General features: G+C 43.3%; 1 protein-coding gene across 1 annotated transcript; it reads right to left on the reverse strand.

Annotated features, from left to right (window-relative positions):
- Positions 1-19473: 19473 nt before the first annotated feature.
- Positions 19474-51312, reverse strand: SLAMF1 (signaling lymphocytic activation molecule family member 1). The gene is made up of 7 exons (XM_084780263.1): positions 50952-51312; positions 42127-42468; positions 39670-39960; positions 31835-31930; positions 27181-27254; positions 21227-21319; positions 19474-20534 (listed from the first exon to the last, which is right to left on the reverse strand). The coding sequence occupies exons 1-7, from the start codon at positions 51025-51027 to the stop codon at positions 20484-20486; spliced, it is 1023 nt and encodes a 340-aa protein (XP_084636389.1). The 5' UTR covers positions 51028-51312; the 3' UTR covers positions 19474-20483.
- Positions 51313-72089: the final 20777 nt, after the last annotated feature.

Raw genomic sequence — 72089 nt, forward strand, 5'->3', positions numbered from 1 at the left:
ACACCTATCCTGTAATCCCCCCACCCACTCCCCAAGGCTTGTATAACCTTTATTCTCCCTGAGTAAAGTTCAACTAGTTGAAGTGGGTCCTGGAGTTTTGAGCTCCATGGTACTTAAGGCCTGCTTAGCCCTGTACTTAAGGCCTTGTTCCCCCCTGCCTTGGTGGGCTCGTGGACAACAGCCCTTCCTGGGAAGAAGAGAACCACATCTGAGGGTGGAGGGATAGACATTTTCTTTCGTGGTGTAGCAACCATTATGGGGCATATACTTCTGTAAACAAACTGCCACCCATGTTGCTATACACCTTCAATTCTTAGGATGGCACACACAAAAGACATGAGAGTAGAAGTGGGGTTCAGTTGGGAAGAGAAAGTGCAAGATGGAAGAGTAACTAGCAATAGACGTGATCAATCTACATTAGGCACACAGACAAAAAGTCATAATGAAACCCATTGGTATGTAAATTAATATATGCAAATAAGACACGTAAATGTTCCTGATAACTAAGAGGATAGAGAGATAAAGCAAGGGCTTGGAGAGTAGGCGAGTGGTAGAGCATTTGTCTAGTGTGCCTGAGAGCCAGGAATCAATTCACAGCTCTCTTCCTCAATGAGAAAGACGGAGAATCAGACGATGATGTAAAAAAATAACAATCCTGGTAATGGGGGAAAATATTCTAAAAATATACAAAAGCATAAATAATGATGTAAAAGTACATATGTAAATCAACTGGGTTGGTCCTTACTTAAACATAGTACATGAAAAGTGGCGTTGGAGCTGACTAAGATTATCCCAAAAAAAGAGTACAGACCTGTGCATGCTCAAGAACAGAAAGTGTTATCTGATGGGAGATTCGCTTACCAGTCTCTGTAAATCATGGAAGTGGAAAGCAGATTGCAAATAAGCATTGAGAGCATTCACCATCTCCCTTCTCACCACCAGAGAGCAGAGATACAAAAATGAAAACCAGTGTTCTGTACCACATACCTGATCAGCTAAAAACAAAACAACCTCCCCAGACCCCAGCTACTGTAGTGCCAGGTGTTGGTGAGGAGGTGGGAAAGGAAGAACCGGAATGGACTCACATTTTTGCATAATAATTAATACCCGACTAGAACTGAATATTTGCATGGATTTCATACAGTAATTCTACCCTGGTGATCACTCAGAACACTTCTATGGATACAAACACATGAAAAGTGGAGTGTCAGATGATCGTTCGCAGCAGATACAGCAACTAAGAGTTAGAGAAACCTGAATATCAAGAAGGAAGTATATCACAAAATATGACATATCTATAGATTATAGCACTCTATTTTAAAAGATCCAACTAAGGCCACATATACAGTTTGTTTATTTATTTATTTATTTATTTATTTATTTATTGTTATAATTTATTGACATTATATCCTGATTGTAATCCCTGCTTTCTTATCTTCCTGTTCCCAGCCTCCATCCCTCCTCTGTTCTATTCCCCTCCTCTAGACCTCCAACAGATGGGGTCTTCCTCCCCCACTTTGTGCCCCACCATCTGACCACAGCCTATCAGGTCTCATCTGGATAGCACATATAAACTTTGAAAAGAGCTAAAGAGTATAATATTGAATAACAGACAAGACCTGAGAAACAGAGCAATGTGTCTATTTAGACAACCATAAAGTAGTTTTGGATATGCAACATACCTACAAACTCAAATAAACATAGAGACAGTGAACTGCTGGGTACAAAGTAGGAGACAAGGACGGTTGGAGGTTGCTGTAAGTTGAACGTTTTTTCAAATCTATTTATTTTGGGTTCATTAGTGTTTATACCTCTCTTCCAAACCATGTGTCCTAGATAGGAAAGAAAAGAGGCTGATGAGAACAGAAGTAGACCTTCTTTGTAAGGACAGAATTAGTGCCATATTTTATATGTAATGTCTAGTCTACCATGAATGGCCTGGTCTGTGAGAAGTTGTCCTCCAGGTAATTTCACTACTTCCTGTGTTTCAGGAAAGAACACACACTGCCATAAACTGGACCTGCCAGCACTCTCCAGAAACTCCACCGGAAGACAGATACAATTATTGCCCAATTATCCTCTGAGATAAAATAACTTCCGTGGAGAGTCAGCCTCCTGGACCCAACCTGCCTGAAGGTTCACACTTCTAAGGCTCACAACTTTTCCCTGAGATGCAGCCTTCACCCAACCTGCCTTAAGGTCTACATCCCCGAGACTCACAACCCGCACTATTGGGTTATTCCTTACTTTCCTGTGACACTCATCCCCCATTAAAGGTTTTCTTTATGAACCCATTACCCTGGAAGCTCCGGTAACATTCTCCTCTCCTGCTGCATCAGGAAGAGCTATGATCTGAAGCTCTGAGCCTGAAATACAGGACCCTGTGTTTATTGCATTTGTATCGAGACCAGGTGGTCATTTTGGGGTCTCGCAATCTTGGTAATCTCAGCATACCATCTTAGACTCAGTTCCTGGGAGCAATACCACTGCTGTAGTCAGCAGGATTCCAGTGGACCTGTTAAACAGCAAAGCAGCAATTCAGCAAAGATGACTGCAGTAACTGGGACCCAAAGCAGCAGGTAGAACTAGGAACCTTGAGGTGTTCTCTAGAGTGGTTCTCTGTAGAAGGAATGAATAGTCACACAATAAAGATGATGTCAAGACCAAAAGACTCCACCTCTTGTTTTAGGATCCAATATATATGTGTATATATACGTATATATATGATCATATATTTATATATGGGTGTGTGTATGTATATATAAAATTTCCTATCAGAGTCTGTACTAGGATGTTATCAGCTGGCAAAGACCAAGCCACCAAAGGAGGCGATTCTTCTTCTAGTGGATAAATATCACCTATTCTCCCATATGTCTGTTTCCCATCCCACACTTGGGATCAAAACACAACCATGTTTATATCCACTACAAGTTAGTCTGGTGCTATGTATTCTGATGCTAATTACTGGCCCTCAAGACCTGGATGTCACCCAGACGAGTACATTCTTGTGTACACTTGTCCTTGTGGTGTGAACCTTGTTCTAAATAGATTGGTTAAAAGGTATTATGTGCCCAATTGAACTTGAAGAAGTCTTAAGAGAGCGATGCCTCCATTCCCTCAAAAGGGGGAGGGCTGTTTGCTCGCTTGACCTACAAAAGCTTCTTCTCATCGGGAGGTGGTCATACGTCATTATTGGTCTCATACAGAGAAAAAAATCAGGAGTGAGCTTTGAAGATTCTACACTGCCCATGATGTGAGTTATTCTACGTCTCTTTTCTGCTGTGAAGGACCTAACCCTCTGAAACTGCATTAACATAAATTCTTCTTTCCTTACATTGTTTGTGCCATGTATCACGAACACATGACATAAAAATAATGAATACAAAGATGTCCAGATAGAGGCCACATGGACAAAGAGTAGTTGTGCTTTCTGGCTTTAGCTCATAACCTCTTCTTACTCATTAAAAGCATGGTATGGGACAACTAAGGACAGATGCAGTGCTGTGACTTACTCCATGGTCTGCAGTCCACTCAAAGTATGGGGTGCGTCTTTCAATATTTTCCAACTCCTTCACCAATGTTATTGACCATATGAAGAAGCTTGTGCCATAAGAGTCTCCAGGGAGGACCTGGCCAGTTCTTGGGGGAACACAACTAAAGGCCATAAATAAAACAAATTACCAGTCTCTTATCCTTAAAAGCGTGGTGTGTGTGTTCTCTCATTCCACTTATTCCACCCCCCCCCTTTTCTTCTCTCGACCTCTCTCTCTATTTCCTGTCTCTCTCCAGCTAAACTTTTTCACAAGGCTGAGATGTTTATGAACGGAGAACACACCAAGAGAAGAAATGGAACAGTTCTTGGAAAAGCGGATGGCCCATGTTTTGATGTTCTTGATGCAGAAAAGAGAATGCCTTCTGACCAAAGCCCAGATTCAGTGGATAATTCTTAGTCTTTATTCTAATTCTACTACTCATGCACAAGAGTAACAGGCTTGCTTCTGCTTTTCTGAGAGATGAAAAGGCTGATTTCTCTCTCAATTTTTCTTCCTTTTCTTTGAGATAAAGCCTAACATGCCAGTTAGGCTGCACTGGAAGCGTACATCTTTCCCAAGTGTGTCCCTCCTGTTCCTGGCATCTATCTACAACCCTGGAGATCTATTGGAACTGATGCATGGCTCCCTTCACAGCTTCATACGCAGCCCACAAAGGCGCTCTACGTAGAAAATCAACCCCTGCTACACATGGGTCTCAGCAATCTCCTTGGCTTTGGTGCAAGTTTCAATATCCAATTACCTTTGTATTCCTCTTGCTAGCTAGGCTATGATTTTTAATATTGTATTTTATTTATTTTAACATGAACAATTATTTTATTACACATGAATAAAACAAACTACATACAGCAGGGAGAACCATGAGACAATTGTGAGTTATATAAATATTCCATTCACAGTGATTTGGCAATTTGTATTTGCCAAACTTGAGGTAAACATCTTTCCCATCTGGTTGGGTCTCAATTTCTGAATGAAATTCAATACCTATCATATCTCTATTACCTTAAATGCTTTATCTTGATCTAAAGACATCCTATTCCCTAAGCAACTAAACTTGATTGTAAAACTAAACTATCTGGTCTTCAACCCCCTCAGAGACTTGAGAAGGAATAAAACTTAAATGTCTGAGTGAACAGGTCGTGTGGTTGGCTACTCAGGCCATCATTATGCGGTGACCACAGTCAAGTCCTAAATGTGGTCTAGTGCCCTTTCCATCACTGCTGCAGTGACCGCTGAGTGCCTGTGAGGCCAAACTTGGTAAACGTTTCCTTAGGGGACCCTATTGGAGTGGCCCATTCCTGCTGTGGCACTCTCTGTTCAGCCATTTTTCTTTCAAAGGTCATCAAGTGAGCTTTCACTGTTACACTATGAAGCTTTCAATGGGTGTGGTCCCGTCTAGTGTAGGTACTGCTGTCTTGTCAGCAACTTTGAACTTGTTTATGCTCTCTCCTCACCAAACTCCAAATTTCTCACATCTTTTCTGCTATATTTGAACAGAATTATGAACAGCAGGAATGGCACAAGTCAAAGGCTATGCTGTTTTGAAACTTCCTTTCTCAAACCAACTAGTTCAACTTTTTACCTTAACTTCACTCAGATTTTCAGGACATTGGCAGAGTGCAGCCATGTTCTTTGTCAGACTATAAGATCGTGTTCGCTCGCTCAGGTCCCAGAAGACTCCTGGTTTCCCTCCTGAAGTTTCCTGAGTTAGGTTTCACTATCTCCATTTCTAGCAGCGTTCTAGCCTTTTGATCTTCTGCCAGTTTTCCTCATTGAGCTCAACACAGCAACAACCGTGCTGCTGGCGCCACTTTCTCCTATAATTATCTTAATAATTTACATGAGACTTTTCTTTCCTTTACAAAATTCATTAAAAGACTTTTTCTTTATTTTTTTATTTTTGGTCTTTTAAGACAGGCTTTCTCTTGTAATAGCCCTTTCTGTACTGGACTCACTTTGTAGACCAGGCTAGCCTCTTCCTCCCAGGTGCTGAGATTAAAGGTGTGTCCCGCCACTCCTGGCTCTGTAGAGACATTTCTTCAGAATTTAGAATATCTAGCAAAGAGAGAGAAAATAAATATCAAATATGCAAAAGACAAGCTAGCCCTTTAGGCAACCTCAGTTCTAGGAAGGGGATATTAAATGATGCTCTCTCATTTCTTCCTGAGTTTGGAACTGATTCTGAAATAAAAGAATCACATGGGTAGAGACAAAGTTTCAACTCCTTTTTAAATCTGATATCATCACAGAAGTTTCAGGCAGCAACTGATAGAAACTGATGCAAGGACCCACAGACAAACACTAAGTGTAACTTGGGGAATCCCATGGAAGGGGAAAGGGAGAAAGGGTAGAGGAGCCAGGGTGTCAAGGACATCACAGGAAAACCTACAGAAACTTAGGCCTATAGGGCCTTGTAGAGATGAAATGTCAGCCAGAGAGCATGCACGGGATGCACCTATGTTCTCTGCACTTATGTAACAGTTGTGCAGCTGGATCTTCTTGTGAGAGTCCTAAAGTAGGAGCAGAGAACTGTCTCTGACTACATTGCCTGCCTTTGCATCCTTTCCCCTAACTCAGCTGCCTTGTATAACCACAACAGCAGATGCATCTGTTCTTACAGCAACTTGGTGCTGGTTGGTATCCGTGGGAGGACTCCAATGTTCTGAGGAAAAGGGGAGAAGGGTGGGTGAAGGGGAGTGGAGGGGAGCGGGAGGGACTGGGCAGAGAAAAGGGAGGCGAAGCTGCAACTGGGATGTAAATAAAATATAAAAATAAATGTTTGTTAAATAAGACATTAGGAGAGGGTATATGTGGTTGGCACTCAGCACCGTGCCTGACATTTTGCAGCCTATAGGTCAGTGGTTCTCACCATGTGGGTCATGGCTCCTTTGGGGGTTGAATGACTCTTTCACAGGGTTGGCTTAACCGATATCCTGCATGCCCGAAATTCACATTATAATGCATAGCAGTAGCCAACTTACAGTTATGAAGCATCAACAAACATAATTTCCTCACCACAACATGAGGAACTGTAGTAAAGGGTCACAGTATCAGGAAGGCTGAGAGCCAGTGCTCTAGGGAAATACTGACTATCATCATCATCATAATGAAGAAGATGAAGTATAAGGATATTTAGGGGAGGAAGGAGTAGTTCATAAGAGCATGACCTCAATGCTCCCAACAGAAGGAAAATCTGTCTTTATAAGTAATAGTAAGCAGAAAAGAATCTACGCAGTTGGCTCTAAGGTAGACAGCACAGAAGGACTGAGTGGATCTTGCTCAGTTGTGTTCCCAAACACACTCTGCAGTTCTTACCCTGAGCTGGAAGAAGTGAAGGGTGAGTGAGAGCTAAGCCAGAGAACTCACTAAGATGAAATGACTCTACATCATAAAAGACTCCTTACTCAGGGTCAGGGTTAGATTATACAGGATGCTAAGACTGCTACTGCTTGTTTAAGTGACTGAGGCTACTTGTGTGTCCTTGTGTGTATCTGTGTGTGTGTGTGTGTGTGTGTGTGTGCATGTGTGTGTGTGTGTGTGTGTGTATCTGTGCTCGCGTGTGTATATGATGCATGTATGTGTAAAAGCATGGACATACTGTGTGTGTGGAGGCTAGAGGTTGACATCTGGTGTCTTCCTTGATTGCTGACTGCTTCATTTACTGAGGCCTAGAGTTCCCAAGTCAGCTTGAATAGCTCCTTGGTTTGTCTGAGGACCCTGTCTGTCTCCCCAGTATTGGGATTTCAGGGAAACTCAACTTTCTCATGTGAGTATAGGGGTCAGAACCCTGATCCTTATGCTTGTACAGCAAGTGTCCTTTATCCTCTGAGCCGACTCTCTAGAACCTATATCCTTAAGATATTCTCAAGCCTAGTATAGTGATAGATGCTTATATCTCACACTCGGGAGCTTGAGACAGGAAGACTGAGCTCAAGGATAGCCTGGACTATTCTCTCTCCCCCCTATTCCCTCCCTCCTGCTTTCCCTCTCCTGCCCTCCTCTCCCTCTCCTCCTTTGCTCCTTCCCTCCCTCTCTCTCACCTCTCTCTCACACACATTCCATTTTTTTTTCTCTTTTGTGACAGGATCTCATTATTTAATTTTGGCTCTCTTGGAACTTGCTAATTACACCAGGCTGGCCTCCAACTCACAGAAATCTGCCTGCCTCTGCCTCCAGAATGATAAGATTAAAGGTGTGTGCCAATACAGCCAACTACTAAAACCTACTTGACACTCCCTTCACCCGACCCCAGCTGATGTAAACTTCATCTAGGCTAAAAGTGACTCTTTCTGACACCAGCTTAATCATGTGTTGTTGTTTTTTCTCCCAAGGTTGCAAGTCTGGAATTGTTCTGCTCTGCACCAGCCAGCAAAGGATGCCCAGAAAGTCTTCGAAGCCACATGATGTGAAATTCTGCCAATAGGCTTTCCATAGTGATAGAAAAAAAATCAAGAAAATTAGAATGTTAAAATTACATTGCCCCTCTACTGACCTTTCTGTGAAGCAGTTGCAGGCCCCTCTTACCCAGAAACACACACATATTGGCAAAACCTGTAGGAGGAGATATTTGTTAATTATAAAAAATAGGATAGTTAAAGAAATCTTGAGAAGAGGAGTAATGAAAAGGCGTTTTTAAATTCTCAGGGAACTGATTTTTATTTTATTCCACTCTAAGCAGAAGAAGGCAGCGGATGCAAGTTAGGGGTTTGAGATGTGATGGTACAGTCACAGAGGATCAGGTTCCCATTTGTGCTTTCTGGCTCATCTCTCTCATTGGCCTCAGCATTTTCAAAGTGCCTAGGATCACGCAGCAACTTATAGGCCCAGAAGCAAGCCTAGCTCTGTGACCCTCTGCCCTACATTCGCCAGTTCCCGTCTCTGTGGAGAGCAGCCTGCATGCTTTGCCCTGACAGAATTTTTCCCTGACCTGAGGCAGACTGACTAGGAAGCAGCTGACAACCATCCTGAGATACAGAGCTGACCACAAAGAGTGATGGACAGGACATTCTCCATGGTTATGTAGAGAGAGGGCACTGGCTTTGTCATGAACTCTGGAGCTCCCTATTTGACCACCTCCCCTTGGTGGGGAGGCCTGATGGTGCTCAAAGAATGAATAAGCAAGCTACCAAGATGAGACTTGATAGCCTGTGACCATATAGTGGGGGAGGAGGTCCCCCTCAGTCATAAACCTAGGTGAGGGGAGTAGGGTGAAAGCAGGAAGGAGGGAGGAATGGGAGGATACATGTGATGAGATAACAATTGAGTTGTAATCTGAATAAATTAATAAAATAAAAGAAAGAATAACTCTTGCCTTCACAGACTATTGCTTATTAGCGCACAGACTAATAAGTAACGTATCCATGCTGGTTAAAAAAAAATCCCTCCCTCAAACTTTACATGCTATTATATAATGCTGAATTATCTGCCAAGAGCCATGTGAATCTCCAACTTAAATATTATCTTTTGATCTCTGAGTTCATATAGAGTCTGCCCAGATGTGTACCCACTTCTACATATGACAGTGAGTCTTTTATACATGTAAGTTTCCCTTGCTTTCTTTATTCCAGAAGAATATTGATTTGGGGACATCTCCATTGTTTTCTTCATCATCATCATCATCATCATCATCATCATCATCATCATCATTTTAATTCGGCAAGCCTGTCTCCACTCTCATCTCCTTCGTGTGCTCGTTGGCTTTGCCCTCACCCTCAGATGAGCCCATCGGATTCGGTACACTTCAGCAATGGACTCAGGGATGCTGGGGAGTGAATGTCTCCTCACCTCCAGAGGCGATGATGTCAGGGATGTTGTGGAGAAGACTGAGGAATCTGGCCAGGCACAGACTTCCCTGACTGCCTCTAGGATCACTTACAAGCCTGACTATCTGCACCTGTAGAGTGTCAAATGCTTGATCTATGGGCCCTGAAGATCTTTGAGGCCAAATAAACAAACAAAGGCACGACCTATGAAGATGGGCCACTCTTCTTTTGACCCACCAGTCTCTATTGGTTTTTAAGTCTCCCACTATATGTTTTGTCTTCTAAATCATATCCCACAATCCTAGTCTCTTTATGATCTGTGACCACATCAGCGTATTTTGGCAGTTCTGATACAGATGATTTTTTTTATTTTTTTAAAAAAGCTACTTATTGATTGTTTGGTCATATTATTAAATTTCTCGACATTTCCATAATCAGACCAAATTACTTACATAAAACAGTCTTACCTTCTTGACATCTAAGGTCTGAGTTGGGTATACCTCCTGTTTATGTAGGACCCTTTACATCCTCTAGCATTAAAGAGACTGCACATTATAGCCGTGGACTTTGTGTGAACATTGTCAACATCTGATTTTATTTTCCAGTGGGCCACAGCAGACAATATAGTGACCTTCTTGTAATAATCCATTTACACATTCCATGACAAGGTTTTGGTCAAGCAATGGCAGATACAACTGTGGCCCCATAAAATTTCAGTAGGGTTAAAAAATTCGTCACCCCTATAAATAGTAACACAACACATTACTCACACATTTACAGTGATCTTGGTGCTGTCAATCCTACTGCAGTCTCAGTCCTATAAAACATTTGCACATAACAGGACACAATCGTTAACAATAAGTGTGATGGTAGCTAATGCATTTGTTGTACAGTGATTTCTGGTCATTCTTTTAACATTTTTGTCTTACACTTTGTTAAGCATTTTTACTATCATCAGTCAAGCAGCATGCAGACCATGGCAACAGCCACCCATTTATTTTGTGTCGTGTTTCTTGAGTGCCATGCTTTTCTTGTGGTTGATCTTATGTGCTATTTTGTTCAATATGGTTGGAGGAACATTAAGCTAACATAGACATGTAGTCGACTACAATTTTTAGGCTTATGAAAGCATATTTTAAGGTGGCTTAACAATGGTGAAACTGCCTAATTATACATTTATATAAAATTATACTGACTGTTAGGTGCCACATGACTATTTTACTTTTTATGTGCAATGTAGGTCTGTTGCTGAGGTTCAACAGTGTCCTACATTTGAACAGTTCCATCACTCATAGAGAGGGAAGGTAGGGGAGGTGCTACTGACACCTAGTGGGTAAAGCACAAGGATGCTGTTGAATGAGCAGAACGTCATGACAAGCTCTAACCACAGCAGGAACTCAGAAACTGTATGTTAAGTGAGTGAAGCGATGAGTGCAGCTAGGATTCTTTAGTGGAATGGCAGTGCAGTTAGCCACGCTGAGACTCTGCCATCAACCCATAGTCCACCTTCTCATCTGTGAAGACAGAGGGCAGCTCCCTCTCACCTATAAGCATCCTGAGCTAAGCTGAAGCTAACTACAATGTCAGCAGGTACATGCTTAAGCCCACATCCTTCAGATGTGGGGAGACGATGGTTGAGACACTGGGGTCATTTACATGATTTTGTCACACTATCCTCCTATGGACAATGTGTAGAAATTGTTTTGGGCATTGCCTCTTCTTTTTCTTTAAGGTACCTAGGTACTTATAATATTTTGAAAACCCTGGAGTGAAAGTGTAAGTGATGCTATTCTTGATGTCAGGTTGACTACATGTGGAACCAAAACTTCCAGTTGGAGGGCACACCTGTGAAGGAATATTTTGCTTAATTTGAAGTAGGAAAATCCACTTCTAACTTGGATCTTTGTGTGGAACACACACACACACACACACACACACACACACACACACACATTTAATTCAGATCTTTAGGAGGGAGACCACAGCTTTTATGTTGGGCACATAGTCTGCTGGAAGCCTACAAAGGACATGGCAGAAGGAAGCTTTTGTTTTTTTCCTGATTGCCCTCTCCTTGCTAGCACATCCATTCTTTCGCGGGCATTGGAGCATACTTCCCTAAGATTCCAGCATCTGCTGAAGGCCTACTGAGACATCCAACTATGGGAACAGAACTGAGAATCTACTGGATTCTTGGACTTTACATTTCCCGCCAGCCGTTGTTGGGTTAGCTGGACCACAGCCTGTGAGTCCTTCCCATCAATGCCACACGCACTTTCATTATATAAGTCCTGTTACTCTAGAGAACCTTGACTAATTCAGATTTTGATAGCAAAAATGGTTCTGGAACAACATAATTATACAGATGAATCTTTGAAGTATCTGGAATAGGCTTTTCAATTTGCCAACACCTACAGCTACCTAAGCCACTCCAGCCCCCCTTCTGGGTGTGTAAAGAGTCCTGAAGCCATGTGTGAACTATATTGCAAAATAAGGAGAAAAACGCATTTGATTATCCTGATTTGCCAGTCGTGAGTGGCAATGGATTTGCTGACCCTGTCTATGAAACTTTTGACAGTTTGGGGGGAAATGAAGAAAATGTTGCTGCTGCCGCTGCCACTTGGCTTCTCTTTAGCGTCTTTGTATAAATTTACAAAGAATAGGAACGAGTTTGGTGATAAAATTAACCAACTTTTAGCACCTAAGAAAACTGTGGAAGATAACAGTGAACTTTAGTGATAAAATTGGCCTGCTCTAGATGTACATAAACAATCGAAAGCAGTGGTTCTCAACCTTCCTATATAGCTGTGACCATTTAACACAGTTCCTCGTGTTGTGGTAACCCAAATCATAAAATTATTTTTGTTGCTAACATCCTAACTGTAATTTTGCTACTGTTAGGAATGACAATACAAATACCCATGTTTTTCAATGGTCTTTTTGGGCTTGTAACCCACAGGTTGAGAACCACTGTTCTAAACATTTCTAAGTGTGTTCTAGAAGAGACTATTGTCTCTAGCAGAAATATAGCTCTAGTTGCAGAAAGCTAAACCATAGCCCTCATTATAAGGTTGGCTGAATTACAGAAAAAATTCAAGTTCTAGCCTGGGAATGTGTCAGTGGTTAAAATGAGGGCACTAATTAGTAAAGAATAGGACCCTGTAACTTGGGGTAGGGATGTGTGGGAGGGCCCTACTGAAGCTGAGGACTTGAACCTTCAGATTCTACGGGGTCTATCTCACCTGAGGACATAGTTCCCTCAGCCCCATCCCTTGAATTTGCCTAAACTTTTGGTTAAAACTTTTAGTTTCACTGACGAAACTAATCCTTCGTTATCTGCTAAACCATCAGTGACTTTCTCTGAAGGAAATGCCAGGCAAGACAATACTGGTGTCCTTCAGGATTCACCAATAGTTGCCTTTGGACCTGTAACCAGACTCAAGGCACAGCAGGCTCCTAGAGTGGAGGTAGAAAGTGTAGTCTATCAGGTGGTGAGCGACACTACTAAGGAGCTTAATGAGTTTGATAATTCACTCAAGCAGAAGTTTGGGGAGTATGTGTGGGAATGGATTTTAAGAATATGGGATAATAGTGGGAGGAGCAGAAAACTAGATCAGGCTGAGTTTATTGATGTGGGCTGTCTTAGTGGAGACTCTAGGTTTAATATGGAGTTTGTGTAGTTTTTAAAAAAAAAGTGTCAAAAGTGTGTTTGAATAGTTAGCTGATGTGTTTGTCTAAAAAATGGTCTACTGAGAAGGAGCTGGAGATGCCTGCTCTCATTGGCTTAGGATTGATGAAGGTAAAATCCAGGGAAACTTCAATACTAGAGTGGATATGCTGTGTAAAGCCCAATATTCCACTAGTCCAACAAGATGCAAAGAGAGGAGTATCAGCCCATTTGAAGAGTTCTGTTGTGGCCATTTTCCTTTACCAGACATTAGGGTTGCAGGTGCTGCTGCTCAGTTGGACCAGTTCAATACAGTGGGGTTTAACTGGGCCCCTGAAGTAGTCCCCTGCTGTCAAGCATGCACTGATAGCCTCCCGGGGTGTGCCCTCGATCAGTTGATTGAGAAAAAGAACACTAAGGCCTGGTTTACTAATGATTCTGTGTGCTGTGCCAGCACTACCCAGAAGTGGACAGTTGCAGCATTACAACCCCTTTTTGGGACAACTCTGAGAGACACCGGTGAAGGGAAATCTTCACAGTGGGCAGAACTTCAGGCAGGATGCATGATCTTACATTTTCTTTGGAAAAAAAATGGCCAGACATGCAATTGTGAACTGATTCATGGGCTGTAGCTAATGGGTTGCCTGGATGGTCAGCATCTTGGAAGAGCATGATTGGAAACTTGAAGAGAAAGACATCTGAGGAAGAAGTATACAGAGAGAGCTCTCCAAAAGGTAGAAGGGTCTGAAGATGCTTGTATCCCATGTAAATGTTCATCAAAGGGTGACTTCAGCTGAGGAGGAGTTCAATAATCAAGTAGATAGGATGGCCCCTTTGCAGACAGTCAGACTTTTTGCCCAGCCATTCCTGACATTGCCTAATGGGCCTATGATCATGGTGACAAAGATAAGGTTATGCCTGGGCTCAACAACAGGAACTTCAATTCATCAAGACTGACCGGGTTACAGATGCTGCTGAATGCCAGATTTGCCAACAGCAGAGACCAACATTGATCCCCAGGCATGGTACCATTCCCTGGGATGGCCAGCCAGTGACATTGTGGCAAGTTGACTACGTCCAACTACTTCCTCCATGGAAAGGACAATCCTTTGTCCTAACAGGAGTAGTCATTTGTTCTGGTTATGAATTTGCCTTTCCTGAACATAATGGTTTTGCCAAAATCACCATCCATGGACTTAGAGAATGCCTTATCCACTGTCATGGTATCAAGGAAATCACTTCACAGTCAGAAAAGTGTGACAATGGGCCTACAATCATGGGTTCCACAGGTCTTACCATGTTCCTCATCATCCTGAAGCAGATGGCCTGACAGAAAGATGGAATGGCCTTTTGAGATATAGTTAAGTTACAATACCAATTAGGTGGCAGCAGCCTGGAGGGCTGGGGCAGGGTTGTTCATAAGGCAGCATGTGCTTTGAATCAGCATCCAATTTATGATACAGCTTCTCCAGGATCCATGGGTCCAGGAATCACAGGGTGGAAAATGGAATAGTTTCACTCACTGTCCACCCAGTGACCAACTAGGAGAATTTTTACTTTCTGTTCCTACAACCTTGACCTTAAGTTCTGCTGGCCTCAAAGTTTTGGTTCCAGAGGGAGGAGAGTTCCTTCCAGGAGCCACAACAAACATTCCATTGAACTGGAAGCTCAGACTTCCCCCCTGGTCACTTTGGGCTTCTAATGCCCTCAAACCAATAGGCTTATGAAGGAAGAACAGTGATTGATCCAGATTACCATGGAGAAATTGGACTGCTTCTCCACAATGGAGGTAAGAAACATTTTGTCTGGAGGGAAGGAGATCCTTTAGGGCATCTCTTGGTGCCACTGAGTGCTGTGACTACAGTCAATGGGGAACTACAGCAGCCTGATCAGGCAGGATGACAAAGGGCACAGACCATGCAGAAATGGTCACTCCACCAGGAAAAAAGCCAAGGCCTGTTGCGGTGCTTGCCAGGAAATACAGAATGGGTAGTAGAGGAAGGTAGTTCTAAATACCAGCTAAGGACATATGACCAGTAGCAGAAGCAAGGATTATAGTAGGCACGAGGGCTTCTGTTGCATTTTGTTAAAGATGTGTTCGCATAAATATTTGTGTTTTCTTTCCTCATTTACTTTATTCTGTGGCCTAACATCAATGAAGAGAATACCAGTGATTTTCATATTTAAGTTGAGATACTAAAAGGAGGTACCTCAAGGGACACTGCCATCTATTCTAAGTTTATAAATTGTTTGTGGTTGTATGGGGGATAGTTATATCACGTTAGCACAATTATGACCTGCCTAAATATCTAATGTGTTTGGGACTGTATGTGTGACAGGTATATTCTGTTTAGGTATTATTATGGCCTGGTTATTGTCTTCATTTAAAAATAAAGCATGACAAGAAGCTATAATTGTGTGTCACGTTGACAAGGGGTAGACTTGTGATGGCTAGTCTTGATTGTCATCCAGATCACTTGACTACTTGTCATTAACTTAACTACATGTAGAACCCAAACTCCCAGATGGAAAGCACACCTGTGAGGAATTTTTTTTTTTTTTTTGCTTAATTTGAAGTAAGAAAATGCACCTCTTATCTGTTTATTTTTTTTTTAGTTAGGAACACACACACACACACACACACACACACACACACACACACACCCCTTCAGGATTCCAACACATACTGGATTCTTGAACTTTCTGTTCACAGCCAGCCAGTCATTGTGGGATCAGCTAAACTTTAGCCTGTAAGTCAATATGTGTGTGTTTATGTATGTATGTATATGTATGTGTGTGTGTGTGTGTGTGTGAGAGAGAGAGAGAGAGAGAGAGAGAGACAGAGACAGAGAGAGAGAGACACAACTACAGAGACAGAGACAGAGACATTCATTCCATAAGTTCTGCTACTAATACCGTGTGTTTGGTGTATTAGATGTTAACTAAAGGTCCAGTGGTCAGCGGTTCTCAAACAGCTATTTAGCCACTTGGCAAAATTTAGTAACATCTGGAGACACTGATGTTCTTCACTGCTGGGGTTCAAATGTAGGGTCTGACACCATAGGCAATACCGTAAGCTTGAATAGTATCTTCACTCATAGAGAGGGAGGACAGAAAATGTGCTAGGGACGACTAGTGGCTATAATGCAAGGATGCTATTAAATGCGTCATGACAAAAGTTTTCCCAGCTTCAAATGTCAGTCAAGAAGTCCGGCTCCATATTTCTCTATGAGGGGAGTTTTGGGGAAATTCAGAGAAGGGGATTACTGTGGCAATGGTGAAAATCAAACGCTCTTTAGACACAGTTCTATCCTCTGTAAGGAGGGTGGATCCCAGGTTTTAGCAGAAGGAGAGGCCCTGGGCTTACTTTTGTACATTCTCTTGGGGAAGCAAAAACCTTATAGCTTATCTCACAAAAGCAACCTCCTCGGGTGTTCACAGACAAGGCTATGGAGATGTGGGCTGTGAGACACGTCCGGTCCCACTCCTGTACTAAGAAATGCAAGCCTAAAGTGAGCTCTTCCTGGCCAGTTGACGCTTGATGATATTTTATTAAGTTCCTAAAAGTGGAACTACAAACACACCCACCTGTAATCCTAGCAATTGGAAAGATGAATTAGGGGACTGGGAGTTCAAAGCTGACCTGGGCTGCATGGAAAGACACTGGAGTTTTTTGTTTGTTTGTTTGTTTTTGTTGTCATTTTGTTTTAAAGGTAGGAGTACCATAAATTTTAGGAGGAGAATGATCACCCAGTGTCTTCCCAGCCAACATGTGCACCCTGTAACCATCACACTCAGGCTGTGTGACCTCTAAAAGAGACCAGGACTCCACCCAGGCACCAGAGCTTTAGTCTCTTAAAACCGAGAATGGATCTGTTCCTCCTGACTTCTGCAGAATTCAGATATGCTTAGTCAAAAGAAAACAACATTGGAAGAAGCACATGGGGAATTCTGACATTGTAGTCTTTTCTTTAATACTGTCAGCTTGAGGGAAGGGTTGGCTTGACTCATTTAGGATCATTCTGGGAAGACTAAAGTACACACGTGTAATACTGGAAAGGGTTCTCTTCCAGACATGGGATTGCAGGGGGAAAAAGGGTCAAGCATGGTTATATGGGCAGCTGAAAAGACTGCATCTAAGACATAATCCCCATCCTCAGTGAGGTCTGGAACCTAGAGATTCAGGAAAGTTTGGGGATAAAATCTCCTTCTCTTTGGTTTCTGCATCTCCATAAGGTAAAATTCAACCACAGGAAAAACTCAAGTGGTAGGGGCTGATCCTCTAGAGTCATCTGAACTGCAGTCAATGAATCACAGCTTGTAAATCTAGGCTCTATACATGCCTCTTTTAAGTAGCTCTCTATGGTTCTAAGGATAGGCAGCTAGTCTTCTAGACATGTCATGATTGATGCACACATCATGGCAACTGTGGCTGTCTACACAACACCTGCACAAGATCAAGCCAGTCAGCACTCCATCATGGGACAGGGATTCCCCAAACCCCATCCTTAGCTGATGAGTTGTCAGTATTTGAAGGCTACTGAGGGAGAAGTTACTCTTCTTTGGAGCATGTGGCCACTGGTAGATTGCCCATGCCTTGGTGGATGACCCCATACCCATGTGGTAACCACTAACTGGATACTGGCAATGACGATGGTGGTGGTGGTGGTGGTGGTGGTAGTGATAAGAAGGGATTGAGTTGGAAGGGAAATGGGCTGGTGGGTTCCTAGTGGAATTGTAGGAATGCAGTTGGGGTGGATAAGATTAAAATATGGTGCACATATATGATACTTTCAAAGAATTAACAAAAAGTCTTTGGTCCAAGATTATGCAAGGGAATGCAGTAAATATTTTTTCGTCTGCCTGGCACCTGAGTCTTGCTTCTGTTTAGGGAACTTTCTAATTTATAACAGGTAAAGTCCATCAGCCACTTCAAAAGTAGGAGCTTCCATATAGCAAATTTGTGATCTCCCTTGGAGGTGTAAGATGTGCACATAGGACCTAGGATTGGCCATCCTGAAGTATCAAACTTTGAATTAGAATATAGAGATGAAAAGATGAAGGAGGGAGCAGTCACTTTAGTGGTGGACTGCTATTATCATGTTGCTAAGTGCAGAAGAAGCAGGGATTAGGGTGCAGTCTATGCCTAGTGTTATAGACAATGCTCACAAAACAGTGGCACACAGCATCATCATCCCTAGGGTAGCTTTGCAACTTTCCTGTTCTTCCTTTATCCTCTTTACTTTCAAAAAAGGTGTGATGGCTGGTTATTCTTGTTTGTCAACTTGACGACATCTGGGATGAAGTACAACCCAGAACTGGAGGGCACACCTGTGAGAGATTCTTTTTTCCTGGTGAATCAATTCTAGTCTGGACCTTTGAGGTAGGAAGACAGATACCTTTGATCCAGATCTGAGGTGGAAAGACACTTTGTCTTTGATTCAGATCTTGAGGCAGGAAGATCTGACTTTAATCTGGTCCACACCTTCTGCTGGAAATGTATATAAAGACATGGCAAAAGGAAGATTTTGCTCTCTGCCTACTGGCCCTCGCCTTGCTAGCACATTCATTCCTTCCCTGGCATTGGAGCATACTTCTTTGGGATTCCAGCATCTACTGAAGACCAGCGGAGACACCAGCTTTGTGGGACTGAGCATCTTGGACCTTCTAGTCACAGCCAGCCATTGACTGCAGCCTATAAGTTATTTTAATAAAGCCCCACATATATATGCACATATATTCACTCTACAAGTTCTGTTACTCTAGAGAACCCTAACTAATAAAGTTTTTCAGAATATCCTAGTAGTTATTGGAACCAACTGACAGATTTTTTAATAAGTTTCTTTCTTACATAGAAAATCCAAAGCTTTGTTAACTGTAGTTAGCACCGCAAAATAGGATACACAGAACAACAGGACTTGCACTATAAATTGTCTAGGTACAGAAAGGTACAGGGCAACAGGACATCTGAGTTTTTAGCTGGGCAGTTGGTGTTCTTTATTATGCAATGATACAATAGGGTTTTTTATACGTATGTATGCGTATGTAGTGTGTGTGTGTGTGTGTGTGTGTGTGTGTGTGTGTGTGTGTGTTGATGAACATGAGTGTGTAGGTGGGTGTGTTTGAAGACAGAGGAGAATGTCTGTCTTGTCCTCTGTCAGGCTTGGCTGGCTAGCCATCAAGGTCACAGGAACTGTCTGTGTCTGTGTTATAGGCACACTCAGACATGTCCATATTTTTACAGGGATACTGGGAGTTTGAACCCAGATCCTCATGTTTGCAAAGCTCCACAATGGTTATTTCTTAAGGTTTTACCAAAGTTGTGCAAGAAAGACAATAAATTGAAAGATGGCCTCTTTGAGAGCAGATGGCATGGAGACTTTAAATAGAACTGTATATAAAGTCCTTAGGAGTTTACATAGACAGACTTTTTCTGTCTACAATCTGTTGTCTAAGTGATTGAACACTCAGTCATTTGAAACTGTTTGATCAAATAATTTAATTTTTCACCTGCAGTTAAATGCAGTACACAGAGAGGTATACAGTGAGCTAGGAAGTGCCTGGTAGACCTGCAGTTCCACAGGAGGCCTAGGATATAAAATGGCCCCAGAACCAACAGAGGGAGAATCTTGAGGATCCAAGTTTTTGCTCGAGGGGGTAAACAGAGAACTTAGGTTCAAAAATCCTTTGAAGAAATAAAAAATTTCCCTGGGACAAGTCCCTCTGAGTATCCCAGGTTACTTTATAACAGCATCACCAGACCCTTGTGACTTTGGTTTAAACAGGATGCTGCTTGCTGAAAACTGTCCTTTGAAGGGCTTTGGATGGTTTCCATCCTATCATTCAAAGAGACTCCAAAGCCATCTTCAGTCTAAAGACTTGCTAGGTTGAGTTTTGTAAATAAAATACCAGTTCTTTTATAGAATGATCTCAGACAACAAGGAATTCGTTCTTTATGCTTCATTCCTTCCTCACCCAGAGCGTGGATCCTGAGGCACAGAGCTTCACCCCCAGAACATGGATCCTGAGGCACAGAGCTTCATCTAGAGCATGGACCCTGAGGCACAGAGCTTCCAGTCAGCTTCCAGAACAAAGTGCAGAGAACCAAAGTGAAAAATGTCTCCAGACTTCATGACTTGCACTCAGCCATCTGAGACAGATGTTCTATGACCTGGCTCTTTTTGGTCTTTGGGTTCTATGATCCGAGCCGGCAAAGAGTGAGATGTCTGAACTCACATGATGGATTTCCTCTGCTACAGCAGAGATGGAACGCTGTGGCCAGGGATCACTGCCGCTCCATGTCTGTGTCAGCTGCAGAGCTTGTTACCTGCTTGGGAAGCCTCACTTCCTCACACGTACGCCCGTGTAGATCTGTCACCAGGGAAGTGATGGGAGGAGGGTACAGATGTGCAGTGTCTGTCACAAGGAACTTGGGACCTGGGGCCAAGCTCAGTGTGCCTCGTGGTTCTTTTTGCTGGCAACAAGTCCTTTCTCTGAGTCTGTGGGTCAGCTCTCCGGTAGTGTCACACTGGCATAAACTGTGGTGGGATTTGGTTCCTGTGGATAAAAAAAAAGTTCACAGGCAGTGAACAAAACGCCATGCTCTGGAGAAAGGAAAGACTTAGAGTTCATGCAGTATAAGCCTTATGCTCAGAGTCTGTCACTGTCTACTTGCAAATGGGGCTATATCTCTCTTCCAAGCATAAAAACGTGCCATCAGGGAAGTGAGAAATTTGTCCCTAGTTATCTGGAAACTGGCCTTGCCCTTCCCTCTCCACCTCTTCCCTCTTCTCCTCTCCCTCTTCTCCTTTGGAAGAAACTTCCTTAACACCGGGACATCTACCATGCTGTGCTCTGTCTTCCCACCATGCAAGACTGGATCTTCTGAAACTAAGCCAAAATAAATACCACCCAAAGTTGTTCTCTTGGGTATTTTGGTCACAGTGATATAAAAATAGCTAACTGACTTTCCATAGGGCAAGGAGAGTCAAAGGAAAGGAAAAAAAAAAAAAAGACAAGAGCACTCACATCATGGCAGATAGGGAGCAGTAGCTTGTGAGCTGGAATGAAGGGTTTTATATAAGTCCTAAGTAACCAAGGCTGCAGATACTCCCTCCCCCCCCCCCCGCCCTGCCCCGAGTCCACAGCTTGTCAGTGTGTTTCACCTCATCTTTACTCAAAAATAAGATAAACAGCAGCAAACCGTTCTCTATCAGAGAGTCAGTGAGGAGAAGGCAGAGTCACCTCACCTGGATAGAATCTGGGACAGGCTCTGTGGCAGCTACATAAATGGTGGTGCAGGGTTCCCGGTCTGTTGAGGCATCATCGAGCTTCTCTGGAGGCTACAAGAGAAGCAACGGAAATGGATTAGTTGACCGGAAAGCTGAGTCCCATCCAACTTGCCCCACAGAAAAACTGTTCAAGTTCAAAAACTCCTTAGCCACTCGCTTTAACTTCCTCCCTGGTGAGAATTCTCCCAAACGTCCCTGGAGTTCACGTTAGCCACTCCCTGCGTTCTATCCTAGAGCTTACAAGGTAACTTCGTCCCTCATTAGTACTTCAAAAAAAAAAAAAAAAAAAAAAAATATATATATATATATATATATATATATATATATATATATATATATGTTCGTCGCAACTGCCGTACATTTCTTAGATACCACAGCTTGGAGAAAAGTTTAATTTAATGAGGGATTTCTGACTAGGCACAAGACAGGTGAAGGGCAGATGAAAACAACCTATTAATCAACGTTTATTCCCAGCTGCACTCCTCACTTCTCTTCCTGGTTGGGAGAATTTTAGTGTGACTAGACCTAAATGTAGGGATAAAGGACGGAGTAAATAACTTATACTTTCTCTATTCAATGGGGAAATTTTACAACAAAGGCTGTCCTAAAAATCACCTAGAGTTGTATTGGGAGTATGCTATTGTTTTTCCCTTTAGGATTTTTATCTAGGTCTAAGGAGTTAGTTACTTTAAGCACAACTTTAACAACTTCACATGGTTTTGTTCCTCATGTCTTCAATCAGGGCCACTGATTTTCACATCTCCAGGGTTACCACACTGGAGTAACATCAGGTGTGTAATTATTTTTGCATAGTCCTTGTGAACGGAAACCCTTGAAATAACAGTATAGGGCAGGGCCCATGCTAAGCTCTGCAGTGGTTCCTGTCAGAGAGGCAAAAGTTGTTTAGTTTTCTATGTGATTATGTTCTGCTTTTTGGTTTCTTGAGACAGGATTTCACTATGTAGCCTTGGCTGGACTGGAACTTGATATGTAGACCAAGCTGGACTCAAACTCGTAGAGATCCACCTGCCTCAGCCTTCTGAGGCATTCACCATGACACCCAGCTCTTATTGCATTCTCTGTAAAGATGCTGCACAGCAATTATGATGGAAACAAAAGAGATGCTCATTTTTGAATTATTTTCTGTTATCTTTATAAAAATGAAAAAAATTTAAGGATGTGGGTAATTCTGTACATATTGATATGTAAAACAATAATGATGGGTTTTATATTTAAAATACATGTAAATTAAAAAAAACAATTAAATAGAACATAAATCAAGATGCAAAATTATAGTGTAGTTAAAGTACCGGAGTATAAAAAAAAATAAAAGGAATAAATGTGTGTTAAGAAGTCAGAAATGGCCAGGCAGTGGTGGCACACGCCTTTAATCCCAGCACTGGGGAAGCAGAGGCAGGCAGATCACTGTGAGTTCGAGGCCAGCTTGGTCTACAAAATGAGTCCAGGACAGCCAAGGCTACACAGAGAAACCCTGTCTCAAAACAAAAACAAAACAAAACAAAAACCAGAAATAAAAAAAAAAAAGAAGTCAGGAATCTATTTGACAATGTCTAGGGTATCTACTAAAAATACAGAAAGTGACTATTTAATTACTAATGCAACGAAGAATAAAGTGGAATAATAAGACTATAAAATCCTTCATCAAAGAAACTATAATCTTAGAGATTCTCACCAATAAGTTCTGCCAAATACATATGGGGAAAAATATGATCACTCCTACACAAACATCTCCAGAGAATCACAGAAAGAAAACACAACCAATCTGGCCCCCAAAAGATACACACTGCCAGAATCAGGGTGTTCTGCTCTGTGGAATTAAGGCCAGAACATCAAGGGGAGGCCAGTGGATCAGAGTGGGCCCTGCACCCAGTGCGGGATGCCCTAAGAGCTGGAGAAGAGAAGGCAGAGGCACATGGAGATGGAGGCAGAAGTTATGGTGTAGCCACAAACCGACAAAAAAAAGGCTGTCTGGAGCCGTTGGATCACACCGAGGTAAAGGATTCTCTCAACAGCTTCTGAGGGCTTGCGGTCCTGCCCGTGGAACAGCTTCATTTTTAAATGTGTGGTCTCCGTAACTGATGTAAACTAAATTCTGGTTGTTTAAACCACCGAATTCGTAATGACTTGCTTGGGCAGTTGATGGAGAGAACACAAGCCTCAGCCATTTGTAATGTTAGCATAGTCATGATAGCAAAACCTCGCCAGGGTGCTGCAAGGGAGGAGGAATGACAGACCAGCCTCACCCCGAAACTAACTGGGAAACAACAAACAAAAACAAACCTGGAACCGTTAACAAAACGCTGGAGAAATAAAACCCAGCAATATTATAAAGGACCAAACGTAATTTGTTCTATTTCAGGCATGCTAATAGGTTTGACAGTGGCAGATAAGTGAGGGAAAACCAGCCAGAAGATTATCCCAACAGAGGCAAGAAGAGTGTTGATAAAATAGAACACCGCCTTGTGATAAGTTGCCTAGCAAACCAGGAATAGAAGACAACGGTTCCTGTGCTGGAATTGAAGCCAGGGGTCCATGTATGCCAGCAAGTAGCTTATCATGGAGTTATATCTCTAGCCCCAGACAATATTCTCTTTAATTTTTTTTCCATTTAATTTTTGAGACAGGTAGGCAACCTGGTTTGAAACTTTCTATGTAGTCCAGGCTAGCCTTGAACTTGCCATCCTCTTGCCATCACCTCCCAAGTGTTAGGATTACAGACATGGTCTGCCATGCTTATCCTGAAGATTTTTAATTTTTTAATCTTATTTTTAATTATATGTGCGTGCGCATGTGCGTGTGCATGTGTGTGTGAGAGAGACTGTGTATATACATTTATGTATATGAGAGAAAGTACCCTCAGAGTCCAGAAGAGGGCATTGTGTCCCCTGGAGCTGGTGTTATACAGGTGGATGTAAGCGGCTAGCCTAGGAATTGAACCCAAGTTCCCTACAAAAAAACGGTATACACTTTTAACCCTTGAGTAACCTCTAGGTCCCTTACACTATTTTTAATGTGGTAAAAAGCTTACTGTAACAACATTTCTGTTAAATGTCTACTTAGTGGTGGTGTACTTGTATCAAAAGCTTTCCTCCCTGCTACACAGAGAAACCCTGTCTGGGGGCTGTGGGGAGTCAGGGAGGAGGAGGAAAGCTTTCCTTTCAAGTCTGGAACCTTATGAGACTGGCAGTGTTACTAGTTCTGATCATCATTATGTGGGAGATCTCAGCCAGTGAGATCAGGCAAAGGAAAGCAGGCAAGCTCTGTGGCAAACAGACTCTTTGAAGATGATGCCGTGGTGTAGGAGAAAACTCAAATCATCAACAAACAAATATGGTAACTTCTAATCAATTCAGTGGTATTGCAAATACAAAGTTGATATACAAAGATTAGTTTTTGATATGTCAATAGCAAGTAACTAGAATCTAAAAAAAAAAATTTAAAGGTATTTTCCAGTACTATTCTAAGATATAAAATGCCAGTCGGCAAATTAGAATAATATAGTCTTATTTGGGAAATTATAAAGCATCATTCAGAGAAACTAAATAAGACTTAAAGAAAGGATAGGGGACAGATTCAAAACAATAAAGATGTTTACTCTCCTCAGTGGTATATTTGGTGCTAATTAATACTCTAGTAAGATTTGGTGAGAGGGGTTTAACAAACTGATTTTGAACTATATATCAAATGCAAAGTACAAAAATTTGTGAAGAATGTTTGAAGAAAAAGAACAAATAGGGAGATATCAGATATCACAATTTATATCTCCACTCAACAGTTTGGCCAGAATATAGAACATCAAATAGAACTACATATCATGGGACCTCAAATTATAATGAATATGGCATGGCAGCCATGGAACAACCTGTACAACAAATGACCACTAGAACATATCCTTGTGGGAAAACTTGGCCTCTCTTATACACAACTCAAAAACATTTCTTAGGTATATGATAAATAAGTGTGAAAGAGGATGCTGGAAGAGTATTTGTATTACCTAGGACTGAGAAAAATTTCTCAAACACGTTATAAGAAGTGATAACTGTAAAGGAAGAAGTTACAAATTGTTTTACCCTGACATTCAGGGGTATTCTTTTTCAGGAGGTCTTGCTGAGAAATTACGAAGGCAAGACACACGTGATATGGATCTAACCTCTAAAGGGCTCACTTCTCAAATGGCTTTTTGGTTTACATTCATTTTTTTTTTAAAGGTTAAAACTCAAAGGTAAACGGGTAAGAGATTTGAAAGTCGGGTGATTTTAATATGGCAATAAACATATGAAAGTTCTTATCAGAAAAACAAAGCCATAGTAAGACCCCCCCCCCACTGGTATGGATAAAAGAGCAGATAGGAATAAATTCTGGCTAGCATGTACAACTATTCAAACTCATTTATTGGAAAAGTAAATTGACACCCATCTTGAAGAACAATTTGGTCTTAACCAGTCAATTGGAGAATGTAAATGCTCTATCATTCATCAAAATCTACTTCTAGGTATGTGCTTACCAAAAAGATATAGACATATTCACATGAATTTCATAATGACCTCAAACTGGAAATAACCTAGATACCCATTTATAGTCAACTAGATAAATATATTCTGAAACAACATATTTAATGTGTATGCTGTGTTCAAAGACATGTATGAATTTATAACCAGATGCAAGAAAAAAATACTGATGGATTCTATTTCTATAAGGGCCAAAAAAGAAAACTATAATTCATATTTCTAAAAGGCAGGAAAGTGGTTATTTCTGGGCAGGAGATGGGGAGTCGTGCTGCAGAGATGTTGTGAAGGAACAGGCTATGTGGGCGGTGTTTCGAGGTAGAAGACTCAAACTGAGAACTGTAATGTCTTCTCAAGTAGGTCAGTAGGTTTGAGGCAATCCTAATTTTTTTGTTTGTTTGTTTTGTAGTACTTGAGGAGCTGATTTAAAAGATATGTTCAGCCTCAGCTAAGTGGACATTTGGGTAAGGGGGTACCATTGGGGCTCTCATGGCCTTAGATGAGGTGCGGTCTCAACAGGGGTCTATGGGTGATATAATATACCCAGGAGACCACTAGCAGGCAGAAAAAAAATTTTTTTTTTTTTGCCTAGGACTGTCTCCTGATCCTCAGAAATGAATTTATTGTACTATTGTGTAGTTATCTTTACCTTTATTACTTTTGCTCAAGAATATGCCCCGACCACCTCCTAAGTGGCCAGATCCTGGCCTAAAATATCCCCTAGAGTTAATGTCTAGAAAACAACAGTACCTAACGAGGATCCTATAGACGCCCCATCTCTTACTGCTAACATATATATGTATGTGTTCCCTGATTCTGTCTTGTCTTGTGTTTTCCTGTCACTCCCTTCTTACTTCAGTGGTCACGTTACCTCAGCTTTGTTTTCTCTCCTCCTCGTTCAACATGCCATCTTTTGTTTGAACCCCCTCTGACTAGCATTGTCAGGATCCTCCCTTTCTGGCCCTCACTGTGCTTTGCAGATGCCTTTATTTGGGTCAGGCCAGTACGACACACAATAGCTTTTCCTCACCTCTCCCTCTTTCCCCAAGCCTGCAGTCATCAAGAAAAAAGTTTGAGGACATGCAGTAGAGGCTCCTAGGATGCTGCCACTGGAAGTGCCCAACGTCATCTGTTCACAACTTCATCTCACTACCATGAAGAAGCAGGTGGCTGCATTGCCCAGTGTTTTCTATTGTTTCGAACAATCTAGAGCTCCAGTGACGCTGGTTTAATAACTTTTAGGGGAAGCTGCTGTTCTTGACTTTTCTGCTTTTCCAATTTCTCTGCTCTAGAACCCTACAGAACCACGGGTGCGTGCGAGGTGGTCTAGTGAGGAATGGTGTGGGAAGCATGCCGGACATGTCCCAAGGAGAACGTAGAACTTACCCCTGACTTCTGTACTTGGGCATAAATAGTAAGGCCCTTGTCTTCTGCTGGTGGCTGGCGGTGAGTTGTTTCACCTGGAAAGAAAGAAAGACAGACAGTGGTTGTCCTCCTCTGGACCTCAGTCGGACCCTCAGCTCAGTCCTGCCTGGCCTTTAGTCTCCACAGCAGAGTCACCTGCCCCAGCACTGCTACAGGAACAAGGCACTAGTTCCCAGTCTCTACTCAACTGCTTATAGCATTGGATTGGTTACTTGATCTGTCGAGACCCGTGTCCCTTCCTATCGTATGGAATTTGAACTGCCTGTCTTGTGGGATTACTGTAAAAATGAAACGAGAAGATGCAACTCTACTACACCAGTTACACTAGCAGACAGCGAGTGTCTAATACGTGGCGAGCATCTTTCCTCAGCACCTCTGCCTCTCTTTCTTCTTCCTCACTCCTCCTCTTCTGTCCTCTTTTCCTCTTCCTCTCCTCCCACCCTCCCCGGCAAAACAGAGCCTGGATCTATAGCCCCAGCTGGGTTCAAACCCCAAATCCTCCTTGCCTCAGCCTCCTAAGCGGCAGGGTTGGAGCAGCCGCCGCGATGCTGAGCTGTGGGTGCTATTTCATTGCCTTGCCGTTCAGTTACTTTGATCTCTATTTTTGTGTGGCTCTGCTCTCCTAATAGGGTCCTCGGTTTTCTGAGGCTGCAGCTTGTTATTTATAGCGTGCCTTTTATTCTCCAGCTGGTAACGCGTGCTTCCCTCACAGCTTTCTTTATCTCCCTATTTCTGGAGGGCTCGATGTGGGTGTGGGTGGGTGTGGGACGGTGGGATAGGTGGGATGATCCACTTGGAAGTGTCTGGAAAACAACCCAGCATGCCGTTCTTTTGCTCACACTCTAGAAAACTAGCTCAGGGCCTGCGGTGCCTGTAAATTGATGAGTTGTAAAAGGTTTTAATTTTTAGCTGGTATTTAAATGTTTTCTTTTTAAGTGCTAAAGAAACTCCTCATCATAAAGATTCAGGTTGGATAGAAACACACAAGACTATAACCTATAACTCCCTCTCCCTCAATAACCAACCCCCCCCCCATTCCATTCCCAGAAGGAATCAATTTTAAAAGTTTCCTGTATGTCCATCTCTGGGCAACATGGTGCTTTCTGTAAGGAGATAAATATTCCCTCTGCATAGACTAACAGCCGCAAGTGGCAAGCAAGTACTTGAAATATCTGACTAGTGAGACTGAGAAACTGTTACTTAATAGTAGTTCAATTCAATATGGGAGGGTACAGTTCTAGATATTGGCTATATTTTATAGGTTTTTCTCTTTTTTTACACAAATGGTACCATTGTGCCCACACATCTCTCTAAGTTGACCTTTTCACTTAAAATGTGTTCAGAGGCTTTTCATGCAGCATGCACTTTTTCTACCACTGAACCACTCCCCTTGCACGCATCGTGCACTAGATAGCATGTGAGAAGGCAGGAACCTGGCCTGTGGAGGACTTGCAGGGACTGTTGTAGGATATGGGCTGAGCATACAAGCTCTGCCCAGAGGAAACCATAGTCTTTAGGGTAAACTTAGTTATGCCAATTAATTTCTCCTCTTGAAAAGCCGGGAACACATTGCTGAGAAACGAGCTACAAGAAGTGCAAAGAAGTGCACTTTGGGCTGGAAGAGAAATGCCTAGTCTTATGCATGATGTAAGCATAGCAGGAAACGCTGATCTAGGGCGTGGTTCTTGGTGAGGGAATGAGGAGGAGTCACTAGGGAAGGTCAAGGGATTCGAATGAGGTCAGTGGGTTGATTTTTCTCTGTGGGCTGTGGGGATAGTACACCTGACAGTTCTATTCTCACTGGGGTGTGTGTGTGTGTGTGTGTGTGTGTGTGTGTGTGTGTGTGTGTGTGTAAGAGAGAGACAGACAGATGTACGGACACATAGAAAAAGACACAGAGAGACAGAGACAGGCAGAGAGAGACAAAGAAACAGACAGAGAGAGAGAGACAGACACACACAGAGAAAGACAGAGATGTAGAGAGACACAGAGAGAGGAAGAGAAAGAATTGGAGGGCAGGACTCATAGAACCATTCTCAGAAATGGTTGGTGGTAGGAGAAGGGTGCAAACTACTTCTATGAGACATTCTTTCATTTCAAATCCACTAGAGCTTACAAGGTGAGACCCACTTGCCCAGCCCTCCTAGGTGCAGTCAGGGATACGAATTGAGACAGACTCAATCTTTAGGGGCTTTCACCTTGTAGGCCGGATTAGGATGAAATTTAGAATCGGTAGGACAGCCCCAAATAATAAAAAAATAAAAATAAAAAAAAAAAAAGGAAAGAAAGAAAGAAAGAAAAGAAAAACATTGAATCAGGATAATTTAGATTCTCTTTCTCTCTGTCCCATCTCTCCCTTTTCATCTCCCTCCCTCCTCACCCCTTCTCCCCTCTCTTTCTCCCTCCTCTTTTTCAGCACAGAAACAGATTTTCAGGAGCCAGCTTAACCTTGCTGCAAGACAGTTAAGTCTTAGGATGTAATGGGAAGATCCAAGCCCTAGACCTTAGCCTTAAAGCTAGCATTAGCATTTGCTGTGTGGAATTGACCAGAGCACATTATCTCAGTGGGGGGCTTTTTACACACTGTAGTTGTTAGACCAGAGCATAAACCATTATTGATTTTTCAGCTCTCACATGAAGCAAGATGTTGTCTTTTCATTTGTTTTTGAGGCAGGGTTCCTCTGTGTAGCCCTGGCTGTTCTGGAGCTCACTCTGTAGATCAAGCTGGCCTTGGTCTCAAAGAGATATGCCTCCTGAGTGCTGAGATTAAAGGCATGAATCACCATGGCCTGGCCTAAGAAGTTTTGTCTCATATGACAGTAACTTCAAGTACTTTAAACCTGCTGTAAGTACTGTTTCTAGAATCTTCCATTATAGTCTTCTGCTGACTTTAATACTTAAACTTTTACCCACTCAAGAGATGTATCTGAAAAGAAGAAGAAGAAGAAGAAGAAGAAGAAGAAGAAGAAGAAGAAGAAGAAGAAGAAGAAGAAGAAGGAGAGAGAAGAGATGTATCTGTCCATAGATGTATGTGTATATCTGTGCATCATCCAGGAAAACCACTGTGTGGTGCTCTCTGTGTATCAGTTTGCCAGTCGCCACAGCAATACCACAAAGGGCATAACAGTATCCTTGCTTTGCAGATGATGAGCAGTTTGCTTGGATATATGTCTCATTGGTGGCAAAGTCTGCACCCCATGCTTTTGTTTCTTTGTTTGGGGATAGGGTCTCACTATGTAGCTCGGGGATGGTCTAGAATCTACTGCTGGAATGATCTTCCTGCCTCAGACTTGCAAGCAGCTGTTACTACAGACTAGTCTCACAGCACACTGCCCAATGCCCACCCTCGTAACTAGTGTATTCTGTTGGAGATGAATTTGCCAGAACCGAGTTAGAACTCTTCAGAGTTAGGCAGCGTTTTGGCGAAGGCACTGCTGGACATTGCCAATAGAGTCTCCTAAGCAATGTCTTGTGGAGGGTGTAGCAACTAAACGTAGGTTCTGGCAGAGGTTTGTTTGGCACTGGATTACGAGGCATAAATGGTGCCTAGAAAAGCTGGGTCTGTGTTTTAAAGGTGGTGGTGGGGCCGGCAGGGGGTGGGGGCGCGGGCAGGTGAGGGGGAGTACTGCTCCCTCAGAGCTCAGCCACGTGCTGAGCAGAATGCAGTGAGGAGCCCAGTGAAAGGCTAGCACAGCCTCACTAGCTCAGCTAGGTGGGAAATGCCACCTGCTTTCCGAGCCTCCGTACCTCACCGTTTTCCTATAATGAAAGCTAAGTGGATCCACTCCCAGACCCCTTATCTCTCAACTGAAGTTTTATCTGAATAACACCCCCCTCCCCCACCGTCTCAGTGAGCTCTTCTATGGAGGAAGTGAGGCAGAGAGAGGTACGCCTCTGTGCTGTGATCGGCATCTTCTTACATAAGCAAAACCAACAGGAACGTGCTGAGGTAAGGGCTTTTCTAAGAAGATCTGCTTGAGAACGGCGCCTGAGCCACTGTGCTCCGCCCTCATTAAGAGAGGGCCAACCGGGGTATCTGAGTGAGGGTGCTCTAATCCAGAGCGGGGGAGTGGTAGTCAGTAAGGCTGAGAAAGTGAATCACAGGACAATTTGGAAGAAATACCAGGCATTTCAGCTTAGAATCATACAGCCTTACTGCTTTTGGCCTTCTTCCCTAGGGCACGTTCCATGGATCCAAGAGCTCTGAATTCTCTCCTCTAGCAGCATGGCGCGCCTCCTATTTTGATTCCTTTCGCTTCTGTACAAGCCAAACTTCGGTGCTGAATTTAAATGATCTGTGCGTGTCTTGTGCGTTCGACATGTGTGGCTTTCCTCCGCTGATTCCCTTAACCTGGTACAGGGGCTCAACAGACTAGAGTTGGGCTGAATTGAGCAAGAGCTCAAGATGTATTTATTTAGTGTTGTTCACAGGGGCCCCCAGCCAGAAAGTCAGGGTGGTGAGATTGAGTCTGTACTTTGAGAGTTTACGAGATCTTACTGTGTGTATATATATATATACACACACACACAAGAGTCTGTGCTTGTATAAAATCCATTCCACTTATCACTGGCACTGGAAGCCCCATAAGAATTCCCTTCTTGTAAGGCACCCTACCTTGTCTTTTTAGCATTATTATTGCCGTGGAAACTAGGAAGATGAGTATAACGCCTCCTAGTGGTACAGCAGCATATGGTATCCATGATCTTGATTCTGAAAAAAAAAAAAAAAGTCAAAAGGACAATCTCGAATGCACTGTGGGTTTAAAAACGCCCCACCCAAAAGTGAGAGGCCTGAGCCTCATGCTCTGTTTCCGTATCTGTCTCCCCAGGGAGATGTTGGTTTGCATGGTTTCAGAAATCAACTTAGGCCACTAAGGTTTCCATGTCTACCCTCTTACCTACCCTCACTTTACTACTATCCCTGACTTTCACATTTCTAACGTCATAAAGTTGTCTAAGTCAAGTGCTCTATTTTCCCTTTAGCCACCACTTGTCTGAACTTAACTTATCTGTGTCTTTCCTAAGCCAAGCTCTTGCCCTGTTTCTTCTCCATTTAAAAAAAATTTAAAGTATCATGTGTCCATTTTTGGTAAAAGGGATGTGACAGTCCCGTGTGCTTGGCCCCATGCCCCCAAACTACTCCCATGAGACAACTGGGAGGAAGAAATCTGCTTTTCTTCTTTAAAAAAAATAATAATAAACACAATAGTGCTATTATTGCTTTTAAATGCAAATAACAGGTTGGACCCACCAGACCTGAACTAAAAGAAAAGCATGTGGCTCTTCCTGTCTATAATTGTCAGATTTTAAATTAGCAAAGCTAACTGAGGCTTGAAATCATAGGTACAACTTTTGTAACATTCTCTCCTTCAGCCACTGTGCTGAATCCTTTTGAACCAAGAACACCATTTTGGAAAGCAGGGAATAAGACCTTTATCCCAATCAGCAACATCTATGGCTCACTAACAATATTGGGCAGTTGCTAAGCACTTTCAATAGTGACTTTTGTACTGTGATGTATTTAATCAGAACAGTCCCAAGGGGTACTTTTATTGTTTCCATTTTATAAGCAAGGAAAAAAAGTGAAGAAAACCAAGAACAGTAGGAGACATAACGAATACTAAAGACAGACTCCCTGGGAACCCGAGAGACGCCTGGACTCTGAGCGGACTATGAGGAAGCCCAGAAGCACTAGGTTTCTAAGTAATAGCACTAAGTTCTCGTGTAACTGTGAGACAGATGCAAAACAGTTCAACAGTCTTGATCAAAAAAGGAGAAAGGCTCGGTGTGGTGGCTGCTCAGCAGGCAGGATAGAAGGGCTATGGAGTCAGACCCCTGCCTGCCTTAAAAAGGAAATAAATGGATGAATGAGCAAAGGTGGATAAGCAGAGAGTTGGATTTGTATAGCACATCAAATGGGGAAGGCAGCATGCCAGCTACTCAATCTGCATGGCATATGATGTGACAGCTGAGAACCCGCTGTACGTACATGTGCATGTAGGCATGTAGGGCTAACCAGAAGTCAGTCAATTGGGTCAGATTTTTTTTTCTGTCAGTCCCAGGGACACACAGAGAAAACTCCCCAGTACAGATAAGAAGCAGAGGCAACAGCTGAGCTTCTTTCTCAAACCCTGGTACTGGTCCAGCAAATCACGATAGTAACACTTCCTATTTTGAGAGAGTTCCTCTTTCTTCCTCTAACATATGCACCTTGAGAAAGTCTATAACAAAAGCTAATTTAAGAACAAACACTTCAACCATTTCCAGAGATAACATTTCTTCTAAGTTTCAAATGCAATTTACAAAAAGACCAAAAATCAAGGTGATGCCTCTGAGATTGAAAAAAAAAAAAAAATAACAGATGACAGACTTTCGTGCGGACTTGCCTGCCAAACCCACCTTTCTCACCTCCCCAGGCCTTCTGCTGGCAGCCCTGCTGCCCACCTACTCACATAAGTCAACATCTACAGGCATATGGTCGAGGCTCTCAGGTGTGGTAACACCAGGCCTGTGTCTTTTCAGGATCTCAACAGGATGAAATCAATCCACTGCCTATATCCTGAGCCATAAATGACCAGCTTCTGCCAGAGATGAGAAGAAATCTGGCCATCATCTTGAAAGATATTTTATCAACTTTAATTTTTTTCCTCTGCCTTTTAAGATAGGGATGAATATATTGGTGGATATTTTTATAGGACCATTGGCTTTAAAAAAATTAATGGAACCATATAAAATGTTTAGTTTACATAACCCACTAGTTTCCCATTGCCTGGGAGAGCTAAGGCTCTTTAGGTGGCCAACCTACCTCTTTACCATCTTCTTTCCACACTATACTCCCCTTCCTGGTGATGCTCCCGCGGTCCACCACACCTGCTCAGGGCCGATGCTCAGGCCACTCTTCCTTCCTCAGTGTCACCTTTCCTGAACCATCCAACCCTATTCTGCCCTCTCCTCAAGACTTCAGCACCACATGTAGCTTATGTCACACAGCTTAGCACCTGTGTTTTTCCTCCATTGTCTCTGCAATGCAAACCATTTTAACTGATGGTACTCAAAGCCAGACAGATGGCTTCAACTCTACAGGTACTAATTAATAACTGTATCTCAGAGAGTCTTTCATAGCCTCCGAGGCCTGTTTCATCACCAATACAACGAGCATAAAGATACTTAGTCCACAGGGTTGTTCTGATGAGCCACAACAATAAGGTAATAAAGTGTTCCCAACTATGTTTAGAATCTGTTACATATTCAGTGACCATCACCTGCTTCTGCTAGCCTCGGTTCCCAGGGAATGGCTAGGAGGCCAGAGACATCTGGGCTATAAACAGATCCTTTTTCAGTCCTTTCAGTCCTTCCAATGGTTGATTGGAACAAGAAGATGAATTTGCACTCAAATGCAAAAGCGTCCTCCTCATCAAAGCGCAGAGGTGCTGCTGTTCCATCCCATCATTTGGTTACAACGTAGCAGGCCGCAGGTGCCTGTGCTCATCCACTTGCTGCTGCTAGCCACCAATCATGACATTTATATGGAAACTAAGTATCAAGGACTTGAAGCTTGGAGGAATGCAGACAAATACGAACACAATGCTGCTTATCTAGCTTGTTGGGGTCAGGTTACCCACATCATTATTCCTCGGGGGAAGGTCTTATTGTCTGTCTTTTGGCATCCATTAAAGCATATCTTAAGTACTATGGATCCTCCAGAGAGAAATCTTAGTAGTAGTCTCTTTAAAATAATTTTTTTCCATTCAGTAAAGTGCTAAAGACTTTGTTACAGAAGTTGTACTTAGGTAAAACCTCTCTAAAGGCAGTCTCTGTGCCTTTTCTTTATTTTTACACACCCCACTCCATCAGATACAGGACACGAAGAGACTCCATATACACTTGATGAACCTAAGTTATTGAATATGAATGGGTTTTAGAAAACTGTCATGTATTCTTTTGTTAAAAATTATCAGAGTGTTAAATATGTGCCGGTCTCAGAAGGCATGCTGGGTCACTATCTGATTCCCCAGAGATAGGAGTCAAAGGAAGTACCAATGACCTACTTGGCTTTGCTGTGTGATAACACCATGAAGCCACAAAGTATGCTTTTTTGAGGCGCCCACAACATGATCTGTGTTTCCACTTCCAAACCAGAAAATCCTACTCTTCCTCCTTTTGTTCACTCCTATAGTGATGCCACTCAGGACAATCATTCTACAAAATCAGATAAAACTTGTCCTTGGTGCTACAAGCCTTTCATTATTAACAAAGAAACACTACCTCAACTTTCTTGATTTCTTCTTTTTTTTTTTTTTTTTTTTTTAGGCAGAGATATGATGCTTTGCCCCTCTGCAGAAACCCTTTAGAGGTAGCTAAGTGGGCTGACTGAAAACACCTGTGCAATTAGAGCAGTTCTCCACTATGAGCTGGGAGTTCAACAAGAAAACCCGTCAGAGCCACACCTCCAAGGAAAACGCCGGCCTGCTTCTTTTTCCCTTCTTGTCTCTGACAATTGGTTGTCACGGTGACGCAAAAGCTTCTCTCCCTTCGGAGTCCTTAAATCATATTATTTAAGGAAGAAAAAAGAAGACAAAACAGAACCCAAGAAGCAAGTGTAGTTAATGCCGGGAGCCTCTGAGGATGCTCACATAACGGTCTGAGAGTACCGGATCTCTTTCCTGCCTTTCATGTGGTTTCGTCAGCAAGACTGCTCACATGGAACACAGCTCCTTGAAGAGGTTGACGGTCTTCAAGAGATGTCTTCATACTGGTAGTTTCCAGTGAGAATTGGGGGGTGGGGAGAGGGTACTAATTTAAAGTCTGGGAGCATCTAAGAAAATTATTTTGTGAGACCCACACCTTCTGGAAACACCCATCACACCAGCCTGTTCCACCTAGAGAGTGTTGCAAAGGGTGCTAGCCATAAGTCCGGGATCATTTCGCCCATCCTTCCATGGCGGTCCAAGTCAATTCTGGACATGTAGCTGGCCAGCTAGTAACTGTACTTCTTAGCCATGGAATGAGGCTGTGGCCAATGAGAAGCATCTGACCTCTTTCCTCTCACTGTTGTTGTCAGGTTGGCTAGATGGAGCATCCCTTTCTTGCTGGATTTTTAAGCAACCATCCTCGAGCACACAGTGCTTTTAAAACACACTGGCTAAGGACAGCTGCAGGTCCCACGGAGGATCCCCTGTCGAGCCATATCTGTGTGCTTCAGGTGACCTAGATAAGGATGTCATACGGCCCAGAATTTAGGCCTTGCCATAAGAGACTTCGCCGTGATGGATACTGAAGATGTAGGAAATTCCTAACTGGCAATTGAAACATGGATGATTATAGAACTAGACAGCCTAGACAAATATGGTTAAAACTTCTTTCCAAGGAACATATGTGTTCATGCACAGTTCATGCACAGTTCACTTTAGCTAAGTCCTGACACCAAAAAGATGTGCCAACATCACGCTATATTTGGCCTCAAAGTACCATGAGTGACTTGGAAGTTCTTGTTAATTGAAGTGAAAACAAAAAGTGTCTTCAAGAGAACTTTTCTGACTTTCTGATAGCAATGTCTGATGAACCCTCAGCCTACCATACACTTTGACTCCAGGCCTGGGGTTTCCCTTGGTGCACGCTATGTAAGAAGTCTTAGTTAACACTAGCCTTCGCTGCTTTGACCCGGGCCACAGCATATTTTGATGGATTATTGTCTTCATGTCATCCTATAACTAGTTGCTTTTTCTTCTGCCTCTTGCTGACCCCACTCTATTCATGACACCATGTATCTTCTTGTTGAAATGAAAATACAATGGACCCTATTTTCTGCCTAAATCTGTCAGTTCCTGTCACCTGCAGGATGATGTAGACTGCGGCATTGGCCTTCTCTGCTTTTGTCAGTGAGTTTGGGTAACATCCGTTCATTCCTCAAAGCCCCATCTTTGATGACCATCTTTGATGATCTCTGAGAGCCAGGGCTGTTCATTCCGCCTTTTTATTACTTTGCACATACTTCCGGTCTTATAACCTCTCGTACCCTGTGGTCTAGGATACTTGTGTATATACCGAATTATCTTCTTAAGAACAAAGATTTCATCTCTTCCTTTTTTCATCTTTGTGTGATCAGTACCTTGTATGATGCCGGAACATGATAAAGCCTCAATATAGGTTTTGTCAAAGTAAACACACTGCTTTAAAAAATTAGCCACTTCCATCTACAAAAACAAAGTGGTATATCAGCAGTTTTCAAGCTATGGGTCACAACCCCATTCATGGGGTTGTCTAAGACATTGGAAAACACAGATATTTACATTATGATTCATAAGAGTAGCAAAATACAGTTAGGAAGTGTCAACGAAAATAATGGTTGGGGGTCACCCTAACATGAGGAATTAAAGGGTCTCGGTATTAGGAAGGTTGGGAAATACTGTGACAGACTAATAAACATGGTGTTTCAGTAATTTAGGTAATTTCCTCTACAGCTCTGTGTCGAGGAAAGGTCATGCTGCAAAATGCCTGTGTGTCTGCCTTGGATGTGGTGAGGGCCTCCTCCATCTTTGGAGGTGGAAGAGCCTTTATTTGAACTATGAGCTAAACTGTGTCCTTTTAAAAAAATCCATATTTGGAAGTCCTGAGGATGTGTCTTTAATTGGAGGTGGGAGCTTTACAAAAATAATCAAATTAAAACTAGGCTGTTTGTGTAGAGCTATGGCTTAATTGCTACACCTACCAACCCATATGTTGAAGTTCTAAGCCTCACCGGAATGGTCTTTGGGAACAAGTTGTTATGAAGATACTTAAGTTCAGATGAGGTTGCTAGTGCGGCCCTTACCTAACCTTGCTTTCATAGTCCGCCCCCTGCCCCGGCTTTCTTCACTTTGTCCATAGTGTGAAGATGTTAACACTATCTGCATTATTTTACTGCTGTGAGGGTTAACGGTATGCCATGGAGCCGGTACATGGTGAACAGCCAAAGCCTGTTGGCTGTTAGTTATAGATGAAAAATTTTAAAAAAATAAAGGTTTTGGCTCTTTACTCCTGTCATTAGAAAGAGCCCCCACCCCAGCCCCTGCAAAACCGTATTCTGGGTGCTTCCCACTACACAGCACTGTTTTCTTGCCTTTGCCAGGATGTTCTGAATGGCTTTGGGGCAGGGAGAACCTGGACAGAAGAGTAGCTCACAAGGTTTGTGGGCCACATTTAGAAAGTAGAGAGATGATTGACTGTTTCCATGACATGGCTGCATTAGGTTCGAGAAAGAACGCAAAGGAATATGCTGGGGTAGAGCAGAGGTATTTCCTATGTGAGAGTCCTCTGGTGGGGGTGGAGGGGATGGGGGGTGAGGGGGGTGGGAAGGGAAGTCTCTGTTACAGGAAGTGCTATGCTAAGGGCACAACGTATCTAGGTCTCCTTCCCCCTGCCCCTGCCCATCTGGTGTGTCACATAGACACCAATCTACGTGGGTGGGAGTCTCCTTGGAATAACACCTGCTCCTTTGCCCAGAAAGGACAATGTTGGGGTGTAAGAACTGCCTTTCACGTCTCTCCCTGGACCTCCCTGTGACACAGACACACAGTCTGGCATGAGAGAGCAGTGCTCTAGTCTGTTTCTTAGTGGCTAGCTGGGCTTACTGAACCAAAGTTGTCCTCCCGCAGAACAATGATGCTTTCTATCCAGGAAAAGAGAAAACATTTAGGTCTAGGCATTAATCCCACTATTCGAAGCTGGAGAAACTTGAGGAAGATAACTTAAATTCTGCGAACTTCAAGTTGCTCACATATGAAATGAAGCCAATAGTAGTACCAGTCTGGCAAATTTATTGTGAACCAAAGATAGGATACAGTTAAAAGTGCCTTGCCAGTAGAGGAGGGGCCATCGCTCATCCCTGTACCCTCATCACCTGGTTTCAGTCTCCGCTGCCTATAAGTCCATTCACAACACAAGTCCCTCCCTGATAGCTTGCACTTGGTTATCAAATGCCTCATGCCTTATATTTACAGCACATTGCTGAGGTGCAGAGATCACACACCACACACACACACACACACACACACACACACACACACACACACCCAGTCCCATCTCTTGCAGCATAAGTACTTATTGACGACACATAAGCAGAGAGGTGTTTATTGGCGGCATAGATCTGTGTTGCCACAATGGAGCATGGATTTAGGACTTGGGACCTGCAACATGCATTCCCTTTCCCAGACATCCTTGTGTGTTGGGCCATGGCACAGGGCACAGAGACAGGCTTGCCCTTGGCCTTGGAGACCTGATTTCTGGTCTGGCTCAGCTTCTGGTTGTGAATCAAATGTAATATAATGCCACCTGGGGCCAACAGGAAAGCACCTTTGTTGAATGTGCCTGGCGGCTTTGGCTATATAAAGAAAGCATGAAGTAGCATGAGCAAGGAAGGCTCGGCTGTTGTAGCAGAGCTGCTGGACCGCTTGGTAACCCTAGCGTACTCACCTGAGGATTCTTGCTTGCATTCCTGCCACAGGTTAAAGGTCCGAGAGAGCCTGCTGACAGGGTTGCTGGCGGTGCAGTTGTAAACGCTGTCCTGATGCTGGTTGCTGAGAATGACGTGTAGGAGGTGGGAGTGGTTGGCTGGGCTCGGCAGGTGAGTGCCTGCCTCATCACTCCAGCTGTAGGCCACATGGTCCCCCGTCTTCACCATGCAGGATACCACCAAGCTGCAGGTCCCGTTCTCACGCTCCTGGGTTTTGTTTAGCACGTTAATCTCTGGCGTGGAGACCTGCTCTGTCAGGAGGAGGAGCAAGGGAGCCATCACTGAAACAAACCTTCCGGAACTATTGACTGACTTATTTGTCAAACCAAAGTCTAGCTAAATGTCATTTTCCCCTCAGCAAGAGGCCTTAAGTGTGGGGTGTCTCCGGTGGGGAACTGTAGCTCATACCACGCCGCACCCCTACTCTCCATATCCCAGGAGCCTCTTGAGAAAGAATAGAGAAGCATTCGGGTTTTAGTTCCTTTCCGCTAATACTGTTAAGATACTGCATGCCAGCTGGGCGTGGTGGTGCACTCCCATAATCCCAGCACTTGGGGAGGCAGAGTTAAGTGGAGTCCAGGACAGTCAAGGCTACACACGGAAAACCTGTCTCAAAAAACCAAAACCAACCCTGCCCCCAAAAGAAACAAACAAACAAATAAAAACCCCAAACGAAAACCAAACAAACAAAAAAGACGCTGCACACCTCTACCGATGTTCACCATCTAGATGGTTCTGCCTTATTCCATCAGGAATAAGATAGGTTTTGATTGGCTTATAAGTACAATACCCTAGGTGATCGGCTGAAAACGTGAGCTTTCAGTGATAGGATTTCATCATGTGTGTGTGTGTGTGTGTGTGTGTATGTGTGCGCGCGCGTGCACGCGCGCTTTGCAGGGCTAAAATAGTGGTAGATTTTTAATATTAGCCACAGGTTCTATCAATCATGTAATTCTAATGCCATGAGACAGGCAAGGTAAAAAGGGAGGTCATGCTTAGTATAGCTACCATACGACCACTACATTGCTGGCATTTCTTATCCATCTTCTGTAATATTTATTCTCATTTTGTGGATGAGAAAACTGAGTCTTAGAGAAATGGCATGCCTTGAGTGACATTATGTAGCTTCTAACTGGCCAAGTGGAGATAAGTACCTTAGTCTGATTCTAAAATCAACCTCTCTCTGTGTCTCTGTCTGTCTCTGTCTCTGTCTCTGTCTCTGTCTCTGTCTGTCTCTGTCTCTGTCTGTCTGTCTGTCTGTCTGTCTCTCTCTCTCTCTCTCTCTCTCTCTCTCTCTCTCTCTCTCTCTCTCTCTCTCTCTCTCTCTCTCTCTCTCCCTGCCCCCTGTCAGAAAGTCATGGTTGCAGAGACTATGCTTCCCAAAGTACCCAGCTGATTATGTAAGGTACGAAGAAATTAGTAAATTTATAACAACAAGAGGACAGACTATATGACATTTATGGTTTTTTTAAAAATCACATGATGTGCATCCTCCCCGCATACTGAACAGAGGGCTATGGGAATTCTGCACACTCCATTTGCAGGAGGAGAAGGCTGGGGCAGGAGACAGCCAAAATGTATCTGCTTCTCCCCTAGACAGCTGAAGGTTCGATGAAAAGCTGGCTGTGGGCTTCCTGCCTCATCCTTGGTGGTATGTCAGATCCCTTTGAAAGAGGAGGAAAGCCTTGGGAAGCAGATGAGCCTCTGAACCTAAGGGAAAGGAATTCTAGGTGTCTTCAAGGACAGGAGTTCAGAAAAGTTAAAGGGGCTCAGAAAAGTTATGGATTCAGGTTGACAAGGTTGTCGTTCAGTCCCACAATGAAATAGCTACATAAGCAGATCCTGGTTCAAATGATTAACAACAACAACAACAAGAAAGGTGTTTCTTTCACCATGTAGGTGGAAGCCTCCCCCATGGCCCTGGGCTTGGTGAACTGCCCGTGGGTGGAATGTCAGCTCTCTACAGTAGCAAACATCCTACACAAGCGTGGGTAAGCATGTGCGAAGCTTCTTGGCCCTGAAGTTTGGGCTCCCTGGCAATGAAAGAGAAGTTGGGTTTGTTCGGTTGTATTCAAACTTTGTAAAAGTCGAGCATGATAGAGAAAAAAAAAGACTTTTATTTTAAAAAGTGATATGCAAACTCAGCCTGTGATATGTGTAAGCCAGCCCTTCAGCCCCCGCACAGCGGGCTCCCTTCCTTCCAAAATAGGAATCAAATCAGCCTCTGCCAATGTGCAGTTTGGAAGGGAAAAAAAAAAAGTCAGCGCATCAAACTGCTTCCCTTTTGCGTAGTCATTGGACCAGATCTTTCAAGTTGCTTCCAAGTCCAGGTACTCTGCTGCTGAGAAAGGCCTAACCTCTTGGACTGAGACCCTCTTAGGCCCTCCAGGGTGGAGTGCAAACACGCCCATTTTTACCATAAAGCTTCAGCTGCATGCAGAACTGCTGAACAGAAACATTCTCCTCCAGGTTCACAAAGTACCAGCCTTCACTCTCCCTCCTGTTTGCCAGGATCCCCAGGCTCAGGTTTTCTGGGTCAAACTGGTAGCCATCCTCCAGGTGATCTGGATGGCCCCTTTTAGAGAGATCAAAAGACACTATTTTCTTGTTGGTTTTGCTTCCTCGAGACGTTGCCATCGTGACAAGGATGCGGACGCTTTTGTTAACGCTCGTCTTTATCTGCTGTTCGTTTGTCAGGGGCAGCCATGCATCGCTTCCCAGCTGCCGGGCAATCACTGGGCAGTCCATCACGCCTCCACCTGTGGGAAGGAAGGAGCGATACGCCCTTAAGATGGCAGAGCTGGGGAGTACGTTGTGTAGAGGACAGAGAATGACCAGCTGAGACTCCTCTCCTCTTGAACCATTTCAGATCGCCAGGTGGTAGTCTACAAGGACAGCTGCTAACCTACATCCTAACCATAACTTCGGCGTTTCGAAGCCTCCAATGGAAATCCTAGAATTATTTACACCAGACTTAACAGTGAGGCACAGGCCAGGCATGGTGGCGCACGCCTTTAATCCCAGCACTCGGGAGGCAGAGGCCGACTGATCACTGGTGAGTTTGAGGCCAGCTTGTCTACAAAAGGAGTCCTGGACAGCCAAGGCTACACAGAGAAACCCTGTCTCGAAAAGCAAAACAAAACAACAGAAAATAGCGAGGGCACAGAAGGCAGAAGTAAATGACTTTCTTAAACCACAATAGTAAGTAGAGGAATCAGGACTGGACTCTCCGTCTCTAACTTCTCCTGCAAGGTTCTTAGCCTCCACCTCATGTGCAAGATGAAAAGTGGGTAACAGTGAGAAGGAGCCCAGGGGACCTTGGTTCCAGAAGCATCAAGTCGGGTGCTAAGAAGCAGAGAAGGGTCTGAGCACTGTGAGAATTAGAGAGGAGGTGTGTTTTGTAACCAAACTGGGAATCCAACTTCTCCAAAGACCCCTGAGATAACGAGTAACAGTGAGGATAAGAGATTATTTTTGCTTCCCTTTTCAAAAAAAGCTGAACCAACAAGAACAAGGTGAGAAAAAAAAAAAAAAACCACGAAAACCCAAAAACCTTTCAAACCACTATAAGGGGTTCTGGTGTTGACTCTTTAATAGCTGCACTTTGCTCAAACCCACAGCCTGCCTTTCTGTCCCTCTCTCAGGAGTGACCTCCCTTTTCATTTCACTGAAAAAATAAAAATAAAGAAGAGACCAAAAAAAAAAAAAAGCAAATTTCAATCTATGGAAATCCCACTCAACCTATCCACCTGGAGGAGCAGCCTGTGTCTCCAACCAAGGCTAGTGTCTGCCCTGGAAGAGCGCTCTCGTCCTTTCGGGTTTTATGTCTGTAACCCACCCTCTGCATCATCGACTCCTTCTGGAACTCACCAGCACACACATACAAACATTTAATTGTCTTCATCTAAAACAAAATCTCCCCTCTGATTTCCAGGTCTATACTCAGCCACTTGGCCATTTTTATTTCCTTCTGGAAGGTTCTTGCATGTCTTTTTCATGTTTTCTGCTTTCACTTCCGGACCCTGTACCCTTCCCAAATTCTCACTGGATCACACTTGTCAAGACCAATCTGTTATGTGGAGCCAAGTCAACTAAGTCTCCGTCCTTCTCTTGCTTCTTTCTCAGGACCGTGTGGCGTAGTTCATCACCCCTCTTTTAAACAATGTCTGCATTTGGTCCCCAAGATATTACACTTCCCTGACTTGCTGTGTTGTTCTTTTATCGTTCTTAGTTTCCTTGGGGGAAACAGCTGTTCTTTCAGATCTCTAACTGTCCGGACCTGTGCTCAGACTCGGCTTCCTTCCCTTCCCTATCTCTGCCTGTCCAGTTCCTCACTTGGCTGCCCAGTTTGACATATGCTCTGCCGCATTTACAGTTGTGTGCTGTGGCCACTCCTCTCACTGTAGACTCCACTGCCTACACAGAACAGCACTTGGGAGTTTAAATGGCACCCAATTTCAGCAAAGAGCTCTCTGTTTAAGTGTGACCCTTCATCCAGGGCCAAAACGACTGGAGGATCCCCGAGCCTGTCCTTTCCTACACTCCGCGTTTAATCCTGACAGAAAATCCTATTGGCTCTAAGTTCCGAGTAGGTCTGGCATAGAGGCGCTCCCCATGCCGTTCCTTCCCACCCCCATCACCACAGGCCTAACTGCTACCACTGTCTCCAAGCATTCGTACCGTAGACAGAGCCACCCTTTAAAGCCATGTCTGGCTTATTTTTTCTTCCTATTGCTTTTACTCTTCCAGGGCTTTCGAGCACTCACAGAGTTCACAGCCCATGACTCTGCTCCAAACCCATTCCCTGCCTCCTCTCTGGCTTGCATAGCACTATGGCCGCATAGCTTCCTGCTCCTTAACCTCATCAAGACCATTCCTGCCTCTGGGCCTTGGCATTTTCTATTTCTCTCTGGAGAGCTCTTCCCTTCTGTACTGGAACAGTTCAGTCCATCTCTCCTATTTTAGATGCTTGCTCAGGAGATTCCCTCTCCTGAGAGGCCTCCTCTGATAGAGTACCCAGGATAGGTCACTGCCCAGTGTTGTGGTGGACATTTACTCCTTTTATTGCTGTCTGTCCCACTTGAATACAGTCCTTCTCCACAGAAAGAAGTCCAGGCCACTGTTTATATCTGATGACCTGATAACTGTGTTTGGCACAGGGAGGCTCTGAAATAAATATCTGTTCAATTGACAAGTACTGAAAGCCACATCACCTTGGCAAAACTCTTATTTACCTGAGTCTAACACGTGTATAACTGAATTCAATGTTCATGGTAGAAGCACATGATTCAATGAGCATAGATTGTTCTAACTGATAAGAGATTTAAAAAGAGTAAAATAAAACCACCTGCTTCTGTAACTGTTCTATCTAGAAAAGACCATTCGCAGTTGTGGTATAAATGAGCAACTGGAAAATTTGGGTAAAATGGCCAAAATTGACATCCATGTGCCCTGAAATCCCTACACTGTCTGCTAAAGGACTCAGCCCAAATTAATTAAATGCTAGTGATTAGAGAAAAAAGAAAATGTAATCTACATTGCCTGCAGTCAGGATGCATGTGGTTGGTGCATGATTGTTACAGGAAAGTGGGGTAGGTGATAAGGAACGTGGTCTTTGGGGCATTGCTAATATTTCCCCTAAGCCCCAGTGCTCAGCCTGTTGTTTAGTTAAGGTGGAGACTCTTAGTTTCACTGTGGTTGTTTGGTCCTGTTTTTACATGGGTACACCAGGAAGCATACTGGACTTTATTCCAATCACACTCAGGAATGCCTGTCCAATCCAGATGACACACCACCTCTGATGGTGTCACCAGAATTGTGAAGATGTACCCAAGAGACACTTCTGTCTCTTGGGACCTGAAACAACCCAAGTTTCTATATGTGAAAAAAAGAGGGAAGACTGAGAGACTACATGGGGCTCTGAACGTGTGTACATTTTGGGGAAGGCTTCTGTAAATGTCATATCAGACCTACACTTTGAAAAACAGTATTGTTACCATAATGCTGACATTTTAAGCTAATTTTGATTCAGAGAAGTGGGGAAATGGGGAAATCTACCCATTCTAACTAAGACTGTTAACTCTTCCCTCTCCCAAACGTTTCCCATACAACCTTTCCTATCACATGACAGGGTTTTTTGTTTTGTTTTGTTTTGGTTTTTGTTTTTTTGTTTTTGTTTTTGTTTTTTGTACTTTCAGAGTACAGAATTGGTAGAAGGAAAAGAAAAGTAGGGTACAGCTGTAGTAGGAAGTAACCAAGTAAACAAATAAATAAATGATGGAAGGTAGACATGGTAGAAAGGGTGAAAGAAAAGAGATGGGGTAGATGAAGTCAGACTTCATGGTTTGCATACACGAAGAGTGGGAATCAAAACTTCACCAGGAGGCGACCCTAACACCCAGATACAAACGAGGAATGATGAGCTAACGGCTTCCATGAGCACTGAGTCTGGAGGGGGCACTCAAGGTCATCTCCACCCAAGCACAAGTGGAAACAGAAGTGGGACTGTCTCTGTTCCTGAAACATCCTCTTGCCTGATGAGGGTTTTCCAGCCAGCCTGTGATTCAGTCAGCCCTGTTTACTAGAAGAGATTGGGAGGAAAAATTTGTGCTCTTCACACCGACTCACTTTCCTTCTCGGGTAATTCTCCTTTGATGGTAGAGTGATTCACACAGGCAGGTGAACAGTGGCCTGAAGTTTTCAGGATTTAGCTAAGCCCTTTCACACGGTGGGATCCTACCTCAGAATGTTGTTTTGGGCTTCATCTTGGTATTTTACATATACTATTTAGCATCTTGCTACATTCTCTCTCTCTGTCTCTCTGTCTCTCTGTCTCTCTGTCTCTCTGTCTCTTTCTCTCTCTCTCTCTCTCTCTCTCTCTCTCTCTCTCTCTCTCTCTCTGCCTCTCTTTTTTGGTAGAAAATAGGCGTGTCTCAGGAGCTTCATAGTTCTAGTGGTAAATACAGACTCGGGAGGAAAAGGATAACTGTCCCAAGATTTGTTTTTACATCTAGATATCCTATTAAGACCCCTGTTCCACAGCGCTGAGAGTGCTGGGCGTTTGTTTCTCGGACTATTTGTACTCATCATTTCCCAGCCTAAAAGCCTGGACCACCCTTTGTCTAGCCAGTTCCTCCCACCCTTCAAGTCTTTGGATGAGGGAAGACTTCCCTGAGTTCAGGGTTAGCTGATGCGTGCTTCCCCCATGCTTGGCATCACTCCTTCATGCCTCTCATCATAATTTTAACTAGCTTAGCAGTTGTTGCCACACACAGAAGTATTCAAGGAGAGGGACTGTGTCTGTTTCTTCTTTTTCTTCTTCTTCCTCCCCCCCCCCCCAAGATAGGGTTTCTCTGTGTAGCCTTGGCTGCCCTGGACTCACTTTGTAGATCAGGCTGGCCTCAAACTCACAGCAATTCACCTGCCTCTGCCTCCAGGGTGCTGGGATCAAAGGCATGCACCACCATACCTGGCCCAGGACTGTATTTTTTAACACAATGCTTCTCACCTTTCCTAATGCTGTGACCCTTTAATACAGTTCCTCAGGTTGTGGTGAGCCGCCAACCATTTTGCCACTGTTATGAATTGTAATGTAACTATCTGATCCGCAGGATATCTGTTATGTGAGTCCCCTAGGGGTTGAGATCCACAGGCTGAGAACTATTGTTCTAGCAGGTACCTAGGACACAGTGGGAGCCCAAGAAATACTTGTTGTCAGAGCGAATTAATGAAATGAAATGGGTTGAATGAATGAACAAATGACAGCATGAGTCTAAGTTCTTCTCTTTCCAAAATATAAATGAATTTCCTTTTATCCCTGCAGCATCTCCATGTGGGATGAGAGACAGTATTTCTCCCCACTTCCCAGGTGAGGTTTAGAAGCTCCTCAGCCACAAACCCCGAGTTTTTGGTTGCAACAGTCCTCTTGGCCATTCCACCCAAGCACTCCCATCTTACCTCCATCTAAAATACTCTCTTCCAACTCTGGTAGAATCCAACCTATATATTTGAAAGATCATTAAAGAAAAGCCAAAACCCTGACAATGGTGTTGTCTACAGCAAGGGTTACAGAAAGAAAGCAAGTCTTCATCCTAACCTATTTTGTTCTATTGCAACTCTCTTCTAATAGACAAAAAAAGGTTAAACAAAAACCCTATGTTATGAAAACAGTTTCTATCTGCTTTCCAAATTCCACATCAAGTGCTTCATATGCATCTTCTACATTCTTGTTTAACTTCTTGCTGCCCAGTACCTATACTTTAACTAGTTTCAATTCAACTCAACACTTTAATTGTAGAGATTGTATTCTATGTTTTTCTCATGGGACCTAGAAACACATTGTATCATTCTCCCCAGTTTCACTCACTGAAATGTGTAGACTCCAGCCATGTGAGTGTCGAGACACTGATAATCTACTCCGCTTGCCTTTCCTCATTTACAAAGTTGTAATAGTACTAGTGATGGTGACAATAGTCTCATAGTGTTGGTGTGAGAGTTAAATGATAAAACAGCATAATGTCTCATATCTGGCAGATATACAGTATTTTCCACTATTACTTATTCAACAATAATTTTCTAGTGGGACTCTCACATATCAGACATTATATCAGATGTTTTCAGGGCCTATGATGGCGTATGTTGCTCCCTACACTTGCCTGGCCATATCAAATACACTTAGTAGATCAGTGCTGAATGGAACCTTTGAACGTCAATCTATAAATAACCAAATCCCTGATGTTTTGAACTCTATGCCAATGCTGTGGGTAGAGAAAGGTGAGGTGTTATATTATGGGATTAAATTTTTAAAGAAGAATCTAGGTCAATACATTGGCATAGAATGGGCCATTGGTCCAAGCCTAAAACCCAAGTATTTGTCCTTCATTTCTCACTCAACATGGATGAAGTAGGTGGGAAGGACCTACATGGAGGAATAAAGGATCTCATTTGGGGAAAGCCATCCCTAAATTGTAACACCTCCGTCCCTGGAGTGGCCAACACTCATAATGAGGCTGTGCAAACACAGGAGTAAGGGAATGTGAGCAATCTCTACTCAATGTGGCGATGGTCCCCCCCATAGTCTAGTTTAAAAGATTCTTGATAAATTGAAGGATCTGACCCAATTAATTTCTAGGCATGATGTGACAACATATTTGGTCTTTGGTGTGTAGTCTTCAGAAAATGAACTTGGCATTTTATATCTAATTCAAGCCTTCATGGAAACATCAGGCACGTGTTATGAAAATATCTCTGAATTAGAGTTAGTGGTCTATGTAGGTTAGGATTATAATGAGGGGGAGGGCAATATCAGAGACCAACAAAAATGATATTGTTACACAAATTAATGCACATGATAAATTGAAGTATCTAAGGCTTGCTTTGCAGGAACCCCAGCCTGGACTGCATCTGTTCTAAAAAAATACAAATCTTCCCGAGTACCTAATAAATATTAACATTGTGACATGAGCACAATATGTCTTTCTTCTTTAAAGGCAAGAAATTAAAGATGACTCTCAGTAAATATAGAAGGAAATGACGTGATAGTTTACCTCACAGTTAATTACCAAGGATATTACCTTCACTATGGCTCTTGGATTTAAGTCAAGACGCCATATGGAAGTTGTGTAACTTCTTCAACATCGCATGCTTATATGTGATGGTCAATGTAAACAAACAAGTCAACTGTCATTTAAGAGAACTTGTTCTAATTGGGAAGGGATGCGCGGACTTTTTGCGTTTTACAGCTCTGACTGGGAACTGAAAATGGGGCTGAGAAGGGAAGAACCATGCATCTTTGCTGGGGTGCCGCGACGTGACTGATAAGTCTCATTTGCAAATCATTTCTATTTGGGTTTTATTGGGGTTTTGCAAAAGAGTACACATTTAAAAATAGAGACTCTGACCAAAAAAAAAAAATTGAACCCATTTTAGAAGATGGAATGCAAGGAAACAATAGTTGCCAAGTGGGGCTGGGCTGGCACTTAGTAGAATGTCATGCAGACCATTTGCTGGCTACACCTGAGCTGCCACAGACAAGGCTAGCCAAGGAGAAAAACAAAAATTCATCCCATAGTTACCGTAGTTACCAAGTAAGCCAGCAGTGGTGGGGTTCAAACACAATACAATGAGGAGGCCTTAGTTCCTCCTCCAAAGATGCTCTGTTTGGAGACCTAAACTCTGCAAGTGGGACTAGACAGGGCCTCTTCATCGGACACTTGAGCAAGAGAGTCCATGGACAGCACCTCACATCCCTGGCGCACTTCAGGGCTTTTCTTTGAAAAGTCCATAATGGATTTGCTGTCACGAAAACTCCAAGACCAAAATGCTCTTGCCCTAAGGGTTCCCAACCCCCTACCCACTTCCTAAAGCTGTCTCCTTGCCAGGCTGTCTCCCAAAGTCTAGTCAAATCCTAAGGTGGAGTTGATCATTCCATTCATATGGCCAGTCCAGTATCCACTGCTTAGCACTGTTGCTCTCAAATACCTCTCCTTATAGCTCTGACCAGTAAGCAGAAAAGACAAGCTTGCCTTGGCAAAGAGAAGGACCAGTCAAGAGGATGGGAGAGAAGTCCCACTCAATCCTTTAACACTTTGCTACCCACTGTGCCCACTGCCAGAGCTTCATTAACCGTGAAGTTTCTAGATTTGGATTCCTCACTGTCTATAACCAGCCCTGGGCTCCAAAAATCCCAACCTCTCCCCTTGCTGCTTTAGAATCATCTCCTATAAGAAAGCATGACAATATCCCAGCCACTGTCTGTTGTCAGCCAAAAGGTCTGAGGTTTTTCACGTCTATTGTTTCCCTCTAGTATGCTCGCTTTTCACTGGGCGACGTTCTTTGCTGGTGTATGTGTGAGAGTCACTTCCCACAGCAGGGATGCAGGACCCACTTCCCAGGGCTCTGTTCCATAGCCTGGGTCTTTGCCAGAAAAGCACTCACATAAACCAACCACTCAGAACTTCAGCTTGAGTCCCTTACCCCAAGAAGCTGGCTATGGAGGTAGCAGGTGCCTTTGGGTTCTGGTTTCCATAGAAACTCATGTCGGTGGGGCTAATCCCTGGAACCTGAGGCTCAAGGCACTCAGATATTTCTTCCTCTTTGAAAGACACAGGAGAAACCCAGAGATACTCTCCTTAAGGAAGCGGTAACTGAACCATCCTCTCCTTGTCTTCTCTATTCCCCGAGGCTCTGCTGATTCCAAACTGCTAAACACAGGACCCCAACCCTTAAACAAACGAACACTCACCTGTTCCGTAGATCAACTCAAAAGCCAGGGACAGAAACAGAAGCACGCTCAAGGAAAGGGGCCCTTTGGGATCCATTAGCGGCAAAGAGCCGGGCGGCTGCTCGTAGTGGCCCGGCAGCGTCGATCACAGCGCTGCTGCTGCTGCTACTGTCAAGTTTACACACCAGGAACTAAGTTCCTGAACCAGCTTCCTGTCTCAACTGGGTTTTTTTTTTCTTTCTTTCTTTTTTTTTTCTACGTGAGTCTCAAGGATTGCTCATATCTGCTGAGGCTTAAATCACTTCATCGCTTGTTCTTGAGAAGCCTAAGTCAGGTGTTTAGACCCATGGGAGCCAGGAAAGAGGTTGTATAGTCACTTCAGTCAAATCTAGCTTGGGTAAGAAATGTGATGCCTCCACCTTCCTTTTTCTAAGCTGTTTCCAGGAAACGGGTGTCACAAGCTCTCTGAATAGATCTGTCTGGTAACTCTTCTTGGGTCCGAAGGGAAGATTGACTTTGGACAGACCACCTACAAATTAGGTAATTCAGAGCTCAAGTTTTGTTTGTAACTAACTTTCGATGAGATAACAGGAGTTTTACTTCTAGTTTGTTCCATGATCTCATTGAACACCTCTGCAAGTCAGGTCTGGAACTACAGTCATGGACTGATGGGATGGGCAAGAGTGGACCGCTGACCAACAGCCCATTTCCCTGACAGGCACAGCATGGCAGAATTAAGCCAGTTCTGTGCTGCCTTCAATTTAGAGCTTACGAGTAATTTTTTTTTTACAATGGAGAAGGAATAGAAGAAAGAACGTATCATATGAACAGATTATGAGAAAACGCTATGAGCAGGGCTCACAGGGAGACTGTAAAAAGTGAGGCTAGGTCTCTGGGCGGGGGAGGAGTACTTGGCATAGTTGTGTGCACGTGGGGGTCAAGGAACAACTCTTGGGAATCAGTTCTCTCCTCCCACCATGAGCTATCCAGTTACTAAACTCAAGTTGCCAGCCCTGTACAGCAGCCCTGTACCCTTACTCACAGAGCCATCTTACTGGTCCCCAGCTAATGCTTATACAATCTATTGTCATACTCACAGGTTCTCTGCTTTTGGCCTCCCCAAAGGCTGTAGGGTAGAATGAGATGGTGAGAGAGGGAAACTGGTCCTTTGTCCTCCCTGCTTTTCCCTTCTCCTTCCTCCACTACGCAACTTCATTAATGGTGACAAGGTGTGGTATGTTTCCAGCTCTACACCCAGTGTCATCAGAGTGGGGGCCAGAAACATGCCACATGTGGAGTTAATACCATAGAAGCTGGCAAATAATATAAATTAGAGTTTTCTTTTTCTTTCCCCCTCCCCCATTTTGAGACAGTGTCTCACTATATAGTTCTAGCTGGCCTGGAACTCAATATGTAGACCAGCCTGGTCACAAACTCACCTGGTCTGCATCACCACACCTGGCCATAAAAATCATAATTTTCATGGATGATGTTCTTTAGTCACACAACTACTGGAATTCATGTTCCATCCAGTGTCCTTAGTCAGGACCCTCCCTCTTCTCCAAAGATTACACTCTTGTGTATCTTCCTAGTCTCACCTGATTTTAACTGTGGGGTTCTGAATCAAAAGATTTCAGAGGAGAAGAATATTATGATGTGGCCTTAGAGACCTTCCTTCAGATATTTTGGCTGAGAATATGGCTGATTTGTACTCTTGTCCAAAATATATGCCAGAGACTAAGATGAAGAGGTATGGATTAACATCTTCGGCGGAAGAGATTTTCAGATAGCCTAGTGTTGACTGTGTTACTTAGTTATTAGTGGCCACACTTATGCAAATCTATAATGAAAAGGACTGAGCTGAGCAAAGGGAAACTACAAGATGCTCAGCTGGAGGAGAAAAGGAATACCAATATCTGTATGTCCAGTGCTCAGGGAGATAAAAAAAAGTTTAAGGAAAAGCCTAATGCTAAATAGAACAAAAGGAGCAATGACATCACCCAGCTACACTTCCAACTTGTGAGAAGGGATTTAAAACAAAGTGAAAAGGAATTGAAGACCATCTCAGGGCCTGTGGTGGTGGCACAGGCCTTTAATCCCAGCACTCCAGAGGTAGAGGCAGGCAGATATCTGAGTTCAAGACCAGCCTCGTCTACAGATTGAGATCCAGGACAGCCAAACTTAGGCAGTGAAGGAAACCATCAAAAATAGAGAGCTGATGCAGATATAACTGGGGCATATTCCAGCCCCAGCCAGCAGTAGAACTTGGCAGCTTTAGCCACTTGTTCTGGCTTTAGAGTCAACGATAAAAGAAATGGGTTGTAGAATCTCCCTCGATGGCTAAGGAAAGCTGTTGAGGCCAGGTGCGGGTCAGGAGTGTCTCTACTTGAGGTCTAGAAAGGCTGCTGTGTGAAGCTCTGAAGGTGAAGCCTGGATTGACTTAGAGACCACAAGATGTTGGAGATGCCAGAGGTGTCAGGAAAGCTGCTGACAGAAAATGGAAACAGCCCAAGAGAAACTGAGAGAGGAAAATCAACAAAGTTGAAAGAAGCTAAAGATATGGAAAGCATTTTTATATCAGACATGGAGATGCAGAGTTTGGAGCTTGCTCAGCTGGTTTTCAGTCTTGCTTTGGTCCAGTATTTCCTCACTATGTGCCCTTTCCTCCCTTTTGGAATGGTGGTGTATATCCTGTGCCGTGGTATGCTATAAACGTGATATGCTTTTTTACTGTGGTTTTATAGGGGTTATAGTTAAAAGATTGCCCATGAGTCTCACAGACTTTGAACTGTGAACTTTTAAACAGTGTTCAGGCTGACAGACTATGGCTGCTTTCGAAGTTGGACTAAGTGCATTTTTGCATTATGAGATGGCTACAAGCCTATTGGGCCAAAGAGTGGAATGTGGCGGTTTGAACAGGAATGGGCCCCCATAGGTTCGTAAGGAGCGGCATTATATGGGCTTTGAGGTTTCCAAAACTCAAGCCAAGCTCAGTGGTTCACTATCTCTGTCTGCTGCCTGAGGAAATCTGGCTGTAGAGCTCTCAGCTCCTTCTTCAGCACCGTGTCTGCCTGCAGGCTGCCATGTTTCCCACCATGATGATAATGGGCTGAACCTCAGAACCTATAGCCATCCCCAACTAAATGTTTTCCTTCGTAAGAGTTGCCATGGTCATGGTGTCTCTTCACAGGCATAGAAAGCCTAACTAAGACCTGCAATGTGGCTAATTCAGTTTTCAGAATTTATACAACTCTGGGCAGAGCTGCTCCCTTCAGTTGTAGAGAGCAGATGCGGAGAGAACACAGTTGAGGACATCTTGTATTCACAAAGCCAATTTTCTGAAGCCAACACATTTACTATGCTATTTTATCTTCACAGAAGTCCTGGGAGCAGGCAGAGCTGGTGGAGGCATAGTGGGTCTAGGCCAAACAGAGAATCCAGCCTCTAGATAAAGGGTGCTTTCTCTTTTCCTGGGGTATGCTTATTATTCCTTGAAGACTCCAGAAACTGGAAAGAGAGGAATGCCACTAACTGAGGACCCTGTAGGCCTAGGGGTTCCATGTATAATATTCTATGCATCTTTGAAACAATAAGAAACTGGTGTGATTTGTTATTTTACAAGTAAAGGTATGAGCTGCCACACAAACACACACACACAGACACAGAGAGAGAGAGAGAGAGAGAGAGAGAGAGAGAGAGAGAGAGAGAGAGAGAGAGAGAGAGAGAGAGAGATCTTGACTTGACTATGTCTACGCTTTCTCTACTCATCATAGCATTTCCATATAGTGTGCTGAGGAACAATGTGTGCCAATCTCTAGGCCCATTATGGCCAATAACTTACTATTGGTAGAATGTATCTTCTAGTACGAGCCACAGGAGAATCCTGGGTATGTATGGTTTCCTGTTCCTAGCCTCCAGCATCAGTGCCATGGCACCGCTTCCTTTCTTTTGGCTACATAATGCCTCACCCTGAGAGCAAGGAGGACTAAACTCTGAACTTAGAACAGCTTCTCCCAAACTTCAAATGGGCTTTGCAACAAGGCCAACTCCAGTTCTTTCATTTTAATTAGCGCTGTGTGTGTGTGTGTGTGTGTGTGTGTGTGTGTGTGTGTGTGTGTGCGCGCGCGTAAGCAGCAGGTCTAAAGATCAATGTGTTAGGTGTCTTCCCTTATAGCTATCCACTTGGAGCTAATGATTTCAGCTAGACTGGCTGGTTGACAAGCCCCTGGGACCTGCATGTCTCTGTCCCTGTTTCCTGAACTGGGGTGACAGGCACATCCACCTGGCTTGTATGTGGGTGTCAGGGATCCAAACCTAGGCCCTCAAGCTTATGGGACAAAGCTTACTGTCTGAGCCATCTTCTCAATCTCCAATTCTTAAAAGCAAAGGTATACTGTCTTCTAAGATGTGCTACCCTTCCTTTTCTCTTGAGATGTCATGGCTACCGATGGTGAAGTTGCTGGTACTTGGGGATGATGCCTCTGACCATCTTGGTGTCCCAACCAATGACCATCTTCAACCTTGACTTCCAACTAAAAGTCCTCTGTTACACAAGCTATCCTGGCAGAAAGGAGTCACTGACCACCTAGTTACATGGGCACACAATGACTACATTTATCTGGATAAGAAAAAAAAACCCACAAAAACAAAATGAAAGTACAAAATTCCCCCAAATTCTGAGCGTCTCCTAGGAGACCTAATTGCAAACTCTAAAACTGGCCCCGGGGAAAACACTGGGAAAAAAATACCTCTGTATCTGCCTTGCTGGGTAAGATGAGGAAGCGCAGGCAGATGTCTATTACAGGGGATGAGCAGATCAGTCAACCAGAAAGCCTTCTTGTTCGGCCGTGGTGTGTGTGTGTGTGTGTGTGTGTGTGTGTGTGTGTGTGTGTGTGTGTGTGTGTCTGTGGTACAGGAAAGTGTCATGATAAAGAAAGGCTGTGGTGTGTGTGTGTGTGTGTGTGTGTGTGTGTGTGTGTGTGTGTGTGTGTTGGAGGTACAAGAGGGGTTGTGATAGAGAGCTGGTAAGAAACTGACTCGGTGAGAAGACCTCGGGGTTAGATCCAGGTCTTATCTCGTCTGTGGGGGCGCTGAGGCTGCCCTCTCCAAGCTCCTCACCAGAGTGTCTCACATCAGTGCCTCCCCAGAGCTTAAAAATCAGTTCAGAGCATGGACATATGAGGATTGAGATGCACTGTGGACTTCCTCTCCCGACAGCTTTCATTTTCACTGATGCTCCTACCATCAGACCTCAGAGCCCATGTGGTGCGCAGATCCTCTCCTCCTCCCCTCCGGGGACAGCCCGGACTGACTAGCCTCTCTCTGTTCATCAAATAGTACTTGACTGACAGCTACTACCGCATAGACTCCCCACACGGTGCTTCCTACTGCTCCTTACCACGCGGTTTTCTGGCTGGCTTGTTACTGGCAAGAGTCCTCACAGAAAGGGAAATGCCTATGTCACACTACTCCTTCTAGGAAAGGATGGCATTCAGGAAGCAGGGCCACTGCATGCTGACTCACCAGCTTCATGTCACTTCTGAGCACCTGCCACTGCCTCCTATGATCATAACCCACCTTTTTAGACCAAGTGGTGGACATGGCGAGAATTGCAAAGGACTCTAGAAACCGGGATAACTACTGCCAGCCTTGCTCTTCCCTACACAGAGTTCGAACTTCCATTTCCTTTGGTAGTTACATGCAAGGGTCCCAAAAATCCCTGAAGGAGGACCCCAGAATCAATAGTATGTAAAAACAGAGTGTTTATTTTCCAGAAACAGCCTGCACGCAGGGGTCAACCATCCATACAAAATGGCGGCGACCCTGAGGAGGAGCTCTCAGGCTCTTTTAAAGGCTTCTGGGGAATCCTATCTGAGGCTACGTGACTCCAGTTGGGATTGGCCGGTGGTCGTGGAGCCTATGTGACTCGAGCCATGGACCTTTTAGCAACGTCAGATCCTCTCAACATGACCCGTGAGGTCATTCAGTGGCCCCCTAAGATGCTTGCAGGCCATTAATGTCGTCTGCAGTAGGGACTTCTGCATGCTGATGAGGTGACCTGGCCTGAAGTAAGTCCAGGCAAGGGGGGAAAAGTTTGGACACTCCAGTAGTTTGGCAAGCTTAGCATGAGGACTTCTCTGTTGAGAGCAAAACAAGCTGTGGGAAATAACTCCAGCTAAAGTGAAATGGTAGAAATCCAATAACTTCCTCCCTTCTGTCCACTGGCATGCTCCAGCATTAAATGTGGGGGGAGAGCTTAATATTGATTTGAAATATTATACTTTATCTATAAAAGGTTTAGAAATGTAATACTCTAAAATCATTTATCATCAGTCTGCATGACTTTACTAGAAAACATTTCCAGTTAAAAGAAAAATATTCATGAGTTAAATTTTAGAATTGTGTGTGCATGTGTGGTGTGGTGTGTGTGTGTGTATGTGTGTGTATGTGTGTGTGTGTGTGTGTGTGGTGTGGTGTATGTGAAATGTGTGTGATGTGTACTTGTGTGTACATGCCGTGGTGTGCATGTGGAGGCCAAATGCTAATTTGACGAAGTTGGTTCTCTCCATCTGCAATGTGGGTTTCAGGAACTGAATTCAGGTAACCAGCCTTGAGGTGGGTTTTCTTACATGCTAAGCCATCTCAGAAGCAAGGGTTTTTAAGGGTTTCTAAGGATTAGTTTCACCCTTTGATGTTTCATTTTTATCTCAGTTTGATGGCACAGGGAGCATGGATTAAACTTTTTTTCTGAATGTGTTGTGAATGTTCCTGGATGAGATTAGTGTTGGAATATGAGGAGTCAGCAAAATGCATGACACCCCACAGAGTGACTGTCACCTTTCTTTGAAAGTCTATAGAGGACAAAAGATGGAGGAAGCTGAGGTTTAGCCCCTCAGTTTCCTGACTGACAGCTGGAGTTGGGGCACCTATTCTTGCAAACGCTCAGACTGGACTTTTACCGTCAGATTCTTTGACTCTTGGGTTGGAACTGAACTACACCACTGGCTTTGCTGGTCCACCATCCTGTACACTGCGATCATAGGAACTTTCAGCTTCCAAAATCACAAAAGGCAGTGTATATGTCTATGATACGTACATTTCTGTAGCATCTTTGTTTGACTCTGGAGAGCCCTGATGGATACTAATTTTTTTTTAAACTGAAAATATAATCTAGCTCAGAAGAAGTTTTTAAAAGAAAAGGTCATCCGGCATAGTTTCCTAACTTTGTCACAACTTGCTTCCAAGTTTGAAAATCTCTTCCAAACCTTTGTTTAGGAGGCAGTAAGTAGACTGGTCCAGCATCCGGCTTCATAGCCAGACAGGCCTGGGTTCGAACCTCTACTCTTACATTGAGCATTCGTGCCACCTTCCACAAACTGGGTAATAATTCTAGGCTATGCTTTCATCTTGAGTAGCAGGGTTAGACTGCAGAACCACATCACAGAGATGTTAGGAAAACACAAGGACACTCATTGGAGTAAGATGTCGGACATAGTGTTGGGCATGCAGGATCCATTTTACATTTGATGTTCATTTGACTTGTTGTTTTCTAGAAGAGGGCATGAGAGATTACCACTCTTCTCACCTTGGAGCAGACAGGAAGAGTCAGACCTTGGAAAATGAAGTGATGTCTTTGCTGCAACTGACTCCAGAATCCCACTTCTCATCTGGCCTTCTCTTTCTGCCCCACGGGCAGTGATAGGTTTCCCAGAAACTCCCCCAATAAACTTCCTGCAAACTGTCATGTCCGTCCAAAAGAAGCCCCAGGGACGAACGGCTAATTGTGGCATCTATCAACATCCCAAAGGTCACGCTATGTTAGTTCATTAAGTTAATTCATTAGCTAATTAAAACTACTAGATACTAGATCTCTTATTTAAGAAGTCAAACAGGTGTGCCTTACTCACAGACGTCATGTTGAAGATAAATAGGCTTCAGATACCTTCTCAGTCCTCTTCATATGCAGGGGAGCAGGCCTTAAGCGTCACCCCTAGACCTGCTACTGTCAGGTCTAAGTATAGTCTACCTTACTACCAGACTTAAAAAGCAGGTCTCAGAAGCAACCTTTTACCATTCTTTTTTTTTTTATATTTTATTAATTTATTCATATTACATCTCAATTGTTAGCCCATCCCTTGTATCCTCCCATTCCTCCCTCCCTCCCGCTTTCCCCCTACTCCCCTCCCCTATGTCTGTGACTGAGAGGGACCTCCTCCCCCTGTATATGTTCATAGGGTATCAAGTCTCTTCTTGGTAACCTGCTGTCCTTCCTCTGAGTGCCACCAGGCCTCCCCATCAAGGGGACGTGGTCAAAAATGGGGTACCAGAGTTTGCATGAAAGTCAGACCCCACTCTCCACTCAACGGTGGAGAATGTCCTGTCCATTGGCTAGATCTGGGTAGGGGTTCGAAGTTTACTGTCTATATTGTCCTTGGCTGGTGCCATAGTTTGAGCAGGACCCCTGGACCCAGATCCGTATGTCATGATGTTCTTCTTGTAGGTTTCTAGGACCTTCTGGATTCTTCTATTTCCCCATTCTCCCATAGTTCTCTCGCCTAAAGTCCCAATAGGATGTCTTCCCCTCTGACCCACTTTCCTGGTAAGTGACGACTTTCATGGAACATGCTTCTTGGGCTAGTGCCTCGATATAAGTGAGCACATACCATTTGACTCTTTTTGCTTCTGGGTGAACTCACTCAGTATGATCATTTCTAGTTCAATCCATTTGTCCACAAATTTTGGGAATTCCTTATTTTTAGTAGCTGAGTAGTATTCCATAGTGTAAATGTACCACAGTTTGTTTATCCATTCTTCTACTGTGGGACACTAAGGCTGTTTCCATGTTCTGGCTATTATGAATAAGGCAGCTAGGAACATGGTTGAGCATATGTCCCCGTTGTGTGGTGGAACATTTTCTGGTTATATTCTAAGGAGTGGAATAGTTGGGTCTTGAGGAAGCCCTATTCCCATTATTCTGAGAAAGCATCAGATAGATTTCCAAAGTGGTTGTACAAGTTTGCATTCCCACCAGCAATGAAGGCGTGTTCCTCTTTCTCCACATCCTCGCCAGCATGTGGTGTCACTTGAATTTTTGACCTTAGGCATTCTGATGGGTCCTTTTACCATTCTTTTAGCTAAAAGGCAGTGACTTCTCACAGCAATTTCACCTGTGTCTTGTGATAAATAATTAGATAAGGATACAGAAGTTTAAGTTAAAAAAGGAAAGCTTCTAAGAAAGTACTTAAGGTTGGTACATGCAAGTTATGAATGTTTGAGGGTCTAAGATGTTAGAGGGTCTAAGAAGATGTTTTATCTTTTTCTGTTGCTATGCTATTGCTGCACTGAGACTATTGATATTAATCACAGGAGCTCTGAATTATTATTCTAAATCTGGTAAAAAAAAATATTCTACTATATGATCCACTATCATAGTTCCAAGCTGAAGATTTTAAATTTCCTTTGGTTTGTCTTTTAAATATCGACTTAAAATATTGCCCATTGGGCTTGAATTGTATACATCTATTCTTCTGAATATGTTATGTAACCATACTGAAATTAAGATCAAATGAGCTTTTGCCCCTTTTATTTCATGGAAGACTTCTGCCTTTCCTAAACTCACCTCTAAGAGTATTCATGCTTTTAACCCAATGTTTTTTCCAAGCCTTGTCTATGCTATAACACATAAACGCATGTTTACTACCTTTTTCTACAATGTGTATTTCACTGCAGAGTACAAACAATGGTAATGCTAACATGTCTAAAACGTATCTCCTTTTGTAAACTGAAAAGGATTCTTGTAAGCTACAGGAAATCCACCTCTCTGGTCAAATGAAATCCAGGTAAGTACTGCCAATCAACAGCCTAAACTTCCCGCCTATCACCGATCATAGACGATGCGACTCCTCTAACTACGCAATTGCTACATTCTTGCATCCAACAGCTGCTGATTGCTGAGTCTTCCCTTCTGGTTGATGTTAACACTTCCTGCCGTTCTTGCCAACCTACATCCAAACCTTTTACCAAGAACCTTCTCCCTTGGGTGAGATCTCCCTCTCTACCAGCATGGTTGCCTCCCTTTCCTTTCATTTGTGTTTGAAACCCTAGCACCAGGTGACTGTGTTTGCTTGGGCCAGACCCTTGGACTCTGACCAGTGCTGTTGAGCTGCTGGAACAGATAGCACCAGTTTCATCCAGTCAAACCTGGCTCTGGGAGATGCCCCAACAGGTCACTGACTTCTACTCTCCCCATGGGAGGAGTCCATTTGTCACATCTCCAGGCTCCTCTGGGATGCCTTCTGGAGAATTTCAAATCCCTACACCCACATTAAGGGCTGTTAGCTTAAATGCCTCTGCAAGCAAACTTGGACAAATCCAAAATAAGACCTTTTTAATTACTGCCAACCATCGGGTAAACGCAAGGTTTCCGTGTTCAAGCTTTTCTCTTCTTCACTCCAAAGCTTCTGTCTCTGCTCACTCCCCCAAAAGTTTCAAATATTCACCAAAAGGGAATTTTTCTCCCTAACCTACTTAACTTTATTTTCTGCCATATATATGTTCCAGTATCCCGCCATATTTCCAACATCCAGGACAGCACCAAAGGGAGGAATGTTGGCATATAATCGGCCTGCTTCTAGATTGCTTAGAAACCTCTGACATCATCATCGCCTGTCTGCCCCTAGGTGTGGGCCCGAGATATAAAAGGACAAACCCACCACCATTGTTTTCTTACATTGTCTTTCTTACTCTTGCACTTTCTCTCTCTCTCTCTCTCTCTCTCTCTCTCTCTCTCTCTCTCTCTCTCTCTCTCTCTCTCTCCCCTCCTAGCCCACTCAGGCCCCAACTTCTCTCCATTTCCTTTGTCCCCGAATGAATCTTTCCATATCCTTTCTGTTGTATCTCACTATTTACTTTAAAAATTTAACACAGAGTCTATTGTTTGAGAGCCTGGCCAAAGATAGCTCACATACTTTAGGGAAAGGGGTATTAAGCCAACAGTGTATAGAATACACCATTTTATTGCTAGTTTCCTTGTCTTCCTTTTTGACAGATGCCTTCCCATGACAAGTAGTCTTATTTTCTCACGCCAGATCAAAGCTCTCTTTTGTGTACAAATAGTTCAACGCATTCTCAATAAAAATCCATTCATTTCTTGATGGAAGCCAACAAAATTGTAAGCAGGTGAGTGACTTCTTCCTATTTTTGTATAAGCTGACAGTTTTGGTGACAAATGTATAAAATGATTACATGACTGCTGCTCCAAGGTGCGAGTAAATGAAAAAAAAATTTTTTTTTATTGTAGGCATGAGGGAGAGAACATCTGGAGAATCCAGAACAGAAAGAGAAGGCATTGGATTGTACATGGCCAGAAGATAGACTGAGCCTGGCCAGAAAGGGAGAGAAAGAAGGGCAGAGTGAGTGAGGAAGACTAAGAGAGATGAAAACCAAGAGAGAGGAGCAAAAGAGATAGGACAGTTGAAATAGCAGGGCTATAAGGAGACAGGAATAGTTGTTGGGGAGGGAAGCTCCTGACTGGAGAAGGTTACATTAGGAGAGAAGGTAAGAATAGCTAGGTACTTGTGATACTGCTGGAGCCTGGAGGGCAGCATGTGCTTTGGTATGCTAATAGGTACCACAGACAGCCATTTGTCCCTTCTACCAGTGATAAGGGGACTGGCTCATTTGTTAGAGAGAGTGGGCTTTACAAGCTCCTGAGGGATGTTGGCTCTTGTCTAACCACCAGAATTTGGGAGAGTGGAGTTTCCTTTGGGCCTGACTTTGCTTTAGAAAAATTACTTTGAAGAACATCGTGATTGGTGGATCGGGGCCCAGGGGGTTCTGCTCAAACTATTGCACTAACCAAGGACAATACAATAGTAAACATTGAAGCCCTACTCTGATCTACCTAATGGACAGGACATTCTCCACAGTTATGTGGAGAGCGGGGACTGACTTTGGCATGAGCTCTGGTGCTCCATATTTGACCACCTCCCCTTGGTGGGGAGGCCCGGTGGCACTCAAAGAAAGAATAAGCAGGCTACCAAGATGAGACATGATAGCCTATGACCCTATAGAGGGGGAGGGGAATAGAGTGAAAGTGGGAGAGAGGGAGGAATGGGAGGATACAAGTGATGGGATAACAATTGAGTTGTAATCTGAAGAAATTAATAAAATTTTTTAAAAAGAAAAATTACTTTGGCCACAGTAATAAAGAGATTTACGTAAAACTAAAGTCTGGGAGAAATAACGCTTTCCCGTTATCTACACTGGAAGAATTAATGGCCTAACTGAAAAAGTGTCCATTGGATGGGAGAAGCTGTCCATAAGAGAGTTATTTAGTTTACAGTCTTGGCAGGTGTACATAAGAGAACACAGTAAAGAAACTGCAGATATGACCACTCCATGGTATGGATAAGGTGAAGGCCTTTTATCATATACAAGAGGGAGAAAATATCCAGAGGTATCTGGAAGAGTCCAGAGCAGATAAAGAAAGAAGTAGAGTGAACATGGCCAGTAGGCTGGACATTGCCAGGGCTATTATGTACAAGAGAGGGAAGAAGAGTAGGAGATAGAGAATAGAGAGAGCATAGTAAGAGAAGTAGGAGCAGAGAGCGTAGAGAAAACATAGTAAGAACAGCAGGGTTATAAGAAGAATTAGCTCAGGGAGGGGTGGGGGAGGGAAAGGCCAGGAGACTAGTGTGGAGGCTTTGAAATGCGTAACAAGTACATGTGAGCAGGGACTGGGGGAACGCAGAAGCCAGCATATACATAGACGGTGATACTCTGATAGGTGTTATAGGTATATGTTAATTGGAGAGACATTGTGCCCATCTTGTCAGAGATAAGGGGGATGACTCTTTCGGGCTGATAGAAAGCAGCTTCACAAGTTCCTGATGAATGCTGGCTTTCGTCTAACCACGAGAAATCCTCCAGGTTCCTGAATATCCAAACAGCCTCTTGGAGTTTGGGGAATTGGAGATCCTGGCAACGGGATTTGCTGTCTCTTTGGATGTTGTATGTGAAGGACAATAACCTAAAGACTCTAATCTTCAGCTGTGAGGTCTAGTCTCCTGGGAAAGGAAGCAGAAAGTAGAGAAAACTTTGGGTCACGATTGGGAGCAAAGAGTATAAGGTTAGTTGTTAGTTTGAGATATGTTTAGTTGAAGTATTTATAATTTATTTAGATGGCGGTTACCAGGAAATATTTGAATATATAAACCGACTTTAAGAGAAGAATATTCTAGAAGCAGAAACCAAAAATAAACCAACCTTAGAATTCACCTTTTGTTGGCTCTCCCACCTCTAAGCTAGACTTAGAAGCTAACACCTATAAGGGACTTACCATGAAGTCAGTTTTTGCAAAGATGTGACCAAAAACCATATCTCTTGGGTTGAAGTCAGTGTAACCCAACTCCTGATTAAGTTCCTTTTTCTGTCTCTCTCTCTACTTATTTCTATTTATCTTCATGCTTCCCCAGTATAAGAATGTCTGACATAGAATATTGCTAAATGTGTTTGTGAAATGAATATACTAATTATATCTATTCTTTGGTAGTAAGGTTGGTTCCTTCTATAAACATCGTCACTGCAATTATATTTTAGAGGCATCTTGGAAGTCATCAGACCCAGGGAAATCCAATTTAGCCACCAAAATTTGCATTTTACCTCTCTCTGCTTCCTCTAAGAGCAAGGCTTCTGTTCGGGTCATGACCAAGGGAAGGTTTAGTGCTAAATCCTCTGATGCGATTGAGAAACAAAAATATTAAAAGGAATTATTTGAGTACAGAAATCATGGAATCAGTTCTGTTTTATTTTATGCTTGGAGGAACTCAAGCTAAGAGCTCTTATCTTGAGTTAGATACTCTAAAGTCCTGAACCAGGAAGGAAGAAAGTAGCAGTGTGGTGCAGAAGAAGACAACATACTTGTTAAGCCCTTACTGGATGCTGGACCTTGAATTGCATGAATTAGAGCAGTTTTCTTCCTGAATATCTGTTTTAAAAAACGTCTCCATGGTTTTCACACAAGGCAAGTTTACTTTTCCTAGAGTTCTACTAGTGGTAAACAGTAGTTTTGGAACATAAACCCCAAATTGTCTGACTCCAGAGTTCATACCTTCTCCTCTGTGCCATAGAGTCTATAATGTGCAACCTCCTAGAGGTTTCTAGTACCATTCTGAGCTTTAGGTGTAAACTTGGAGCCCAAAGTACCTGTTCTGGTGCATTCTCTAGAAGCCAGTGAACCTGCCAATCTTGTCATCCTAGCAAGGCCTGTACATTTCTAGGATTTCAAAGAACCCAGCAGACTTGTGATACAGGGGATGCCCAGTGTATGTCAGTAAAAGGAGGAATTATGCTTGACCTACAGCTTCAGCTTTGGGGGTAACTAGTCAAATGGCCTTGAGCAAGCCACTTACTTCTCTGATACGGTTTCCCAAGATTGAAGTAAATACAGAGAAATGTAAATTTTGTGGGCTTCCCTGTTTGCTTTCCAAGCCTCCTCTGCAATACTCATTTTTGTCATGTAGTAGGTAGAAAGAGTTGGTGGACAAGGGAACGTGATTCTCTTCTAAGAAATGTATCCTGGCTTTGGAGAACGATTGCTTCGAGTCTTACCAAATGAGTAAGATCTCATTGGATTGGTGTTGATGAGGAGGAGGGGATTCCAGGAAGTGCAAAAGCTTGAACAAAGGCACAGGGTGATTTCCCAGGAATTGCAAGTGTTGAAAAGTTGCAGCAGTGTTTGGTGAAGAGGAGAGTCTAAGCTAGAAATGAGAGAGGAGAAATCCACAGAAAACCAAGTCATGCAAGGAGCCCTGGCTCCTAGGATCTCTAAGGAGCTCATCTCTCAAGGTTTCAAGCATGACGGTGTGGTCAGCAAACTTCTGCTTTTGAAAGGTCCTTCCACTCCATGTTCCTGCTTTTGGCCAAAGATGGCAAGGCTGAGAGAGGCGCTCCTGTTCTTTAGGAGGTAAAGAGATGGGCAGAGCCGCAGCACCGCCAGTTTATAGCGCTTGTGTATTTGCTACTTATAGTGGTTGATCCTGACAGTCAACTCCATGGGACCTGGAACCAACCTCTGGCCAGTATCTGGGGGCATTTCCTGGAAGAAATAACTGAAAGATAATATGTAGGGTAAAAAAACCCTGAACTCACATCTGGGTTGTTAAACCCACCAACTCCTAAGCTATAAACGACACCAATCCCAGGGCTCAAAAACCCACCAACCCCTAAGCTCAAAATCCCATCAAGACCTGAGCTAAAAAAAAAAAAAAAAAAAAAAAAAAAAAAAAAAAAAAAAATCAACTCCTGATCTTGAAATCCCACCAATCCCTGGATTTGTGCCAAGCTCAAGATTTAAAAATTCCACCATTCCCCACCTTGGAACTCTCTACCCTGGAAAATGGCACCCCCCCCAAGAAGCCCTACATAAAGCCTGCCTCCCACCCACTTTCCTGCTGCTTCTTGAGGGAGCAGAGGCAGCCACCATCTTGTGTCTTTCCCAATAAATCTCTTGCATGAGACTTGTTGCGCAATGTGACTTTGCGGTGTCCTATGGCAGGATACCCACCAGGATACCTTTCCCTTCAGAGCTGCAACACTTAACAAAAAGACCCTTCCCTTGAGTCAGTTGAACCTTCCACTGGGTTCAAGCATCTAGAAGTCCAACAAAAAAATCCTGTGCATGCTGACTTGCCTGGCATTATTCCTTGTTTGTGAGTCTGTATTCTCCTTGTTGCTGCCACCACCCTGCACTAATCGGCCTCCAGCTTCTTTAGCTTTCCAATATAGACAGAAGACTAGGACACCCCAGCACTTCAAGTGAAGATTGGGACAGCTGAGCCTGTCCCCAATACACAGCCTCATGGGCTGAGCATCTAATGGGTTCTCAGCCTCTCTAGCGTGCAGACCGTCATTGTTGAACAACCCAGTTCCCCATCTTTAAGCCAGTCTATGATGTGTACACGTTCCAGACAACAAAGCTAGCAGACTACTCTGGGATGCTTTGTTCATTTCCCTCATCCCTCTTTCCTCTCCTTGTTCCTGCCCTCAATTTCCTCTCCCTTCAGAGGAAGAATCTTCCCATGTTATCCAAGTTGCTTATGCTTGTAATTCTTTTGCCTGCACCTGTTGAACAGCTGAGCTCACAGACTCATGCCGCTATGGCTGGACTTTGTTTAACTCAATCAATGAGTGTTCAGTTGAAAATGATTATTTGCCCTGAGAGCCCAAAGGTCTATAAAAGGAGCGTCCTATATGGGCAAAAAAGAGGAGATGGTGCATGTGAATAAGGACTCAGGATTTAAACACTCATCAGCGAGAAATAATCAAGGCAGATCATTCATGAGTTCATCTCTCTAAGGCTTGATTTAAAAAAAATAATGTCAAATTTTAAGAATATTAAGAAAATTATACATAGAATACCTTATGCCAAGACATAGTGGCACACACACACATGTGATGCCAGCACTTAGGAGGGACAGACAAAATGATCAGAAGTGAAAGTCCTGCCACAGCTACGGTAAATTCAAAGCTGGCTGGAGCCACGTGAGACCCCATTTCAATACCCAGGTCTAAACAACAACATAACCCACCCCCAACGAAGATCCAACCTGTATAACCTGTCTACAAACCTGTGAGCTGGCTGTGACTGAATACCTGTTTTTTAATGCTTTGTTCCATTTTAATTCTCTCCCCGAACACTACGTGTGCATGTATTATATAGTATACATGTATGTGAATATGTATATGTACTTATACAGACATATATAAGCATATACATAAATACTAGTTACTTTTTCCTTCACACTGAAGAAATACTTGACACAACCAACCTGAAGAAGGACTTACTTGGGCTAACAGCCAAAGGTACAGTTGAAGGCGGCGGGAGTGGTTCAGCAGTGGAAGCTAGCAGGAAGGAGTTAATTATATTGTATTCAAGTCGGGAAGCAGTGGGAGATGGGCACTGAAGCTGCGTTCACTCACTCTTTCCTTCTGATTTCCACCAGGGTCCCAGACCATGCGAGGGAGCAGCACACTTTCATGATAGGTCTTCTTTCTTCAGTTAAGCTTTCCTAGCGCATACACCCAGAGGTTTGTCCTCTAGGCAATTCATTCTAAATACCTTGAAGTTGATAATCAGGATTGATCATCATAAAACAGGTGTATTTTCCCTAAACTGTTGAAGTTTATGTGTACCATGACCATTTGTCCCTAGCGTTTGGTGTGACAGTCTCTCAGCTGAAAGCAGAAAAACGGGCAGTTTCAAGTTGGCAAGGGTGTGCGTTTTGGTGTTGCAATAAACATTTTAGTATTGTACACTTTAGGATAAGTGTTTGAGTGTTGTCATAAGCTGCAAGTCACCTCCACATTTAGTCCACCTTGCTTTCCTCTTTGTGAACTGTGTCCCCACTCCCCCACCCTCTGCAGAAGCTTATAAGACTTTCCATAAGGCTTTGTTTGTGTGAGCCATTCTGGGCTCACTCTCTCTTATTCTCCTGTCAACTGTTACCCTGACATGTATGAAAGAATTCAAATGTTCGGGCAAGTGCTCAGCAGTCAAGGAGAGTGGCGAAGACATTAGCCAACTTATTTGCTCTCCCCCACGCCCCTTCTTTTTTCCCAGAAAAGTGTCATAATAGATCCCTAATATTGACCAAAAATTATCGATCAATGTTAACTGCTTAATCCAGGAGGTAATTACTGAAGTATGATCAACTTACTTTTCAGCATAAAATGTTATGGATTTTGAAAACTCTACAAGACCGTAAGCTCCATTTAAATTATAATTAGCTGAGTTCTTATTTTTAAACTTCAGATGTCTTCAGGTCCCGTGGTTGGATTTGGAACTGAGGCCCAGCTATGAGGGGATGAGGGCATTTAAAGACCGCTCGCAATGACTTCGTTCCTGTGGAACTGGCTGCTTTGTGAGGAACTGACTCACTCTCACTGCACACAGCGATAAGTGGAGTCTTCAGAAACCAGAGCAAGTGGTTAATCATTTCATAACAGCTTTACAGTCCTGGGGAGGGGCCAAGGAGTCACCGTTGCTGGGAGCTTGTCTTTTAGAAACTTAGAATGGGTACCTAGCACAAAATAGACCTTTCCTTAGCTATCACAATATATAATATTTCAATAAAGAATTACAGTAATGGCGAAGCTGATTTATGAGTTTACCTTTGACACCTCCTGTCCTTGGCTAAGAACAAACATCGTCTTCACTGCTCAATTAGCACCACCCAGTCTTGTTATTGGCTTCATAAGTCTAATAATAGAAAAGATTGCAGTTTTGAGGCAAGACTGGTTACAGATTTGGTACCCAGAGTAGGCTATGGCTTGACCATTAGACAGCAACCTCTTGGGAATAAGAACATTTCAATCATCACTTAAGAGTGCTCAGAAGATCAGTCTTTTGGTTTCTGGTACTCACTATAGGTAAGGAAAGACATTTCCCTGTGAAGACCCCCAAAGGGAACTTATCTGGAGACTGAGAGATGCTTCTATGATGAAGGGCCTTTCCCACAACCAGCAAGGCCCTAAGTTAACATTTTAAAACTCCTTGTAAGAGAAATGCTCATTTGTAAGGGCAGCTTCCTCTCTATTGATGATCTCAAATAGGGACAGACATTAACTTAAGGCTGCAGAGCCACTGTCACCTTCTTACCTTTTTGTTTTCACTGGACTGTTCCTTGAGCCATTCTCAACGGTTGGGTCTTTGAGATGTAAATCGGAGATGTCATACCTTCAAACATGGAGATTTAGGATCAAAGACCACAATGCTGCTGCACTGCTTTCATTAGTCTAACCTTTTTTAAAAAACTGACAAATGATGAATCTAAATGAAAGCTATAGAAATCTCGAGGGTTTGTCTATTTTGGGGTGGGATACGACTGTATGAATATGTATGTTATGTCTACATGGGTTCCTCCTGTTTACATGCTACCAAGTTGGCTTATAGTCATGCAAATTAAAACTGTTACATCTTCCAAAATGTCCTTTCGTTCATATGACTTAGGTAACGCTGTGACAGACAAGTTAATATAATGTGTTGGTAAACCAAAGCAGAAATGTCTCCAGGACTATTAACAAATATTTTACCTGTGTTTATATTTATATCTCTGAAGTGTTTACAGTACAAGGCCTGTCACTCTCTATGTTTCAAATGCAGCTTTCTGAGTCTTCATTAAAATATAAGATTGCTAAGAACTATTTCATTTTATCAAGAATATGGATAATTTTTACTTAAACTTGGGAATTTCATAAAGGCTCCTTCAGTTTCTAATCTAAAGAGGAAAAAAGGTAGAAAGGAGGCATTGAGTAGAAGGAAGATATTTAAAAGTTACACACGTGAAAACAAATTTTTGAGAAAAGAAAATCTAAATAGGAAAGGAAGTACTTTACGGGGTGAGAAAAGAGTTCACATGCTAAAATAGGTGGGGCTTTTTTTTCTTCTTCTTCTAAAAATTTTTTGAAATTTTTGTACATCAGGACTGTATTTGCATCATTTACCTCTTCACCCCTCCCAACTCCCCCTTAGTGAATGAGCAAAAAGAAATAAATACAAAGTAAAGGACACACTTGCTCCTAGGTATGGTGGAGGAGAAAGTTTTCTGTAGATTTGTGGGAGAGCACAGGGAGGGGCAGGGACATCTGGAAAAGCACAGCCAGGGGCAGGGACATCTGGGAGCGACCAGAGAGGACACAGCAAACTGAATTGGGCCATGTGAGGAAAGAGCTGAAGAGGTAGGAGAGGGGAGAGAGGAGAACCAGGCAAGAGGTCCAAAGGTACAAAGAGAGCAGGGAACCAAAATGATTGCACTCTATAGGGAAGAGCAGTCCAGCCCTCTGGGCGGGGAAGTTTATGGTAGGGAGCAGGGTATGCAGTCAGGAAGGCCCTGAAACTGGTGGAGACCTAGGAATACTGGCAGAGCTTGACAGCACTGTCTGCTTTGCTATGTTAAGAAGGCACCTCCGCCGTGTGTCCCAGGTTTGAAACCTAAAACCTAGTCTCCTCCACTCCCTCTCAAATCAGTGACCACTCCTTTAAACATTGTTGTTACATATGTGTGTGTGTAACATCTGTATTTGTATACACAATAAGTATATAAATTACAGCCTGCTGAGTCCATTCAATATTGACCAGAATTCAAAGCCAGATTGGGATAAATAGTGAAACCCGGTCTCGTGAATAAATTTTAAAACACAAGTATTTTTTGTTGTTGTTTTAACATTTTTTTTTACATTATTACTTAGTATGTTGATTTGAATAGGAATGGCCCCAGATAGACTCATGTGTTTGAATGTTTGGCCCATAGGGAGTGGCACTATTAGGAGTTGTGGCCTTGTTGGCATAGATGTGGTCTTGTTGGAGGAAGTGTGTCACTGTGGAGGCACGCTTTGAGGTCGCATATGCGCTTAAGCCGTGCCCAGTGAGACAATCTCCTGCTGCCTGCAGATCAAGGTGTAGAACTCTCCACTCTTTCTCCATGCCTGTATGCTGTCATGTTTCCCACAATTATGATAATGAACTAAACCTTTGAACTGTAAGCCAGCCATAATTGAATATTTTCCTTTAAAAGAATTGCTGTGGCCATGGCTTATCTTCACAGCAACAGAAACCTTAACTAAGACACTTAGTAACTCTGGTTAAATAAATACCTATTATTTGGGGTTATTACATTTTACCACATATACATATACATCTGCAATTAGAGATACATGTACCTAAGGGATTAATATCCTGTGGGTCTGAGCTTTGTATAAATGTTATATAGAAACCTGTAGAATTAAAAGTCTATATATAGGGTTAGTGTGTGCAAACAGTGTTGTCTTTTATACAATGCACATTGTATCTATACCTTAAATACATAAAATGATTTTTTTTAATCCTTTGCCATTTCTGTCATTGTATTTGGTACAATTAAAGTAAAAAAAAAAAAAGAGTTCTGTCATTTTGTCAGTCCTGCTATCTAAAAAACCTGGTCTGTATCTATTTGTGTTAGCTAAATTGGCACTTCCTGGTTGTATAAGAAAGCCAGCCGAGCACGAGCTACAGAGTTAGCCAGAAAGCATCAAGTGCTGGGGTTACCAGCATGCATCACCATGCCCAGTTTCCTCTGGAATTAAAATATTCCATCCTACAGGGAGGCTCATTAAGCAGAAAGG

This window comes from Acomys minous (assembly GCF_964271855.1).
Source record: "Acomys minous genome assembly, chromosome: 1".
Classification (NCBI taxonomy): Eukaryota; Metazoa; Chordata; class Mammalia; order Rodentia; family Muridae; genus Acomys; species Acomys minous.

What these genes read in the sequence shown, in the direction of transcription:
- SLAMF1 (XM_084780263.1), bottom strand. Translation starts at nt 51,027, where the DNA reads ATGGATCCCAAAGGGCCCCTTTCCTTGAGCGTGCTTCTGTTTCTGTCC. An exon ending in AATAATGCTAAAAAGACAAG is followed by an intron (nt 27,255 to 31,834) that starts GTAGGGTGCCTT and finishes CTTTCTTTCCAG; the next exon opens with GTGAAACAACTCACCGCCAG. An exon ending in CCCAAGTACAGAAGTCAGGG is followed by an intron (nt 21,320 to 27,180) that starts GTAAGTTCTACG and finishes CTTCTCTTGTAG; the next exon opens with CCTCCAGAGAAGCTCGATGA.